Below are 56,655 nucleotides of genomic sequence, written 5' to 3'. Positions count from 1 at the left end.
TACATTTACTATAATTATATAGATCATAATTATTATTATAATGAAAGCACCACGGGTGCTGATGCCTCGGTGGAGGTGTTAAAGCTACATAACATAAAGCTACTATAGTCTAGCTAATGCTATTAGAGCAATAGCTTATATACACATTATAATTTATTATATCATGATGAACATATTAATTTTGCTGCATGCAAGCAGAATCCAGGATCTCAGGGAAACTCAAAGAGTGGGTAATGATCGACCATGATTGTTAGAATGCCAAAAGTCCAAGCATAGATAGTATGGCCACACTAAATTAATCTTATGTTTCACGGATTTTCCGGGTCATACTGATTTTTAAAAAAAACACCGATTAGTGGTCCAGGTCAGAGGTCAGAATGGCCACATGATCTATCAAAACGTAGTAATGTTTTGTTAAAGTGACTTTTTGTGGTTTGTTGTGACTCTGTTTATGGTTTTATAATGATACATCATAGATAGTAAAGGAAAGGGATTGGAAACGCATTACGTAATATGTCACCATCCTACTTACAGATTGTAGCCTCGATTACAGGCCCTCCATTGCGGCGTAAATCGAAGCCACATGGTATAATTATGAGAAGTATCTCAAACTGGAGCCCTAAGCATGTCTAAGCTCATACTGTGGACAGTGTAGTTAAGGGATAAGGGCTTCATGATGGCATCCATATCAGTAAAAAAAGCTAGATCTATTTTAGTTACATAATTATAAACACGACAGCAATGTATTTATTATCTTACTAAACTCCCTTTGTGAGTCTTGACACTAATCATAAGTGTAATACTGTACTCTAAGGGATGTCAATAAATTATATTATATAATGTTTAAAGTAAGTGGTTGCAAAACTACAGTGTATACACACAAGCAAAAATAAACATGTATATAATTATGTATACTTAATGATGAGGTGACAGGTGAGGTTACTAAATGTCTTATGGATGACATTGTTGAATTCATGTCTTCCTAGATGCTTTTGTTTTGTTGAGAGAGAGTGGGATCTGGTTAACGGTTGAGGAGGACTTGCACCTTTTCTTACAAGCTTTTTGCTTCACATCCTAAAAAAAGACAATTAATTAATCACTTTAAAAAACATGATATAAAAGTTGCTGTAAATCACGAATAGATGCCCTGATCACTCCAAAATCAGTTGCATACTACATTCTAGCATGAGTACTACAATAATATAAAACAATACAGCTAATCTGCAAAAGTCTATTTGAGAAATAGCTTCCACAAAATTGTCACTATAGTACAACATTTTTTACTTAAAGCAGATTGTAACTCACTAATCCATGCAATATGAGGCTTATGCTACATAATTATCATACTATAGCTCTATTATGTAAGAACAAGATTCTCTCATGTAACCAATCCATAATACCTTACATTGAGCAATAGAGCTTCTGTAAACTCACCCTAACTTTCAAGGTTTAAAAACACTTTTTGGGGTGCAATACACCATCCAAACTTTATGGGACCACTACCATTGGAAAGCTTATGTTTTATGTACCCAAACAGCTTACTTGATTGGCTTGAACGCTGAAAGAATGATCTTGAAGTCCAAAAATATAGCTCAAAAAACAACAAAATGACCTTTTGACTAACAATGAATAACATTAAAAATCGTAAGTAGGATGGTGACACGCAAGCTCTGTTGAAAACATTGGTGCACGTGATGCGTTTCCAATCCCTTTCCTTTACTATCTATGGATACATTGTGTATTCATCGAATTTTGCTGCAATTTTTTGGAAATTTGGCAAGTGCATAACTCCAATTTTTTGCCAGCCACCCTGGTCTGTTTTGGGGGTTCATTGCATGACACCATGTACCATGGCCATTTAAAAGTAGCTATATTTTTGAAATCACAAAATTGTTGCCCATAGAACTCAAGCATGGCGACTGAAAGAGTCCCCGAACCATTGATTAAACAGAGGAGGGTGGTGAATAGCCATAACATTGTATCGTTGATCGAATGTCTGAAACTCCAGGTGCCTGTTACTGAAGCCAGAGTGTGGTCGCTTGGTGGGCTTCTCTGCGGGTAAGGAGAATATGCACAGTGTACTACCTGTGACAGGTGGGAGGAAGTGTGCTGTGGTTCACCCTTGACCCCCAGCAGAGCGAGGCTGCATTCGATCAGGCAGAGGATCTTCTAATCTCACTATAGAAACTAATCACGTCACCATAATTATAATTAATTAATCATTCCACTGTCTGTTACAATTATTCTGTTTTAATTATTTTCCAATTGAATTCTATATTATTAACATTCACGTCGTCTTATTGTAACTATAACCTTTGTATTTTGCACTTTGTACTTGACTGTTTTAATTGAGCAAAAAAAGTTGTTAGAGCGAAAAATCAATTTATATTGTACAATAGCGAATTAAAATTGCAAAATTGAGGGAGGGTAAAAAAAAAGAGAAAGAGTTTTACACGTTGGTTACTAGAGTGTCCGGGTCGTCAGGTTGGGCCAGTGTGAAATGAGGGGGCGGTACAGAGCTTTTTGACAGGTGACTTGGGGGCGGGGTCAATTCTGCGTGGGTGGGTGGGTAATCAGCATACAACTAGAAAGTCATTATTAAGATGCATAACAACTAATGATGGTTATGATGTCTAGAAAATTCTTTCATGTACATAAGTCATTACAGGCCGGAAGAGAAATATAAAAGTTGTTCTGACATGACACTAGCCTAGTTGTCAGAATAAACAGCAAACAAAATTTAATGCTTTAATATATAACTTGTACACAGCAACATCAACGATAATAGTTATACTAATATACACGTACCTCTGCATGGAGAGAAGGGGATCACTTGGATGTAACTGATCTCTGTCCCATCTCCTGATAACAACTTCACTCTGCACCTGACGGCTGCCGCCACTCCGCGAGGCTCCACAAAGAACGTTGTGTGTGGAGGGTAGGCGGGTGTGTGGCTGTAGGAGTCTTTGTCAGTCTCTTGAGTTAGAGCCAGCTGGTTGTACGTGAACTATGCATGGAGGGAAGATAGAGGGAAATAGTCAACAAGTCACTAGCTCAGATCTAAATATATCCGATGATAGACCTCCCTTAGAGCTACAAAATGCATATTTTAGTTAATTTGGAAACTGGTTTATACAGCCAAAGATGTTGCCGAAACACACAAAGACTTATATCAATGGATTTTAGCTGCATGGTCTTTGATTTAACCACACCAACTGATGACCTAAATGTATAGCTCCTTATGAGCTACAAAATGCATTTTTTAGTTTGGAAATCGGTCCTTCTAGACTAAAGTTATCTGCAGTTAAAGTTCTACAACCATCCACAGCACACACTTACCTCTCCACTGTCACGTGATGTCATCACCCACTCATCTGATTGGTTGGTTAGGCCAGCATCCACACGAACACTGTCCCCTGATAGTGTGAAGTGTTTCTCCTCAAACTTGCTCTTGTTTTCAGTCGTTTGGTTAGTCACAGCCTGAAAGATAAAGTAATTTAACAGACAGTTTATAGACAAGTACGTACAGGGTTCACTTAACTGAACTGTTTACTATTAAACTCACTGTGTACACGGTCTTCAACTTCATGCCAACATACGAGGTCACGTAGAGTCCGGAGACACTAGCCGTCGGTTCCAACACGGGATAGCTGATATACAGAGAGCATCGTAGCGGCAAATGTGGCTCTAAACTAAAGTCCCTTTCGTTAACGGCCACTGCATACAGAGATGGGTGGACCAGACTGGTTCTGAATTTAACACGATACGTATCAACTTCGAAAGAATCTGTTTGTAGCTCCGTAAGCATTCTATCGCTAGGCGACCAGGCGTCACGTAAATTCGGATTAACTGTGGTTGTTGATAATATACGCAATCGTTTCTTGTCCTCGTCTTTGGTGTAAGCTACGACATGTGGTAGGGTCAGTTCAACTTGACAAGGTCGCGGTGTTTTGCAGCTTATGAAGTAGACTGGACTGACAATTGTGTAGCCGGGGGGGAAGGGCTGGTTCAAGTGCATGGCCGCACACACGCACAGGTCGATTGAGGGGGGTTGGGCTGGAGGGGTCGGATCAAGTTTGGACGGGTCAGGGGGTAGGGTTTGAGGGGGCCAGTGTTCCGGAGATATTCTGATTTTGATGTCATGGGCTCCACTGAAGAATCGTGGGTTCTCCTGAGAGATGGTTGTCTTGTGGACCGGAGGAACGAATAGAATATCAGGAGGTGGTTCGTAGGCAGCTATATGTGTGTGCGTGTGGGCGGGTGTGGGCGGGAAGATAATAAAATTAAATACGTACATTACGAATTATTGTGTTCTTTAAGGCATGACTAACTTCACGTATTAATGAGTTCAAACTAAGGGGCCAGGCCACTTACACTGTGCATGCATGTACAGCAAATTCTTTAAATTCCAAAACTAGCTAGAGTATATGCATGACCTGCGTCACTAGTAAGAGCTGCAACAACATCACTGCATGTATATACAAGGCCATTACTTACAACATATAGACAGACAATGATATTATGAGCAAGCACACCATTATTATTATAGCTTTAGGCTTTCATAATACTTGATGATGATGAGTGCACTGAGCACTATAGTAACTTACTGCTGTTATAGAGGAGTTGTTGAGTGATGTCCCAGCTTTTGCTCTTCTTATGCTTGAAGGAGCTCGAAACCTGAAAGATTATGATCAAGTATTACAGTTATACTTCCAGCGATATACACACACTGACTGGTCGGTGGTGGTGGTTGGTACTAACCACCTCTTGGGCTAGCCAGTTTACTACGTAAATAACTATTTGTTACATTGAGGACTGAAAACAGCCACCACTTTGAAAATGCTGGGCACAAACATCACTGCACTCGATCTAAAAATTACTAGAAATTGGGAATTTCTTTCCATATATCAGGTTTAGAATAATGATATGATTGCGTTTCTAACTATACTGCACATGGGAATATAGAATATGCTCCCTATTTGCATTTCAGTCGATCGTAAAGTATGCAAAAATTCAATCAAAGTAACGTCGCATTCAAAACCTGATATCCAAATTGATTATACAGTTCTACTCCAGCCAGACGACTTACCTGTAGAGCGGTTGTCTTGGTTACGTACATGCTTGCATCATCAACAGATGTGAGGGACGATCCCTTGCTCATCAGAGAAGCTCTTCTGATAATGGAGAGATTCCGTGGTCTTTGTGCACCAGTGATGGAGGGTTGCCTCTGCTGTAAGGGGGGGGAGGAAACATCATAAGCATAGTTATAATTATTTCTCTTACATAAGGGATATGCCCTATAGGAGGCCTAGTTTACCATGGCTATAAATTAATTATAGACAACTTTGTGTGTTGATTTAGGATTGAAAACAGCCACAACTTCATAAAAAATAGACTAATGAGACGCTTGGTTGATTAAACAAGTATGCCCACTCACTAGCAGTGGAGGTGTGTGTGTGTGCGCCCACTCACTAGCAGTGGAGGTGTGTGTGTGTGTGCGCCCACTCACTAGCAGTGGAGGTGTGTGTGTGTGTGTGCGCCCACTCACTAGCAGTGGAGGTGTGTGTGTGTGTGTGCGCGCCCACTCACTAGCAGTGGAGGTGTGTGTGTGTGTGTGTGCGCCCACTCACTAGCAGTGGAGGTGTGTGTGTGTGTGTGTGTGTGCGCGCCCACTAACTAGCAGTGGAGGTGTGTGTGTGTGTGTGTGTGCGCCCACTCACTGGCAGTGGATGTGTGGAGGAGGAGGCGTTGCTGAGGCTTCTCTGCCTCCCTCCACTGACAGACAGTGACTGACTGGAGGAGAGATTATCCATACTCTTGGAGATGGAACCTGGGAGGGAAGGTGGGGATTATTGACTTATGTACAATCTTATCTACCCCCCACACTGCACACTGCACACTGCACACTGCACACTGCACACACCCATGCACACACACAAACTCTTCGTATATATCTTACGCACCACTGTACGGTGGTGGAGTGGGTGGAAGACTGTATGCCTTCTTCACATCACAACCGATATCATAGCATGGTGTTTTGCACATCAGCCGTGCCAGGTCCACTGGAGTGTACCCATCATTGTCTTCTATAGAGAGGTTAGCAGCATAGTGGATCAGAACACTGAGGGAGGAGGGACAGCCCAGTACTGAGGCTCTGTGGGCCGGGGTCTGGCCAAACTGTAGGAGGGGGGAGACGGTTGGTTCTAGAGTATACAGATACAATAATAGTGAGGCTCGAGCTCTGTGGGCCGGGGTCTGGCCAAACTGTAGGAGGGGGGAGACGGTTGGTTCTAGAGTATACAGATACATTGCTTTCATAAAACGATGCATTCTGTAGCTCTTAGGAACCTTTATCACTTGGTCCTGTTAAAGTCTACTATTGTGTGATAGCTGAGCTCCCTAAGAGCTATTGAATATATATTTTAGTTTTGAAATTGGACACTCAAGTCATATGGGCTCTCAAAAGACACACACACACACACACACACACACACACACACACACACACACACACCACACACACACACACCTTGTTCCTAGCGTTGACGGCATTCTCCACTTCCTCCGACAACTGATCAATCAGCCACTTCACGAGGACTCCACTGTCCGAACCAGCCGCGTAGTGCAATACTGAGTTACCATGGCAATCCGTTACTCCTAAATTGGCTTCCCTAAACACAAGAAACTGCGCTAACTTGAGGTGGCCTCGAAAACACGTGATATGTAGAAGAGATTCCTTGTCTTTAGAGAGAGTGTTGGGAGTGGCTTTAGCAGAGTTCGTGGTGGAGGGTGGGTTGAAGTCCAGGACCACTTGTAGTGAAGAGAGGTGGTTGTTGTAGGCAGCAGAGTGTGCGGGTGTGTAGCCCCTCTGTGTGGGTGTGTGTGGTGTGAGAGTGTGTGAGTGTGGGTGGATTGGACAACATAACACTGCAATACTAGTAGGTGTAGGTTCAGAAAGTGAGAAAACAGAACCTTCATTATGTTAAACATTGAGAGTGGGAATCCCCACAATCTAATTATATTGCTATGGCAACGCACCACGTCCCAGATGGTGGGGCAGGCCCCGGTTTTCATGAGCGCCTTGACACACTCCAGGTTACCATGGTAACACGCTTCATGTAGCAGTGTGGTACCCTAAGAAGAAAAAACATAGCAACTTAAAAATTGCATGTCTTGAGATGGAATTTTTTCTGACCTTGATTTTTTTGTTGATGATGTCTGTGTCCTTGAGTAGCTCCAGTAGCTGTTGTTTAGTACCCGAGCCACACACAGTGAGTAGCCGTGCCCTGTGTGGTGTGGGCGGTGTGTGTGTGAGTGGGCGTGATGTGTGTGTGTGTGTGTGTGTGTGTGTGGGGAGGGAGTGCTCTAGCTACAAATACACACACTCGTTTTTCAACTTACAATTTAGCGTCTACTTCAGTTCTCTCCTTGTCTGATCGACCTGTTGTTTTTTGCTGCCCCCGACCGTGACTGGCTTTAATCCGTTCTTTAGATGAGAGATTCTTCATTTCAATTACGTTACTAGCCATTCTGACTGGTAAGATAAGTGGTGATTGGTAGAGAAAGAAATGAAGATATGGTTGTACTAATCTGTGAATGAGAACAGTACATGTCACATTACAGCAAATCATAATTAAAACTATTATTGTATTCCCAACAACACAACAGTGTTAAAGTAGGAACATGTTCAGAGGTTAAGCAAATGATTACTTCATGTGCTTTGCAGCTCCACTGGGGCAATGGGCAATATAGGAAATTGTAGCATCTACTTGAGACAAGTGTAACAGAGTAGTGAAGTGGTTTGTACAACTAACACTAGTTACTCTTATCTCAAGTACAGTCACTCCAGTCACTACAGTGTAGTTGCATTTTACAAATTCCAAATGCAGTATCAAATACTGTTTATACTGCACTTGCTATAATTATAAGCACATTATATAGTACATACATAAAGTTATAAAGGTATAGTAAGGTGTTCTATGTTTCCACTGGCAACACAATCCCCATGGAGGTTAGAGAAGACTTATACTATTAACCACTAAACCCCACAGTGACCTAACTAACTTTAATACTTAACAACTTGCAATAAACATGATGAGGCTTGTACAAAGATCATCATTAATACTGAAACCAGATACTCAGTACAATTACAAGACCACCTATTAAATAACTTGCTGAACTGACTTGCATGTATTCAATTAGTGTTGCAATAGACAGATCAAAAGGTAGAATTGTTTGCAGATATCAATAGATTCCAATAGCCACTAATACTGCACCCAGTATACATATCAACACAAGCTCTAGGAGTGACTGTGCAGCTAGGGTGTGCATGCATGGGAGGAATGGCCTAATAACTACAGTATTTTTTGGAAGGTCCATAACTATTAGTTACAGGGAAATTTCTAGTGTGTGTGGGGTGTGTGTGGGGTGTGTGTGGGGTGTGTGTGTGTGTGTGTGTGTGTGTGTGTGTGTGTGTGTGTGTGTGTGTGTGTGAGTGTGTGTGTGTGTGTGTGTGTGTGGGGTGTGTGTGGGGTGTGTGTGTGTGTGTGTGTGTGTGTGTGTGTGAGTGTGTGTGTGTGTGTGTGTGGTGTGTGTGTGTGTGGTGTGTGTGTGTGTGTGTGTGTGTGTGTGTGTGTGTGTACATGTAGATCTTGTTAGTATTAGCACTTATACAGGAAACAGAGTCACAACCAACTACTGACATACCGTCAGGACACTCTTGATACCACCGTATATAGCGGGTATATTTCGAGGGTATAAATGTTCGCGGTTTTCTCTGATTAAGCTCGCAAACATTTATACCCACGAATGAATATCACATGCATGCATGCTGCAAAAAGGCCGCTATTCCGCAAAAGTTTATACCCTCGAAATATACCTGCTTACAGTACACAGCCAACGCACTACTCATTTATTACAGCGTCACCTACAGGATGTCATACAGGGGGGGAGAATCTGGCTCCAATCCCCCCCCCCTAAAATTTGCATTCAGGTTACTAGTTGTATGACTGAGTGTCCATAGCCGATAAATTAAATGTTACATACTATTAAACAGGTATTGAAATATTAAACTTTTTTTAGGGTTAGGTGTTAACTAGTAAAATGTTCTGGTTACTTTTCAAAAGCACGACCCCCCTCTAATACCTGTATGAGACCCTGACCTAACTCCATTAGTGTTACTATTACAGACCGTTAACAAAAGATGCTCAGGATAACAAAAGCTCATGATTATAATAAAACATAGTGCACCATTAGGCCCAGCACAGACCATAGACACAACTACTAAATCTACCTACACACTTCAATACAAACTAGCTACCAATATATAAAAATAGTGGCAGTAGCAATAATATATTAAATTGTAGTCAAACAAACACACACACACACAAACACTGTTTAAAACTCACTCCTGGTTACTTGGATCTCATTCTTTGCTTCTCTGTCCTAACAGCTTTCAGGGCTTGTCGCCAGATGGTCAGTTTGTTCAGCTTAGCAGAGTCAGCACTACGAAATAATAATGACGTCCATAGATATAAAGCTGTTGTTTTGTTTCTGGTCTAGACCACCACGTCACAAATGATTAATTACAAGTGGGTGTTCAAACTTAACCACAACTACTAAACAAGCACGAAGCTTCATATTATATTTTGTAGAGAAATGGAAGCAAAGAAAGCCAGTGGCAAGGGCTATATCTCGGAGGAGATCCACGCTCATGCCAATAAGATAGAGTCTCCAATCGTGAGTGGACTGCTAGTGGCAGCTAGGAAGGGACAGACATCAGTAGTGCTGGAGGCAATAGCAAAGAGGGGCGGGGCTCACCCCCCTCAGGACACAGTGGACAGGGTAAGCTTACAGTGTATACTCATGCATCAAGAGATGACTCTATGTTCTCTGCTAGGTGGCTAGTAGCTAGGTATATATTACATGTATAATCCTAAATTTCTATAGCTATGATTGACTACACCTTTTTAGCTTATAGCTCACTACTTAAGCTATACTGTTTCCTTTCTATGCAGCATGGTAGGAACTGCCTTCAACTGGCTTGCTTGTACGGCCATTATGAGACTGCTCTGGTGATCCTGCAAAGCAACAAAGTCAACATAAACGCCACCAACAAGGTAAGGATATTCACAGGCTGAGATGTGTACAGCTATCTAATGGGTGATGTCAATATGTTGTGCCAATTGTTTGTTGCCTTAAGTGGTGCAAATGATGTTGTTTGTCAGCTCTCTAATTAACACAAACAATCCTTTCCTTTCCCACTAGCTATATATCCTCCAATTCTCCCACATTCTATCCAGGCTACTCTGTATCACCCACTTTCCTCACTCTTAGTCTCCCCCTTTCTCCCCCACTACCCACCACTCTCTGTCCACTCTTCCCACCTATATCCACCACTCTCTTCCCATTATTCTCCAGAGAGGACTGACAGCTCTTCATGATGCCTGCACGGAGGGTCACACTAGCCTGGCTCTGCTACTGCTATCAATGGGTGCTTCAGTAAAGGCAATCACGAAGGATGGATGGTCTTGTCTCATGTGTGCTTGCTCCAATGGCCACTTCCAGTTGGCTAGCATTCTTATTGCTATCGGATGTGAAATGAATGCCACTACTTCTGTAAGTCTAGAATTCTGATCATTTTGCAGGCTCAATGCTGCGTACAATAATAGTATCCAACCATTCGCTGTATAGTACACACCATGCAGTAGCAGCTATAAGCCTCACTATTGTTTATTATGGATCTTCTGCTATGAAATTACACTGCTGATCTGCTATTAATAATTATTATTATACCTCAGATTGGATTGTCAGCTCTGCACATAGCTGCGTGGAAGGGCCAGTCGGCAGTGGTGACCATGTTGATTCGTAGTGGCACCAACGTTTTGGCAGAAAGTAAAAATGGAAAGACGGCACTTGACTTGGCCCGAGAGGAGAGACAAAGCGAGTGTATCGATGTCCTGCAAGCAGCCGTCTCAAAGGTTTGTTTCTTGTGAGGCTGCATGTATATATTTGAAGAGAAGTAAATCAAGCGGAAAGTGCATGACGTCCCATAATTAAAATGTTGTAGTATATAGTAGTGTTTTAGCATGTAGTCATTACATGTCTGAATTCTTTTTTAACTGATACATAGGAATCAGAGAATCTGGGACTCAGAATATCCGCACTGGAAGGTCAATTGAGGAACTCTCAAGAACAACTGTCGATAGCAGCTACCCAGCACGAGCAAACGCTTGAGAAGGAGCGAGAAATGAACAAAGAAGCTCTTGTCAAGTTGGAGAAGTCAAAAGATCAAGAATTAGACAAATCTAGACAAAAGTTGAAAACTCTCGATGAAAAAGTTAATGAATTGCAAGCTCTTCTAAAGCGATCAATTAATTCACCACCATTGATAATGGAAACATTGGCGACCCCTCCTCCAACAAAAGAAAAGAGAGTAAAGAACAAAGACATATTTGCCGTGGTGAAGAGTGAAGCAAAAAGAAGTGCATCGTATTCAGACTTAGTGTCTATACAAGACAACACAAGTCCCAAAACATCGAAAAAGAACCATAAGCCAGCACAGAAAAAATGCAGCATCGACTCTAGTGCTGAAAGAAGAATTAGCGTTGAGAGACGCTCCATCACGGAACTTGTAACTGAGAGTCTTCTAAACCCCGGCTCAATGGCGGCAATACGACAAGAACTAAAAGCTGATAATCTCACACCGAAAATCCAGCGTAAACTAAAGAACCAAACTAACCAGACTACCACACTTCCATCGCTAAGCAACGGCTCCAGTCCAACTCACCACACTGACAATGTACCTGAGAGCAGTGTTTCCCCTAAGGGGAGTCCTACCACTACAAGGCCTCGATGGACCAATCCGATGCCTTCGCTGAAAGACTCTGCTATTTAAATTAGATAGAGACTATAATTATGCAAAAATTTTATTGTTGTTCGTTCATACAATTATTGTGAGAAAAAAAAGATTGTAGACGCACAATAACAGTATAAAGTGATACGAAGCAAAAATGTCTTTATAGTTCAATTTCAAGTAAGTCTAGAGATGTTCAATTTCAGTAGTAATGTCTAACGGTTTGTTCAATTTCAGTAGTAAATGTGTCTAGAGGTGTTCGATTTCAATAGTAAGTCTTTAGAGTTCGATAGAGTAGTAAATTTGGCAAGTCCAGTTCGTTAGAGAGCAGCGTTATATTCTACAAATTATAGTACAAGGCAATACGATGCTTATAAAAGAAAAATGTTTAGAAAGCGTCGTCATCTGTTTTCAAGGGGATTCTGCTATCTCTTCCGTCAGCTCTGACATCATCGTTGGCGTGGTGATGTTCTGGTCTCTGGAGAGGACATAGGGATAGGTGAGCGGCATGAAGTCGTGGGCGTGAGCCGGGGAGGGGGCAATCGAGTGGGCGGGACTGGGAGAGCTGGCCGAGGAATCACTCGGTGTGAAGGAGGCAACACCTGCAAAGATAGATATCATTTTAATTTACTAGCTGTACTTGTTGATAGCTTTAATTATACACATAATTATACAATATGCTTTTAACTCATAACTGTAACTTACCAGGCAACAAACTTACTAGGCAACTCTTGTTGATAGCCGAGCATGGACGGGTTGAACCACGGCATGCTGGGGTGGATGGATGGCATGGCAACACTGCCTCCGTCCCAGCCTGGGAGCAACTCTCTCTCACGAAATCCTTTAGCAAACGGATTGTTGTTGATTTTGAGCAGAGTGAGCTTAGAATTCTGGTAGGCTGTCACGGTGATAAACTCTGTGGCAGTGAGCACGATGATCGTCTCTGACTCAACAACTCCGATCTTCTTGACTATAACACTCAGCACATATTTATGCATTGTATGGAGGAGAATCTGAACAGGGAAATAACATGTTAATGAAACAACTTGTAGTTATTATACAAATGCCTTCTCTCATAATTAGTGTAGAGCTAATTTATACTAAATAGGAAAAGCTTCTAAAAGTATAGGGAAAAGATTGAGTGCAGTTCAGGTCTTCACAAGGTTTGGTGATGCATACAATTCTACTCAAGATTTAAGGCTGCAATTTTCATCTTAATTAACTGCTTGTTGGTGAGAATGGAGATAGTGGGGACGGAGGGGGGGGAGGGGGGGGGGAGGCAGTAATAAGTTACATTTCCATGCTTTGAGTGAGTGTTGTGGGTGATCTTGCAAGGTTTGAAGCTGATAGGTTTCTTCATCCAGAAGGCACCACTCTTAGGGCTGTTGGGATGGTGATACACTTGGCGAGACTCGTCTTGCACGATCTCCGACTCCCCCATCGGCACCCAACGCATGCCGAGGAATTTGTAGCGGTACTTATCGGCTGCTTTAATTCCTAGGGAGATGGAGTAGTTGGCATTCAGTTCCAAGCCTCTTATACTGACGAGAAGAGATGGGAACATGCGTCTGCAGATCGAGGAGAGAAAGAGAGAGAAGAGGTGATAATCGTGATCACATGTAAGTGGAATTCAATCTATCGACACTTTTAATATGTAAATGAGGAGAAATGCATCCTCACAATTATCACCCAAAAGACCGCCAATACTGTTCAACTATAGATCGCTATTTTATACTACGTATGACTGTATATTATACGATCAGAATGAATTACGGTTCTACTACAATTATTATTATAAAGTAAGGCCGTAAATGCAAATCTTTATACGAATAGGCGACGTACCTTCCAGGCTTAGTAACGATCATCTCGTTACCGACACTGGCGAAGGAATGCCACAAATCTGCTTCCTGGAGACCGATGGTGATGCCCTCCTTGTTGTACGTAGAGTCCTTCCCCATCACCGCCTGGGTACCACTGGCCTCCTGCGACCAGCTGTCTTCCTCAGAGCAGTTTGAACCTGTTGGTGTTACAGGCATTCTCCTAGCTCTGTGGCCAACCAACCTTGCGCTCACCGCTGGAGCATCGAAGTCGACTGGTCTGAAGAGATTTGCGTGCTGCGGGGGAGGACAGTAGCCAGCTCCCGTTGCCATGCGCTTTCTTGGTGGCTCGCTGCCATCTTCACCGCGGGTTCTCATTGCTGAAGCTTGAGAGGAGGAAGGAGGGTAGTAGTAGCCATAGCTGTGCCCACCAGCAGGATAGCTGTAGGGCCTTAAGTATGGAGGGAGCTGGTGAGGGTCGGAGGGAGAATCCATTCTTCAGCTCTGAGAGATGGAGAGAGAGCCCAGAGAGAAGATACTTGAAAATCTGACCCTCACTGTGAGAAGGAGTGAAGATTGGTGTAGTTTATCCTTATTCAAGTGCTGTCAAAAGTGTGAAAGAAACTATTAACCTCTGCATTCCATTCTTCCTGTGACTTTTCTCACCCTTCTCTGTGGCACTACTGTCGCACGCCCTTTCATAGTCAAAGCCAATCACCCTTTAGCTGCACCTCACAGCTTGCCCCAGGGCTAACTGGATAGACAATTTTCTGCTAAACCCTTAATTGCAAGCTGTAAGCTAGTGTGACACAAAACACGTTATAATCGTTGTATGCTGGATTTTTGGTAATTAAATTTTTACTCCTTTTCCCGTAAGGTTATCGTACCTATCAGTAGGTTGTACATATAGGATTGACAGTGCAGTATAGTGTGTGTTTTCAATTATTGCATAAAATTAATGTTGACTCGTGTTTAGACTGCTCTATTTCTACATATAGGTAGTACCAGCAGCACATAGTTAGTACATGTTGAAATTGCTATAATCAAAGACAGCCTTAGTATACCTAATTAAATTTTTACCACTTTTCCAGTAATGTACCTACAGTAACTACATGCATCTACATGCCTATTATAATTATAGGCATATAGTACCAGTACCAGTAGCACATGGTAGTACATGTTAAAATTGCTTGCTATAATCAAGAGACAGCCTTAGTACCCGTTGTGTCATGCCCTTATTGTCAAACTCAGATTAATGAGGCTTAGCTATCACATGTGAATATATACATTATAAGCTCGATCTCTTTGAACAAACAAACAATTGCTATAATTATGATGCATGTACATATTTATACGGAATACTATTAGCTAAGTGTTTCCCCTCAGGGTATACCCACCCTTATACAATTGGCTCTTGTAACCAAAACACTTTCACAAAATCATTCATAAAACAAAATACAGACTAATCATGCAGGCCGGCTAATAATAATATAATCATTGCATTTGTTGGTCCACTAGCAGTGAACACATTACACATGCAGTTTAGCCCTGGCCATGCATACACATCTCTTATCTGGCACATTCACATTAACAGTTGATTGACTTTGAGTACACACTTGCGGTAACCCTCAAGTGGTAGTGAACAATAAAACAACATGACCATAAAGCATATTCATATTTGCCCCACGATAAAGAGCCTGAATTCTGAGGGAGTGAGTTTCAAAGAGTTTGGTTGATGACATGATAGCATCACAATTCACAGTCCTCCCCTCAGATAGGGAGATTCTTTAAACAGGTGGTATCAAACAGACGAATCACTAGAAGTGGGGTAATCCATGGCATGATGAAGCTGAAAGGTTGGTGTATACCTTCCATTTGGTGTATAAACAATGTTATGTTCGGGCACATTTGTAGTGCAAAAGCAACAAAATTTCCTCCAGATTGTTATCAAATCAGATCTGAGTATCCACAACAAAGACACAGTTCCCATACTCAACATAGACGCTATTTTTATCATGAAGATTGCATAAACGGGAGAGCCGCTATTTTCACAGTTACTAGCTGCTGAATTCACACACTTCAAATACTGTATCTCCCATTCTTCTCTGTACCAAAACTCGTAGAAATAGGCACATAACAAGAGTCCCATAGGAATCAAATAGACTGTACAGTAGAGCCCAACACGGACCAAAGTTAAAGCACTTATTTTTGCGATATCTGATTCAGGTTTCTTGGATTTCTGAAGTTTAACGACTCGTGCAAAACACACAACAAGAACGACGGAACATATAACCACAGCAGTCGACAATGGAGCAACAAGAAATGGTAATTCATAGTGCTTTTCAATCCAGCAGGTTTTAACAGTGGCATCTCCGGCAACATGACCCAGTGAGAGTGCTGTCAGAGTGAATACAAGCGGAATGCACCATGCAATTATGTGAAAACATATCTTCCATTTGGTTGACATGTTCGTGGACTTGAGAGATGTTATAAGCCATTGAAGGCTACAAATCACCCACCAAGACCAGGTGCAAAGAATCGAATAATAGAGAACACAGAATAGAATCAAACACAGGGGGTGGTCTTGCGCATTCGTGAGTAGGGCACTCTCGTTATGCTGATTTTTAAATTCCGTATTGCAGATGATAGATTCTTTGCCAATAGTTATCGAAATGACATAGGTTAACGAAGAGATGCCATAGCAAACTGCAATATAGTAGATAGGAGTCTCGAGGTTTGGGATTTTTCTATAGTTGAATATGAAAGTGAGAAAAATAATCACGCACACGAGGAGAGTGATCAAACTGATGATAGTGATCCAAATCAACAGAATCTCTTGCTTCTCCTGGTCAAAATACACACCACTGCAAGGCTCGGTACAATGCTTCACACTTCCGAAATCATAATTACTTGAATTCTGAAGTTTGACAAGGCGTCCGGAGCAATTCACGTTCACTCTATTGACAATAACTCGATTATCTTCGTTCATCGATCTTCCCATCGTGCTGCACGGGTTGGCCTGAGTCCACACACACAGGGAGTCCTGGTAGGAGCTGTAAAGAGTACAGTCGAGTTCATCCGGCCATTCTAGGCCGATCTGACGAAGGGTGGGTATACAGGTTTCTCTCACAGCCGTGCACAACTCTCGGCACGGATGAATTTGTTGAAACTGATTCGGAAAACAGATAGGGTGTGTTGCAGAGCAGAGAAAGTGAGCTAAATATACGGAGCAGCTCGTATGAAATATGGGTGCTATTTTGTTAAAAAATGCTTCGGCTTCTTGCTGTGTCGAGTGATTGAATAAGTTTGGTAGTGATGTCATGTTGTAGCCGACAGTCTTGCAGACGTTGTTTAGTACAGGGAGGCACTGAGCGTTTGGGTTGGGGCTGAAATTGCACGATTGCCCAATAACCACCGAAAGATACGATAATAACGTGGAGAGCAGCACTTGTAACTTGAGCTGCCTCATCTTGTAGCTGTAGCACTGCTAGGTAGGAAATGACAATGTCACATGAGAGCCAGCTATTATAGTAGAGACACAATGCTGCACAATACAGTGTACACTGTTAGTTTAGTTACTAATAAGTATGCATGTCAGCTCTACAACTCACCTAAAGATAAATTGTAGGAGCAATTGATCTTACTCAGTTTTCTTTGCAGGGCAACTTTCACTTCTCTCCAGCTCACTGCAATTAATTTATATTTCACTGTAATTATATCTATAGCTGCTGCACACTACTAGTTATTATGTCTGATAGATATAGCTACTGGGTCTATTAAAGTACATTGAAACTGAGCCAAACCATAATACCACTAATGACAGCATTGTTGTTGATTGCTGGCCCACCTGATGTGTCAATGATGACTCGGACTGCAGAGTATCTCTTTGATGCTGCAATCAGAGGCCTTAATAATGGCGCAGACATATGCACAGTCAAAGCCAAGCGTAGTCAATTGTGTAGGTATCTACAAAAACAACACCATTATATTAGCGCTAGCACTACAGGGCTTCTCAGCTAAAATGGAATTTTGTGGGGCGTGTCTTGTTGTGGTTTTTTATGCTAATTATTACGGAGAAGATTACGGATTTCCGTCTATGAAATCACTTCAATGTCGTAAAACTACTTATGCCAGTAATCTATTGTTGGACACCTCTCTGTAAAACATCTCCGTAATCTAGTGGTCATTCGACCAAGACCACACCCTCTTTAACCCTCAGTAAAAAAAAAAGGGAGTGGCTCCACTAATGAAACCAAAATGGGGGAGTGGCTCTCCTACTACAATGAGCTGAGTACGAGCCTGTTCGAGTGGCCTCATACACAAAGATCAGGAGTCAATGTAGTGGCGATGTTTAAGGTATGTTAGACAAAGCGCTGAGGCTGTGTTAGAGTGATAAGAGGTCGCTAGAGGCCTCGAATTACTCCTAGTCGAATATCGTAGGCTAGCTAGCTGAGGTGCTTGTAAAAATCATGTATACTTTAATAATAGTTTGTCTGTAAAGTTTACTTAGCATATAGCATTGGTTAGTTTGGTTAGTTGGATTGTTATAGTGGTTAGATTGCTATAATGGTGTTAGGTTTACACAGAATATCGTATTTCTGTCCGTTAGCGTACTCGTACTCGTTAGTACAGTGCAGTGTGGAACGTATGCATAGTGTTGTATATAAAGCTATCAATGTAGGTACGAATGTAGTCCTATTGTTGTCTGTGTGTGTGTGTGTGTGTTTGGAGTGTGTCCAGCCACTACGTGCCAAGAGCAAAGCCAGCTATAATGCATTATAGCTCTGTACTCCCCAGCCAATCTATTTCTATTGTCATGGAGATATTTTAGGAGAATTACACTCACACTCACCACTGCCTGTGGCCATATAAAATGCAGTTAGAGCATCATTGCATTGCATTGCATTTATTACGTAAGCTACTTACACACCTCAGCGCTCATGCGAGCGACATGGGCATGCGGTTATATCTGAACACTGCCTGCATGAGTATAAAGCCACTATAATTATAACAACTAAAATACTGGCTTTATGTTAGATACGTGTTAGACACGCTTTAATTAAGCTAAGTTCATTGCTTGCCCAAAATTGGCAGTGGTTTGGGTTTGCCCGACAAAGGCTTTGAATCCTTACCAGTTCTGGCTACAGTCTGCAAATAGTCTAGAGGTGTCAAATACAAAAAGGAAATACAAAAGGAATATCTAAGCTTGCCAAGTACATGTTAGTTAGTTGATTAAAAGCATTTAGTTGGGTTGCATGGAGATGATGTTTCCATCGCCTTGGAGCTGTTGATTGCACAGCTGTTGGCAATTAAGGAATGTATGTAACAATGTCCAGTGGTTTATGACTAAGTCGTGACTAATTACTGTATCCTGTATTACGTGTGCTATCATTAAATTAGTTTATGACACTATTTTTGGATTGCTACATTAAGTGTGTCTGCATGGTTGCTTATAGTTGGTGTCTAGTTGGTGTCTAGGTTGGTAAGGTTGCTTTGCTTATATAGTAGGTTTTCTGAAGTTTGTAAATACAACCTAATTTGCTGTCTCATAATTATTGCTATAATATTATAGTGTATAGCGTTGTGTGTGTAAAGTCACATGGTTTGCATATCTCTACCATTTATGCTATAATAGGCACGTACATGCACATCATAACAAATACAATAATATTATTGATCTCTTCAATTTCCTTTTAATTGCAGTATTAATCAAACTATTGTAAGAGAAGAAATGGCTGAATCAGCAGTTGCCACACCCCCTGTTCCGAAACCTCGTACTAGCCGGCCCACCCCCACACCTCCCACTCCCACACTCTCACCACCCACCCCTGCAGAGCACACTGACGGGTAATAGTCATAATTATATTATAGTGTTGGAAATTAGAGCTATACTTTGAGAATCCTTGTACTAGGAACGTCCGATTTCAACTAAAAGTAAAAGTAGCTGTTTGGTAGTAACTTAATACTTATAAACTTAGTTCAAGAGAGACTAATTACAAAATAATAGAGATAATTAACTGGCGATATTTTTGTGCAGAGCTGGTGACTTTGTTAGAGAGTTGAGTCCTGACCCTCCACCTTACTCGTCACTGCTCTCACCCTCCCCCACACAACACACGTGAGTCATACACCCACACCACACACACACACACAACACACGTGAGTCACACACCCGCACCACAGACATACATACGAACTGTATGAACTACAAATTCATTGCTGTGATGTCGTCTGTGTGTATTTGACTGCATGCATGCCCGTAACTCTAGTTGGAATTTCAATATAATTTAGTAGTTCTTTGGAGCTACAAGTGGTGTGTTAGGTCTATGATTGCTTTCTTGCCCGAATCTTGAAGAAAAAGCATGGGCTATATATAGCCGAGTTTTGATAGCTATCTTTGACTTCCCATTAGTCCAGTTGAGATTGTCCAAGTTCACAACTAAAGTGTGCATTTCAATAGCTCGATAACCTCCTCAATCAAACCCCCCTCCAATACACACACACACACTCCCACCTCCCACTCATACCCTCCCACACCCACACACACACAGTGACTCTGATAGCGAGGCGTCACTTTCTGATATCCAAGTGGTAGTACGGAGGAAGAAAACCACACCCACTTCACTGGACGAAGAAGACGATGATTATGAGAACATTGACGCCATTTTAGACGATGAAACGAGAGAAAATGTCCGCCGCTCCAATTACATCAACTGGGTGTATCAGGACACGGACGGAGACGAAGGTCAAAATTCACAGGGGGCGGAAAGATTGGGGCACGATCGGTATGCCCCTTCAATTAAACTGGACCGACATCCAGCACTGAAAAAATCGCAAAGTAATTCTGAAATTGATGCCGACGCTGCAACTGCAGCTGCCCAATTCATTGATGCGTTACGTAGACGTCCTCGAAATAAAGCCCCACCCCCACCCCCTGGGAAGAGAGGTACAAAGGACAAAGGGCAAAGTTCAGCATCACCCTCGAGCGGTCATAAAAGAAGTCACTCTGATCTACACTTGTCGGCGCATTCACAAGAACCTGGACGACTAAATAGACCACACCCACCTGCGGGAGGTCAGAGACTTCCTGGATACCAATCCCCTGGCCAAAAAAGGGGCGTGGCTAAACCACCACCAGTTCCAGCCAATCAAAGATCACCCGAGAACATGAGATACGGTAGAAATTCTCCGCTACTAGGGGTCAGAGGTGGTCCAAAGGAGGCAGCAAATGTTAAACCGAAGAGACACGCCCCACCCCCTCCAACGGCACGTAGAAGTGGCACACCAGAATATGCCATCGTCAACAAACAAAGAACAAGAACGGGAGATCAGGTTAGTGAGTGGGTGTGTGGGTGTGTGTGTATGTGTGGGTGTGTGTGTGTGTGTGTGTATGTGTGTGCGTGCGTGCGTGGGCGGGTGCGGGTGGGTGTGTGTGCGTGCGTGCGTGCGGGTGGGCGGGTGTGTGTGTGTGTGTGTGTGTGTGGGTGCTGTACCATAGGTTAATTAATTACCCAGCCTAAACATGTCATAGACCTATTTTATAGCTACTGGATTGTTTCTGTTTGATATTGGTCAAGTTATGGGCAGTCAAAGATAGTTGCCGAAATGCCTCATAGTGCAAGGCCTTTTTTGTTTTGGTCAAAATATTATTGATCATCATGACTACTTTTGCTTGAAATTTATACTGTGGTCACCCTATAAGCAGCAGACCACCCTCTATAAATTAGTATACAGCCAGGTTAATGGGCCCCCAAAGTCTCTCGATATAGCATGTGTTTGTACCTGTGTTAGCAGGCCACCCTCTATAATACAACCACTGATGGTCTTCCCACAAGGGCCACTCATATATCGTACACTCGTCTATTTAAAAAAAATCTAATAATGAATATGGTGTACATACATCAACTGCAACTATTGTTAACTGTGCCCCCCTACATTCGACCCCCCCCCCCAGTCGGACCCTACCCCCCGGAGATGGAGCAAGACTAGCAGCAATGATAGCGCTGGTCCCCCTAAACCCCTCAGGGCACACAGAGCACAATCCATAGAGGATTTGAGTCAAGTGAGTTAATCACCAGGGTTACATTTGATGTGGTTTACTGGTCCTTTGATGTAGTGGTGTTGGTGTGTTGGACCATGAATATTCATGCACTCCTGGTTGGACTAGTTACAAATCGTAAAAATCAGAGTCGATAGTATCGACTCTGATTTTAGTATTACTATGATGCTGTGTCTAGTCACAAACAGCTGGTTGGTGTGGCTGTGATGCAGGGTGACAGGTGTTGTCTCTGTGGAGGATCATCCTGCTCATAGGGGCCACTATGACCTTTGTATTATTTATTTATTGCAATTAGGCCTCCAATTTAGCCTAGACACAAGTGTATCCAGGCTACTAGCTAGGGGAGGGCCTTCCAAAAATTAAAAATTAACATTACATGTCTTGGTTTGTTTTGACTGACTGGAGCAGTATTATGTCATGCCTGTTATAGGCAAGGCTCTCCGAGAATGAGATGTTTGTGGGAAACAAAAGAATGGGAAGTATGTCTGTGAATATAGTTAATGCTAGTATTCGAGACAGTAGTACAAATTAGAATGGCCATCATAATTATAATTATGCTTGATCAGAGGCATAGTAGCCTCCCTACAGCCCATCTTCAGTACAATAGAAGCCACTAGCCTCAGTGAACTTTGAGACTATGTATGTCTCTGCACATGGCAGCCATAATTATATCTACGGTAGCAGCTAGCTATAGGTAGCAGCTTGTTAGTGCTTTTGAAAGATTTTCTCATGGCAGAGTTGGAGTTTGTGCAGGTAAAAATAACTTTTGATGACAAACTTGAATTCTGGGGTGTTAGTAGGTCTAATAAATGCCTCTCTTGAATTGTAGCCTCTCTCGGACAGTGACCTCCCTCAAATAGTGACCTTCCTTGAATTGTAGTCTCCTTTGCCAGCAAAATGACATTTAGCGTCTGATTAAGCTTATACGGTGTGTAAAACAGCTTTATTCACAGGATTAAATATGCCGTGTAGAGCGGGTCAAAGTTAACATTCATGGTTGAGCAATATTATTTTAGTCAGTTTGTATAGGTTTAATTTCGTGGTTGCTGCTTGCACTGCACAGTTTTTGTTTGGATTAATGCTCTAAATACAAATTATACGAACATTTGCAACATACGAAAGGCAATTAACTATTGTGCGGAGATGGCCTACAGCATTCCTCTCTGATTTAAATGGTTAGTACCATAAGCACATTAAATTAATTATGGTGTAGTAGAAAATGTGTTCGACCATGTCAGTACAGAATCAGGCACCCTCTATTATAAGCCCCTCCAGAGGAAGATAGTCAGGGGGTCAAAATCAATTAATTAATGTATGCATCGATCAATCGATCACCCCCCCCACCATTGTTTAGCTCCTCCCGTTTAATCAATGCTCTTTCAGCTACCATCTTGAATAAGATGAATCCAATTCTATGGTTTTCTGAAAGCTTAGAAAGATACCTTTCAAATGGTACCGGCAATGTTCATATTTACAATTTGCCACTTTATGGGTTATGACAAATTATGGCCCAAGGAAATTTTGGATTTAAACACCTCGATCATTTGAAATTGTTATTAAAGTTATGGCTACAACAACCCCCCGCCACCAAAAGTAAAGTCTACTTCCAGAGGTCTTTAGTTCCACAATTCCAATCGTTTAATTCTTCTTTTAGTACCTCCAATCTCGTACGCACATTCCACACATGTCACAACTAGAGACGTTAGTTGGCACTAATTTTAATACTAATACCTCCATTTCTCCATTTCTCACCCAAAGCAGCGCTATAATTGTAACAGCCAGTCTATAGCTATTGTATATACAGAAAGATGCGTACATAGATAATAAGTATGTACTCTGCTGTACTAAGACCCCCTCCACAAGTTAGGCCCAAACCTCAGGTACGGACAAGCTAACACCTATTGATAGTCAAGTATTTTATTGTTCCTTATACGTATAGAGCTCTTCTAGAGCTACCGGACAGTTCTTCTTGAATTGTGTCACTGTATAGACTCCAGTTACGGGCCCATAAAGGTATATATAGCAACCTGTGTGTAGTCAAGTTGTCGCGAGTATAGTGCTTTTGATATGATTTATTATCTTTTATACATTATCAAAAGTAGTACTTTTGGTATGATGTTTATGCAGTGCATGCAGTGATGTGTATTCAACACACACATTTGCCTATATTGTAGCCTAAATTAGACCTAAGAGTAAACTAGACCTAAGAGGTGGTTATTTTTGTCTAGAGGTGGTTACTTAGTACCAACCACTATCACCACCAGTGGAGCATATCCCTGCATTATGTATTTACTTGTTCAGCTTGACTATAAAGTATTATAAACATTTCTCTCTTTCTCTCTTATGGCAGACTGCTTCCCCGATGCAAGATCGGTCAGTGGGTGTGGCTAATCGCAACTCACTGCTGGATAATATGGACGTGTTCACACTTGAGCTGAGGAAAGGTATGTGATTACTATCAAGTGATGACACAGTATGCCAGGTACTATCAGTTCAACACTCCTATACTCTTGACATACGTTATTGGACATAATTATACGTTGGTCAGATACTATACAGTTGTATATACTGTGATGTTAAAATTGGACTCAAGTTATAGTCTCTCAAAGATAACTCCAACAACTTCATTTTTTCACTCACACACCCACCCAAGCACCCACCCACACACACACACACACACACAGAGCCGCAGGTCAGCTTTGGACTTGTGATAGTGTCTGGTAAAGTACGCAGAAGTACAGGGGAGTCAACTCTCGAGGGCGTCTTTATACAGAAGGTGGTCCCTGATTCACCCGCTGATAACGATGGAAGGTAAAACAACTATTGTGGAACTATTGTCTCAACATTATTTTTACAAGTTATGTACCGTCAAAGTTAATTCCAAAAACAGACCTGATTTAAAAAGCACCCATTTATATTATAGCCCACGCTTTTTATAGAATTTCAGCCCAAAATAAATTACTGATCTAAACAAACCACATCAAAGAGCTAATTACAACTTTTAACTTTGAAATCGGACGTTCCTAAAACATTTGTACGTGTACGTACACATAAACAATGCGTTCATTACTTTATTTTTGTCCTCTCCCCACTTGTAGGATACAGCCGGGAGACATGCTGCTGGAGGTAGGTGGGTGTGGCACAATGGGTGGAGTTCTGAGCGAGACCATTGACATGTTGAAGGAAGCTAGCGAGAGCATTCGACTCAAGATAGCACGACCCGACATGTTGTCGTCTGTGTTCGCAGTAGAGGGTGGAGACGAGGTGTGTGGTATGAGTGGGTGTGGGTATGGATGTGTGGGGGGGGTGTAACGTTTTCAGTTCTGAGAGCTAGCACACATAAATAATAATTATTTTATAAGTGTATATAGTGCTTGTTTTATTGCCTATATAATTATATAATATAGGCACTTTTCATTCACCTGGCGTAAGCACATACACGTATACCCTTTCCTGCCATTCTTAGAATTGTACCCAATGAAGCTTGAATGTTTTCACGTGTACTGTATACGTTATTTAACTGAGGGACTTGCGTACTTGATATTATTAGGAGGTAGCGATGTGTTCCCGTGTATGGATGATGAACACCATAAATTATAACCGGTTATTTTTGAGGAACTAAATTTTCGCGGATTGGTCAAACTAAACATTAATTTTGTTTCGAAGAATAGAGGTTCAAATGACCACACCCCCACTTTCAATACCAGTTTGAGGTCAATCCTCGAAAACCTACTATTTTATGTGTCTCTCTGTATAGCAAACAATCAGTGTTTTCCGTAGTGGAGAGGAGGTGTGTGTGTGTGTATGTGTGTGTGTGGGTGGGTGAGTGAGGGGGAGGAGGAGGGGGAGTATGAGATGTGTAACCCTTTCAATTCTGAACGTAAAACATAACTATTCGTCTTATACCAAGTGTTTCATGTATCATGCTGAGTTGGATGTATCATGCGAAGGCTTGCCTGCTTTTATTGCCTACCTGTCTATATACATGTAGACACTTCTTCTTCTGCCATTGTTAGAAATGGAACCATTATACAATGCATTTGCTGAGCCTTGCGCTGCATGTTCATTGTAACGACAGATATGTTTTTATTGCCTACCAGTCCAGGAACTTTTTCTTCTGCCCAGCTGGCGCAAACACACGCCATTGTTAGAAATGGAACCATTACACAATGCGTTTGCTGAGCCTTGCTCTGCATGTTCATTGTAACGACAGATGTGTTTACATGTATGTGTAGGAGCATTGAGGGACACACCTAGGGACAGTACCTTTGTGCGTGTTATGTAATGTCACAGAGCTAATGTGTGTATATAAGTCAAGGGTTAGTACTAGCATAATCATATCCAACTCTTCTCGTCTATCAAGAAATCACTTCACTTTTTCGAGAATGAAACAAGTCGCTGCAGTAGTATTGTTTTTTGCCGCGGTGCAGTTGGTTGCTTGTCAAAGGGAAATCAATAAAGATTACTGTGCAATTAACCACGCTGCAAATGTTGCCAAACTGGAGTATATTGCTTCCGATTTGAAGAGCCTCGTCTCCAGCCTCAGGCAAGAAATGGACTGCGAAAAGCCAGGCCAACCATTAAACCCTGTGGAATCTTGCAAAGATGTGCCACATTTTAAAGGATCGGGGGAATATTTCATACAACCAAAGTGTAGCAATGACGGGCCGTTCAAAGTGTACTGTGATATGGACTCTGAGGAGAGGTTTCCGAACACACAAGGAGGATGGATGAAGGTAGCCAACCTTGACATGACAGACCTGAACCAGACTTGCCCGGACGGTTTTGCACCGATCACCCGCAATACGAAACCGAAACGATTGTGTGGAAGGCCCAGCACTGTTTCTGCAGGTTGTGTATCCGTGGTGTTCCCCGTGCATGGTGCAGGGTACTCGCAGGTTTGTGGGCGTGTCAAAGCTTATCCGTACGCATCTCCAGATTCTTTCTATCGATTTGATGACAGCGCACATTTGGACAGTCACTACCTCGATGGTGTGAGTATTACACACGGGAGTCAGCCACGTAGTCACATATGGAGTTTTGCTGCTACTTGGAGTAGCAACTACCCAAGTGTCAATATCGGCTGTCCTTGCTCATCCGGTATTTCTAGATCTGTGCCGCCATCATTTGTCGGTGGAGACTATTTCTGTGAAAGTGCACATCGTAACACTTGGGAGCGGACCCTCTACCCTGACAATCCATTATGGGATGGTGTTGGTTGTCTTTCTCCAAGCACTTGCTGTGATTCCCCCAGACTGCCCTGGTTTTGTACGACTCTGTCAAGTGCGACTACCAACGATATCGAGGTGCGGCTGTGTGCAGATCAGGGGATCAACGATGAAGATGTTCCCATCGAGCAGGTTGAGATATTCGTCAACTAAAAGAGGGACAAATTTGTAGTACTTGTATAGTATCATTATAGAAAGTCAATATAGATTTTGTTGAATGTTGAATACCAAATGTTTCTTCTGACTCAGTTTAAGTATTTCGTTTAATGCCGATTTTGTTTCTGTTCTGTGTGTGTTGATTTCATCTCATGATAGTGGTCTGTCATTGCAACTAAACTATATACGCATGACATTGGGACTACTCTATTCTGACCGAAACAAATTCAAAATGAGGTAATTGGCAATTAAGCGTAACTTTAGTTTAAAGGAACAATTTTCAAACTAAAAAAATGACTGTGTAGATAATAGAGAGATCTATCACATGACATGTTTAAATCAGAGGATGATCATTATTTTTGTATATTGTACGGTTGGTTGCTATACCATGCAGGACCAGGGAGAGACAAAAATTACCAGCAATAATTATGTGCATGTGCAGTTAGGGTTGCTATGGCAGATAACTATCATCAGGAGCCCATAAATAAGAGAAGGAGCGGCTAACTTCAACGTATACTCGGGGATCACGTCTCGTAATTGCCGGTGAAACCGCACTTCCTTGTTTGGAAGCGACTATAAGTGCTTGCAAACCGCAGCCCTGTATCGTGTATAACACGTGTAGGGATTCAACCACTTAAGTGACTCTGCATATATGGAAATGCGGTCATAACCACTTACGAAACGTGATCCCCGTAGTCAGCCGCTCCTTCTCTTATTTATGGGCTCCTGCTATCATGATAGGAACATTATCAACAGAGCGGAAACAAAATTGGCGTTAAACAAAATATTTACAAAAATAGACTAACTACAAAATGTTTCCTCTAGTAACTATAACTTTCTACAACTATACTACATGTCATGTCTACAAGTTTGTCCCTAGTTGACGAATATCTCAACCTGCTCGATGGGAACATCTTCATCGTCGAGCCCCTGATCTGCACAGAGCCGCACCTCGATATCGTTAGTAGTCGCGCTTGACAGAGTCGTACAAAACCAGGGCAGTCTGGGGGAATCACAACAAGTGCTTGAATCAAGACAGCCAACACCATCCCAAAATGGATTGTCAGGATAGAGGGCCCGCTCCCAATTGTTACGATGTGCACCTTCACAGAAATAGTCTCCACCGACAAATGATGGCAACAACCCAGAATTTGATGAACAAGGACAGTTGCTACTCCAAGAAGCAGCAAAAGTCCATATGTGGCTACGTGGCTCGCTCCCGTGTGTAATACTCACTCCATCAAGGTAGTGACTGTCCAAATGTACACTGTTGTCATATCGAAAGAAAGCATCTGGAGATCCGTACGGATAAGCTTTGACACGCCCACAAACCTGCGAGTACCCTGCACCATGCACGGGGAACACCACGGATACACAACCTGCAGAAACAGTGCTGGGCCTTCCACATAATCGTTTCGGTTTCGTATTGCGGGTGATCGGTGCAAAACCGTCCGGGCAAGTCTGGTTCAGGTCTGTCATGTCAAGGTTGGCTACCTTCATCCATCCTCCTTGTGTGTTCGGAAACCTCTCCTCAGAGTCCATATCACAATACACTTTGAACGGTCCGTCATTGCTACATTTTGGTTGTATGAAATATTCCCCTGACCCTTTAAAACGTGGCACATCTTTGCAAGATTCCACAGGGTTTAATGGTTGGCCTGGCTTTTCGCAGTCCATTTCTTGCCTGAGGCTGGAGATGAGGCTCTTCAAATCTGAAGCGATATACTCCAGTTTGGCAACATTTGCAGCGTGGTTGATTGCACAGTAATCTTTATTGATCTCCTTTTGACAAGCAACCAAATGCACCGCGGCACAAAACAATACTACTGCAGCGACTTGTTTCATTCTCGAAGAAGTGAAGTGATTTCTTGATAGACGAGAAGAGTTGGATATGATTATGCTAGTACTAACCCTTGACTTATATACACACACTAGCTCTGTGGCATTACATAACACGCATAAAGGTACTGTCCCTAGGTGTGTCCCTCAATTAATGCACTTACATGTTAGCACATCTGTCGTTACCCTCAATGCAAGTAAACACATCTAGGGTTTCATCTAGGAGTAAAATTTTGGGGGGATTTGGGCACACGTAAGCACGCCGCAAGATGTTAGGCCACTCCCACATTAATTGCCCACAACCTCTATTATACTTGTTAGTGCATCGCAGTAGATCTAGTTACATTGCATATCATACATGTATAGACAGTACTAATGTGAGGATGTCATATTCTGCAAACATTTTGGGGGGGAAGGTTCACCTCTGCCCCCCCCCCACCCCACGAAATGAAACCCTGAAACCTGTCATTACAATGGAACAAATGTAAATGGTTTCATTTCTATTCAGGAACAGCTGTGTTTGCACCAGCTGGTATAAACAAAAGAAAAGTGTCTACACACAGGCCGGCAATAAAACAAGCATGCATGCACCTGATACAATTGCTATAAGGGCTGTGGCCATTGGTCCAGGATCCAGCTGTCAATTTTGTTTAATTTCTGTTGTGTAATGCTTATCATGATGTTTTTCTGCCATAGCAACTAATTGCGCATGCGTGACATCGCAAATAATTGGTTTTTATTATAAGGTGTGTTTCATAGCATTATTTGTTTCTCCCTATAGCAACCAATCTACGAGAACAAGATACTACCACCTGCAGAGATGCTGCTCAAACTGCACCAGACTGAAGGGCGTGTCCTAGAGGTGGGTGGGGCTAATAGGGGCGTTCCCAATGTGTGGGTGTGGGTGGGGCTAATGTTTCTTGCAGTCATACATACATTGTGCCTATACTTAATTAATCCTTTTTTGATGGCCCGTACCTTTACTCTATAATAGTTACCAATTTTTAAACTAAAATATATATTTTGTAGCTCAAGGAAAGGTCCATCACATGATGTGTTTACGCTAGCAGAGTAACTTTCATGGTTATTGCATCAGTGCATGGGGTAGAATGTGGGCTCCAAATATTTAGCGGCTGATTTTACTCCAAGCGGGCGGAAATTCACTCGCAACCAGCACTGAAATAAACCGATTTTTAACTGGACACGCATTTTTGTCAGCTATACATGTGGTGCTTCACCTTACACAGCTTGAGATGGATAAAGAGAGAGCAACGATTGAACTACTTGCCCTTAGGGAAGAGGTGATTAATTTTGATCATGTGATATATCCATCTGGACTGAATGTGAATGTTAACCGTGACTATTTTAAGGGTGTGGTAATTGAACGATGGCATAAAGATTCTAGCTAGTCGTTCACGTTCAGCGTTTAGAGCTGATAGGGGCAATCTCTTAAATACGGAATTGTGAATTGCTTTGTCTACACTGTAATTATTAAACTATGCAATGTTTGACTTTTATTCATTGAGTGTTTTCTTGTAGACTCAAAGAGAAAAAGCAGAACTGAACAACCAGCTGGAGAACATGAGACGAGAGGTGTGTGTGTGGTGTGGGCGTGAGTGGGCGTAAGTGTGTTGCGTGAGGAGTAAGGACTGTATTTACATTCCATACTAACCACGAAGCTTGATACATAACTATTGTAACTCAATACAAGTGACCTCCTAAAATCCATATATTTCTCGGCCAATTAGAAAGAGTTACCTAATTGGATAATTAGGTTTATGGTCAACACATTAGTGTTAGAGGCTATATCAAGTGTTTGTCAATTCCTTATATGAAGTTGAACGCACAATAAGCCAGTGTTGACATGCACAAGCATTCTGATGTGGTTTTCCTACATTGTCGTGACTACAAGATATGCTGTATTGTGGCTAAGTTTAATGGTTTCTGTGTACATAGCATCTGTATATAGTAGAATCTTTTTAGTTGAGATTCAACGCATTAGCAGTAGAGCTCTTAGTTATAGAAGCTAGCTGCTAGTACTATAATGGCGGATGTAGCTACTACTAAGTGTCCATTCTGTGACCAATGCTTCGAAAGTGTTGGAAAACATTTACCACGCTGTAAAGAAAGACATGGGAGAGATTATAAACAGTTTCTTGGTACTGCCAAGAAGAAAGTGAGTGAGTGGTTTCAGTTGAGAAGTTGTTTAGGAGTGAGAAGCGAAGCTGCTTGTTTTGGTTATGTGTAGCTATATATAAGTGTGACTGTGTTGTACATGTAGCTACAGTGTGGTTTACACGGGTAGAAACTCTGAAGATTATAACTATTAGTAGATGTGTGAGTCTGTGCGTGTGTGCGTGTGTTCGTGTGCGTGCGTCTGTGTGTGCGTGTGCGTGTGTGTGTGTGCCTGTCGCGTGTCATTGAGAAAACCCACTACAGTTGGATGACACAAAGAGAGAGAGTGAGGTTCGTAGCGGTGAGCTGACCCAGGCACTGGCTAGCGTAACTGTTGGTAGGACAAAGGTAGGCGTGGTCTTAGGGTGGGGGTGTAGTCCAGTCAATACTCACACGTCCTGTTTACCCCCCTTAATAGGCTGAGAGTGAAGTGGAGAAGTTACGCTCGGAAATCAGCACACTTCAAGACAAAGTTAGCACCTATATACTGGCTGACAACACTGCTGTGTGTGTGTGTGTGTGTGTGTGTGTGTGTGTGTGTGTGTGTGTGTGTGTGTGTGTGTGTGTGTGTGTGTGTGTGTGTGTGTGTGTGTGTGTGCGTGTGCTAACAACAGTGCATCCATACTCATCATGTGCTGTATACTAGCAGACTACATCCCCGTTCCCCCGTACTCAGTGAAGGCACTCGTGTGCACGTGCATTTAGTGTAGTTGTATTGGTTGGTGGTGGTGGTAACTACCTCTACACGAGTAACACAACCTCTTAGGCCTAGTTTACTTACCACATGTATGAGATTGAGGATTCAAAATAGCCACTGCTTCTGTATCACTGTATTTCCCCCCTCCTACAGTTGAATGAAGCTAGCGAGATTGAACGAGAGTTACAGGCTCTCAAAGAAAATAACTCTTCACTTGTATCTGAACTAGCCAGAGAAAAACAACTCTCCACTCAACTACAGGAAAGGTATGGTCGTCGTATTTATAATTATGATATCGCTTTTGCGGAGGTTGTATCATAATTATACTTACCTATGTATCTGTTCCCCACTTGTAGGCTGGATATTGCTGAGTCAGCACGAGACAGCGACACCGAGGAGATAGCAAAGCTCTGCAAGAAGTTAGAGACGCAAGAAAAACAGGTGATTAAAAATGTTTGCATTTTTTGAATTGCCGTAATTTTTCACAGATAACTTCACTCAAGTCGGAACTAGAGCAGTTACGCAATACCCGGGTAACTCCTGTACGAGCCGCTCATGTGACTTCTGACCCCTCCCCCCTCGATAAGACGTGCGTCAAGGAGGTCGTCAATGGCAATGGTAGCCATAACAACAACGAGTCGTGTGATAGTGACGATGCTTTCGACAATAGTGTACCTTCACCTGTGACCCCTAGTCCATACTTGGACTTTGTACCATTGGAGGAGAAAGGTCGTAAAGAACGAAAGAAGGATCCTGGCAGCAAGCCAGGTAGAAAACTCTAGTAGTTCTATCAAATTATGTTGATCGAATCATTTCATTATAGAAGCAGGTCAATCATGTCTAAGTGCGTTAATAATCACTGTGCAACGTATCAATCGTATCAGAATTTTTCATTTCGATTTTTTTTCAGTTGCTTAATTTGGCCTGCAAAGAATGTTACACAAAATAATAGTGAAATGGTCTGTCTAAATAAACCACGCAATGTTACATTGGCAATATTGTTCTGTAGCCAAGAAGCCTGAGGAGTGCAGTCAGCCACCTACTGAGGGAGAAGAGGGTGTGGCTAATGCTGATGACCTATCGGATCCTACCGGTGAGATTACGTGTACATGCATGTAACAATTATGGTGTGTTTAGGTCAGCTGTTGATGTCGGGCCCAAATTGTAGTTGTGTCAATAACTTGTGTTGCAAACATCCGATTTCAAAGCTAAAATATGAATTTAGTAGCTATTGGGTGATGTGCTTAGATCACAGTGTATGTACGTATTATTATACGTCAATTAACGCTTTTAACAGCCCCATTAATCATAGAACATTTAATCATTTGTTGTTGCCTCCCCTACAGCGGCCACAATTGCCGAGTTTGATGCTATGACACTAAACGCAAAGCCTCTCAATTCATCCGCTGCAATACACAAATCTCAAGTCGGGCGAAAACTACTCCGAAAAAAACCGTCTCGGCAACATCTAAAAAATATGGGCAGTTCGTTTGATCTTTTGGAGGGTTTACCTGAGATTGAAACTCCGCCCACTACAGAGACTAACGAACAGGGGCCTCCTCATTCTGATAGCAATAGTACCACTGAACAGCCTCCTAGTAGTGTCGAGGAGAACGAGGGAAAAATTATCCTTGGAGAATTATCAACCTCAACTGATATCAATAAAACAGAGACTGTTATTATTCCAGAGGTTCACCATGAAACTCCTCCCCCTCAACCTAAGCCACGCCCACGAGCGAGAGTACGACACATGCCGTCCCTCGATGATAAGAAACCACCACCACCACAGGCCGCACCCAGACACAGAGAACCAACAATTGAGGGGGGTGGTGTACACTCACGAGAGGGGTCACCTCTACCGACGCACAAACCTTTGGTGCCTCCACCAGCACCTGTATCGGCTCAGAAACCTTTAGTGCCTCCACCAACAGCACACAAGCCGTTGGATTCATCCCATGCTACAAGTCAGTCTGCAAATAACAGCCCTCTGTTGAAGAAAAAAGAACCAATACTCCCATCCCCCAAACATTTGCCAAAATCCCCCAAAATGCCCCCCAACGTAGAGCTTAAATTGACTGAGGACAGTGGTGACATCATCCACCCTACAGCACACCCACGTCATTTAATTGAACAGCCACCACAAGAAATCGAAGAAGAATCTATTCCGGCCAAGACAGCTGGATCTGATTCGCCGCCAGTCGTCATAAGAGCTATTTCTGCGCCAGGAAGTCCTGCCAAGGCGAGGCTACCACCACCGGTATCACGAAAACCGAAATCAGGCGAAGATCTCCAACACAATCATGATGGGCAATTGTCTCCAAAACGAAGCATGTCTTTTGATGATGAGCTCGAAGCTAGCCCACGACATAGGAAGAAGATGCCTGCCGGAGCTGTGAACATTATGGGCTTTCTACCAGTGACTACTAAACTCAAACACTTGGAAATAGGAGGGGGAGGTCGGGAAAGAAGCTGCACTGTTTCCACAACTGAGCCGGGAGCACGGGAAAGAGATACTCTTAAACGACAGATTGAAAAACACGAAGCTTCTCCAATCAGTCACACGAAACCAGTCGAAGAGGAGACCATACCTCCTGTACAAGACGAGGACCCGGTAGTCATGGAAACTAAAAAGCTACCTCCAAAAAGACCTCCACTCCCCACGGCAAAAAAGCCGGCTAATAATGTAGAGCAAGTTGATGGACCCTCGTCTGATGATTGGGACAGTGATGCCTCCCCGATGCTAGCTACGAAAATGGAACATCAGAATGAGGCTGGTTTGGACTACAGCTCCGTGCTCAGTTGGACACCAGAGGGGGTGGGATTGTGGATGGATAGGATCGGACTAGGACGCTACCAAAGTGTGTTTGTGGAGAGAGGGGTGGCCGGTGGCGACCTGTTTGATATTGACGGCCACAGCCTTAAGGTGGGTATAATGTTATTGTAATTACATAGCTACTCTCAATTATGGTATGCATCGAGGCGTAGCCGCGCGAGGGAGTTCACTGTGTGTGTGTGTGTGCGTGCGTGCGTGCGTCTGTTGCAGCTGTAACTTCTCAACGGTTGCAATGCGAAGAAATTTAACAGCTTCTATATAGACTCCTAGCCATGCTCGTTCTCTTGATTCGTGGACTTACAAACTAAGCTTCTTTCTCGAGTTATGACTGAAAGGCTGTTGCAGTCTTCAAAATCTTTGTTTTGCACTTGCACTAAAGCGCTAGCTGTTTGTTAGCTACAAGAGTCAGAAAAGGATGCAAGGCAGAAGCAGCCCTTGTGAACTATGACCTCTTTGCAGATCCACCCATTATTATTTTATTGACAGGATCATTGCATTACATTGTAAATGTACATGCTTCTATCACTATTCATTAAGCCACCAGTTATAGACTTCTGTTTTCATTGAGCTCCTCCCCAATCTTGTATTCAATTCATTACTTGATTTATTACGTCTTCTCTAACACTCAATACTTTGAGCGAAGCAAAACATGCCTAGAGGCATTAGCACAGCGCAGCTTGGAACTCATTAGGGTTGTTCGTGATTATATAATGCTAATTGCTTTTTCTGTATGTGTATCTACACAGCATGGTCTGAGATTAGTCAGTGATATCAATCTGTTTCAATCCTAGTAGTGCTAATTTACTGGTTGTGTTTCTGTTCCATTCCAACTAGGGCATGGGTATGGAATCTCACGAAGACAGAAGTGTGTTCAAGCGAGAGCTGAAGAATCTCAAGCCGTTTGCTGACAAGCAGAGAAAAGCGATAGAGAAACAAAAGAAAGAAGAGAAGAAAATTGCTAAAAAGTTAAAGAAAAAATGACATTTGTATAGCCTCAGGCGAGGGTGACTTTCGCTGATTTGTTAGATCAATTTTAGCTCATCATCAGTTTTCGGTTTTTATGATACAGTGTATATGTTGTTGGTATCATCAAAATAAAATTTCAATTCAGATTTGAATAAGGTGGTGTATTACATGGCGGCAGGACCAAGGCCGTAGCAAGCGGCCAGCTAGGCCGCCGCTGGCCTGGTCACATTTTGGCCTGACCACGTTTTGTAGCTAGCTAGGTAGGTAATGGTCTTCATTATTGAAAATTGCTATGATGGTTTCCTGGTAAACATTGTATATAGAAGGCATGCATAATTATGGTGATTATTCGGGATCATGTACCCGTATTAATTAATTCAATTCACAGTAGCTAACTGTTAATCTTTACATAATTATATATGCATGGCGGCCTTATATATGTATATAAATTAAACTTGTCGTGTTTCATATCACTAATTAACAAGTATTCTTCTACGATTTCTAACATGTTTAGCTATAATTATAATTCAAGTTCTACGTATATACCTATAATAATTATAGCTATAATGTGTTCTTGTTGGGTTACTCCCACTTCTCGTTTACTCTTGCCCAATCTGCACAATAAAATTTTGGATGAACAATGATCATACAAACGATAATTGTAACCAAGAGTATCACGAAATAAAGAGATGCCGTAATACTAGAATGTTTTGCGAGCATCAAACATTTGCGAACTTTGCGATGGTTTATCAATTCGCAACAATAAAATCCGCAAAATCTATACACTAGTAATACACACGATCCTTGCCAGAACGCAATAGTTAGATCGCAAGCGGTTAATTTTCTGCTGATTTGGCTCATTCGCAAAGGTTTTTCACCCGCAAAATATTCTAGTAATACGGTATTATAATCTCACTCATTTTTCCAGCAAGGACTGCAGCACTGCTAGCAGTAGCTCATCAACTGTCAGTATAATTATTCACATGTGACAGCAAATTAAATCAATACAGGAGCTTAAAATGCATTAATTTTAACCGACTAAAATTATAATAATGTCACATGCAGTCATGAATTTTATAGTGGGGTGTTGGTGGAAGGTACTTAATAACTTACTTGATTCATCTTGTTGCAGCTGAAGGGCATCAATCAGCTGCTGATAGCCATGGTTACGAATGCCATTCAATTGCTGCCGAGCTTCCTTAGCTGCATGCATGCATTTATACTAAAATACGTACATTATTCCATGTGGGCATGTGCATGGAAATACAAAACATGCGGTTAACCAACTAAAATATAGTTGTGTCACTTTCTCCCTGGTTGGTGGAAGGCACAGCTACTTACCTAGACCATCTAATTCTTGCAGCTGGGCAACTTTTTTCCAAGGCGGAAGTGGTCTAAGTACCCTACGTTGTTGCATCTGAGCCTCCTCGGCATCTGCTTGTAAGTCTACATGTATACAAACATAAAAAAAAAAACCACTAAAACTAAAATAGTGTCACTTTCTCTTAATTAAATTCTTTAGTGATGCTTGTCAGTGCGTATATATAATACTTACCTGAATGATATTGTTGCTGCAGAGCATTCTTCAGCTGATCCAGCTGATAATGATGGCCAGGAGCAGAAGAGGCTAGGGCCAAGAGAGATAGCAGAGTCACAGTGGCAATCACTGAAATCTTCATGATGATATCCAGAGAACAATTTTGCAGTGAATGCATGGTCATAATGCGACCCACAGGCACTTATATATACTCATGCATGCCAGCCAACAGTTAATTACAAGTCATGTTCTTTCAGTGCGGTGGAAGCTATACGCCCTCTTTACTGAGTGCAGAGGTGAGGTAGGGTTGGGTCAATACACATGCACTAGTAAAGGCCTTAGGGTCATTAACCAGTCACATGCAGCTAGTAAAAAGGCCTATAGGGCCATTAACCAGTCACATGCACTACATTATGCATGTGTGATTACCAGTAATAATTTAAATTTTGTTTATGCAACAGTGAGATGGCGCACATTATTTGATCGGCAGCAGGCGTGTGGTTGAACTTCAATGTCTATAGATCTTGGCTAACGGTATAGCATCACAGATAACTGATATTGATTGTTGCATGCATCAGTATAGGCAAGCCCATCAATGCATGACTGTTGTTACTACTCATGACATGGTTGTGATGGTTGAAATGGGAAGTCCATGCACATGGCAGCTGCATGAGGAAGTTCATGGGACGTTGCATGCTTTCTCTGATAATGGGTGGATTGACACCGAGCTTTTCAACGTCTGGTTTAATAACTTATTTCTAAGTTATGCCCCTGCTGTTCGCCCATGCATTGCTGCTATTGATGGATGGACACCGCACACACTATTGACCTGAAACCATCCATCTTGCAGCAAGGCAAACATTTATTCTCTTTATTCTTCCCCCTAATACTACACACCTGTCGCAGCCACTTGATAAGAGGATTTTTGGTCCCCTTAAAATTTAGTCAATTCTGATGAATATTTGTCTCAAAATCTGGGCAAGGTGCTCAGCAGATTCTCACTTATAGCAGTCTGGCATAGGTTCAGGTACTAATGGTATATTGGAAGCTTGGCTAATTGACAAAGAGATCATGACTATTAAGATCGATGACATTTTGGAAGCTAATTTGTCTATTGGACAAGGAAATTGGATCTCATGCATGACTATTGCATGCAGGCATGCATGCATGTGTGGAAAACTAAACTTTGATAGTTTCAGAGGTCAGTGAAGAGGTAATCGAATCATGATCATTACAAACAAAACAGCAAACCACTTATACAATCATGTATGCTCAGCAAAAGAATTATAGGTAATACTGTCAGTAAAAGAACCATCTAGAATAGGTATACAGTCAGCAAAAGTAGAATAAAAAATAGTTCCAGAATATTAAGTGTTAAGTTCGAAACAGCAAACCACCAACGAATAGTGTTAAGTTCCAACCACTGTTACACATGTGTCAGATCCTATATAGCAGACATGGCATGTGTGTGTATAGTTATAAGCATACTCATGCATGGGGCGTGCAAGCAGCATGGCTGTAAAAATTGGAAGAAAATTGACCGGTGCATAAAAATTATAGGCCCTGATAGGCCCTGATCAATTATGCCCTTTTTCACGTATTATTCTATTCTTATAAAAAATCCGATTACTATTCTTATAAAAAATTGATTATTCACCAAAAATGTGAAATTAAGACGTAGACATAAAACACAGCAAACAACAGACCTAACTCAGTGTTATCTTGCTGATTTTTTGCCATGAAAACGTCGTTATGCAAAACTTAATGTAATGATCTTTACCAATGATAAATGATAAATAAATGATGCCAATTTATTTTTACACCTATATAACGTTAAAATTATTCCGAGCATGATTAATCAGGGGTGTACCCATGACCAATGCAACCATGGCAACATATATATATATACCGTATATGCATGCATGTGTAAAGTCTCCCTCCTCTATATAATAGTTAGACACTGTTTTGGAGGTGTCTATGGGATTTAGAAGCCCAAAGGCACTGATTTAGTATCCCGAGCGTAGCAAGGGTACTAAAGTGGCTGAGGGCTTCTAAATCACATGGACACCGACAAAACAGTGTCTAACTCATTTAGATACTAGTGCGCATGCGCAAACTGCTTGACTACAATACAATTACTTGACAACGGACTACTAGGTATACTAAGTAAATTTGCAGGTATACTAAGTCCCATAGTATACCTGCTCTGAGGCACTTTTCCCATGTACTTCCCATGTACTTCCCATGTAGATCTTATCAACTAGTGTCTAACTATGGTTGTTGCCCAGTGAGTGGGCAGATCAAAGCCATCCAGTGCTCTAGCTGTATATGGCATGTTGCATCACTACCATATAGATTGCACTGCATTATATAATGGCATAATGCACTGGGATTATAATGCACTTACAATTGCATGTGTGTAAATGCAGTATATAGATTTTGAGAAAGAAATCTACTTGTCCCGCCTTTTATAGACTACTATACTATATAGGCTTTTCCCAATTATGTAGGACCACCTGTATAGGAAGAAAAAGATCTATATAGAGGACAAATTTATACTGTTCATGACATTGTTTATTTTCCAATTGTTAGAAATCAGTATTGTCAAAAACAGACAGAAAAAAACTTGAATAATAGGTGCAGAGTTTCTTGAATAATAGAGAAGGAAAATTAGTAATAGGCAAAATTGATTGGATAATTAATTAGTAGATTTATTTTTTAAGTCTTTAACAGTTGGGTCCAGCACTACTTCGAGTTTTGGGTGGGCAGGGCTCATCTGTAGAGTCTCAAATTTAATATTAATTTTACACCATGTGTTTCGGTGCTGTAACAGTTAATTTGAAAAAGCCTCATTCAAATGCGTCATTCTTATGTAGAAACACATGCAAATTGATGATCAAATAGGTGATTGAGCGTCTCAAATAAAGAAAGAGGTGTAACGAGAAGTAGTGCTGGACCCAACTGTTAAAGATCGTGCCCCACCCTCAACTAGTTGGAGCATGCAAGACTATACCAACCCACAATCTTGTTTTCAAATTTTTTGTTACTTCAGTGCACATGCTCTTCCAACCCTACTCTTCCCCATTTTTTCACAAAATATTTTTTGCACTTGTACAATTATTATTGAGAACCGTGTTACAATAGTGAAGTTCTCCACGTACACTCTTTCCCGAAAAAAGAAGCTGGTCGAGAACGAAGCATTATTTTGCAAATCAACGAATTAAAATCCAAGAAAACATGACTAGAAGCTTATTCATACTTGCACTTCATTGATCTTTAAGCAACTGTAACAGTCTATGCTTGCGCATGCGCACCGATGCCACCGAAGCATAAAAGAAGCGCATGTAAAGATTCTATTTTGCATTGTGTGTAGATCCAAAACACACATGCAATATAAACAGAATCCCATGCATGCATACATGCTTAACTAAGTCTCTGAGTCTGCAGTAAACACATGCAGTCGGAGTATATTATGAAACACAGTCTTATGAGAAAATGCTTTAACATGATCATGCTATCTTCATGCATGCACGCGCATTCACACTACATTAATATATGCAGCCTGGTCTCGATTGAAGTTTCGTAACTCATATAAGCTATAATTAGTTCATGTCTCTTGCTATAGAACATTTCTTTCTATTGTGTTCTTCACAATTGTTTCTACCAAGTTCAAACAATAATTAGGTGATATAATGCATTGCTCTAAGGTGTTCTACAATTTCTAACGTGTTCTACTATTTGTGTTCTTGTTGGTTTATCGTATTCGGCTGGTTTACTCTTGCCTGCACAAATAAAAGTTTTGATGAAATAGTTATAGTGGATTCAATCATGCATGCATGTTAACAATACTTGTAACCAGTATATCATGCAGCAAAGAGAAATCTCACTCACTCATCCAGCATGGACTGCAGCACTGCTAGCAGTAGCTCATCAACTGCAAGTATATATATAAAAAGTGATTATTCACACGTGACAGCAAAAATTGATTCTCTAATATATCTAACTAACTGTATCATTCTATATAGTGCGTGGTGTTGATGGAAGGTACTTACCTGAGCCATCTTTTTGCATTGGAGCATCTGTCACTAGTGTCTTCTCAGCTGTAGTAAATTATTCTCATGTGATGGCTATACGAAACATATGAACTTAATGGTGTCACTTTCTCATAAATTCTAGTGGTGGTATATTGGTAGAGGGGAGGTACTTACAGGGGCCATCTTTTTGTTCAGTCATAGCATTCTTGTAGTATCCCTGTTCATCAGCATTCTGGTAGTATCCCTGCTCGTCGGCATTCTGGTAGTATCCCTGCTCGTCGGCCTGTTCAGCATTCTGGTAGTATCCCTGTTCATCAGCTTGATAGTATCCCTGCTGCAGGGCATCCATCAGCTGCTTATAATAGCCTTGCTCATGAACAGCTGTATAGTAAATTTGTTCTCATAATTATGACAACTATCGAGTATGTAAACAAACTCTAAAATTAATGGTGTCACTTTCTCACGAATTCTAGTGGTGGTATTGGTAGAGGGGAGGTACTTACAGGGGCCACCTCTTTGTTCAGTCATAGCATTCTTGTAGTATCCCTGTTCATCAGCTTGATAGTATCCCTGCTGCAGGGCATCCATTAGCTGCTTATAATAGCCTTGCTCACGAACAGCTGTATAGTAAATTTGTTTTCATAATTATCGAGTATGCAAACAAACTATAAAATTAATGGTGTCACTTTCTCACGAATTCTAGTGGTGGTATTGGTAGAGGGGAGGTACTTACAGGGGCTATCTCTTTGTTCAGTCATAGCATTCTTATAGTATCCCTGTTCATCAGCTTGATAGTATCCCTGCTGCAGGGCATCCATCAGCTGCTTATAATAGCCTTGCTCACGAACGGCTGTATAGTAAATTTGTTTTCATAATTATGACAACTATCGAGTATGTAAACAAACTATAAAATTAATGGTGTCACTTTCTCACGAATTCTAGTGGTGGTATTGGTAGAGGGGAGGTACTTACAGGGGCCACCTCTTTGTTCAGTCATAGCATTCTTGTAGTATCCCTGTTCATCAGCTTGATAGTATCCCTGCTGCAGGGCATCCATCAGCTGCTTATAATAGCCTTGCTCACGAACAGCTGTATAGTAAATTTGTTTTCATAATTATCGAGTATGCAAACAAACTATAAAATTAATGGTGTCACTTTCTCACGAATTCTAGTGGTGGTATTGGTAGAGGAGAGGTACTTACAGGGGCTACCTCTTTGTTCAGTCATAGCATTCTTGTAGTATCCCTGTTCATCAGCTTGATAGTATCCCTGCTGCAAGGCATCCATCAGCTGCTTATAATAGCCTTGCTCACGAACGGCTGTATAGTAAATTTGCTTTCATAATTATGACAACTATCGAGTATGTAAACAAACTATAAAATAAATGATGTCACTTTCTTGTGCATTATAGTCGTGTTGTTGGTGGAAGGACTTACATGGGCCGCCATCTTGTTGCTTGAGGGCATCCATCAGCTGCTTATAATAGCCTTGCTCACGAACAGCTGTATAGTAAATTTGTTCTCATAATTATATGACAACTATCGAGCATGTAAACAAACTATAAAATGAATGGTGTCACTTTCTTGTGCATTATAGTCGTGTTGTTGGTGGAGGAATGACTTACATGGGCCGCCATCTTGTTGCTGGAGGGCATCCATCAGCTGCTTATAATAGCCTTGCTCACGAACAGCTGTATAGTAAATTTCTTCTCATAATTATATGACAACTATCGAGCATGTAAACAAACTATAAAATGAATGGTGTCACTTTCTTGTGCATTATAGTTGTGTTGTTGGTGGAAGGACTTACATGGGCCGCCATCTTGTTGCTTGAGGGCATCCATCAGCTGCTTATAATAGCCTTGCTCACGAACGGCTGTATAGTAAATTTGTTCTCATAATTATATGACAACTATCGAGTATGTAAACAAACTATAAAATGAATGGTGTCACTTTCTTGTGCATTATAGTTGTGTTGTTGGTGGAAGGACTTACATGGGCCGCCATCTTGTTGCTTGAGGGCATCCATCAGCTGCTTATAATAGCCTTGCTCACGAACATCTGTATAGTAAATTTGTTCTCATAATTATGACAACTATCAAGTATTATAAAATGAATGGTGTCACTTTCTCACGAATTCTAGTGGTGGTGCATATTGGTAGAGGGGAGGTACTTACCGGGGCGACCTTTTTGTTCAGTCATAGCATTCTTGTAGTATCCCTGCTCATCGGCATTCTGGTAGTATCCCTGCTCGTCGGCATTCTGGTAGTATCCCTGTTCATCGGCCTGTTCAACATTCTGGTAGTATCCCTGCTCGTCGGCCTGTTCAGCATTCTTGTAGTATCCCTGTTTCTCGACCTTTCGGTTGCCAACTATAGTCAATTTATTCTCACATGAGGCCAGAACATGTGAACCAACTAAAATTAACAATGTTACTATAGTTCCTTATGAATTCTGCGGTGTAATTAGTGCCTAGGGTATATAATTATACTTGCCTATGTTGTTATCTTTTTGCAGACGATGAGGAGCAGAAGAGGCCAGAGCCAGGAGAGATAGCAGAGCCACAGTGGCAATCACTGAAACCTTCATGATGATAATGATATCCAGAGAACAATTTAACTTGAAATGATGAACAATTGCAGTCAATGTCAATGAGAAAATGTGACCCATTTATATACTCATGATCATGCATGCATGTGCCTGTAAGCAATTATGCATTCTTACCAGGAATGAAATTCATGTGCATGATTCATCCACCCATGCACAGATGTAATTTAACTCTCTACACAGTAATTTGTCGCCACTTAATCAAAATTCTATACAAATGACCACACAGACTGTGAAACTTAATAGTAGATTGCGAGACTAAAACTGATGAGTAATTACCTAATTAATTGTTCTGACTAGAAATTTCCATGCATGTATTCTATAGTAATCTTAGTCTGTAATTTTTGTACACGTGTGTCTTAGCCTCAAGTCCAGGCCGTTCGCTGTTTGAAAAAACTCCTGGTCAAGTTCCAATGTACAGCTTGTCTAATTGGTCCAGGAATTTCTTAGAGCAATAATTGCCCGCAACATGTACTTATATATACCCGCGAATACAGCAGTTTTAAGCACATTTGCAACACATGAACACAAAAATGAAACCACAATGTACTATTGTAGTAAATTACAGTACCAGTCAGTATCTTTCTAACTGTCCGGCCGTGGTGTAGGAACAATGCATGCAGGGGCTACAGGGCCCTCCTTTATATAACACTGCATGCATGCTTGCTGTTTTTTTAGTCTATTTCTGCCCAAACTCAATGGAATCAAAGAATCAAGCTTTCAATTGTATGCAAATACACATGCCTAGAACCAATCCCAGAGCATTCTTTTTGGGGGCGCACTTAATATGTGTGCACACGCGTATCAACTTCTCCTCTAAGCTTTTTCTACTATATCCATGCTGTAAGTGATTAGCCCTCTTCCTACACCACTGCTGTCAACATGTGTTCACATTTCAAAGTGCTATAGGAGTAGGATTTACTGCAGCCCTATATAGCTGCTAGATTTTTAGTACACAGTCAACACTAGGCCAATTTTTGATTTACTGCAAACTACAGTAAAGAAACCACTCAAGTAGATCTAGACTATGTTTACATTGTGGTTTACCATTTGTGTGTGTGTGTGTGTTGCAAAGGTGGATTGCAGTGCAACAGGAAATTGCCAAACAGCAAAGCCTATGAATTTCATTACCAATCATAATTCTAAGCTTGGTTTTCTTGTATTTTTATTACAAAATTTTTTTTTTTTAGCAAGCAGAATAACATCTACTTATTCCTAAATGTATATATATAGGTATGAATCTACAATGGTATGACTCAGCTAGATGAGTTGTACATTGGAACTTGAGGCGTTCTTTCAGACAACGAACGCCCTGGTCTCGAGGCTACGTGTGTTTACTGTTCTCTAAAAGACAAACTGAAGGAAGCTGTGGACTGAGAAACTAGTTTACAACAGAATTCACCGGCACATTTATATACACAAGCTGTCATCTAATTTCACCAGGGCTCTATTTAGTGAAGCTATAACCATGTCCTTATAATAATGAGATAGGAATACTACCTCACAGACTGTTTTAATGGACACTGTATGTAGTGGCAGATCCAGGTGTTAATTCAGTTCATGTACATATACTCATACATCCACAAGGCCTGCGAATGGAGGGAGTCCATGCAATGTTGCTATAATAATAATTATACTGAGCAGTTACGAAGCTTCAACTAATATAAAAAATTGTATCCAAGGCCTGTGAATGGGGTGAATCCTCCATGCACATGAATTGTTTTCTTAGCCATGCACTCTAAAGTGGAAGTGTTAATTCCTTCTGGGAATGTATATGGGGGAGTGTGAATCCGTCTGTGCTTTTACTATGCATGAAATATGATCCAATTGAGGCCTGTGCATGGATGAGATGGCATGCAATGTTGTTAATAGCTACAAAGTGGAGGCTTAATTGTCATGCATGTGCTTTTGTAAATCACGTGAATCCAGTGTTGTTACTTTAATGCTATACGCACTCTAGAAATGTCTTGGATTTCATCTTTAAGGCCTGTGGAGTGAAATTCAATGTTGTTATCATACAGCTGCAAAGTGGAGGCTTGGCTAATTGACAATAAAATTGGATCTCATCCTTCTGTGAATCACTGCATGCATGAGTAAATCCTATTACATTCCATGGGTATAAGCTGAATTTGAATAGGTTTGTTGTGGGATTCTCCTAATACTCATTAAAGGCGGACGTACGTATTTATAGTGATCTAATTATCAATTGTTTCTGCCAGCATAATTTATGCACAGTAAAATGAGTAAATGAATGAAGCCTGAAATTTATAATCACATGTGACTGTCCAATATACTAGCTACTTACACTGTACTACTAGTACAACCTAGGTTGTACATAGGATTGTGACAGTGCTATTGTGTGCATGTGTTTTCAATTATTGCACACATTTTCACTCGTATTTCTGCAAGGAAAGGTCACATCAAGAAACTGACTAGACAGTATAGGAAGAAACATGTATTATAAATTTCATGCTTCGTCATTTACTCGTTTTACTGTGCATAAATTATGCTGGCAGAAACAATTGATAATTAGATCACTATAAATACGTACGTCCGCCTTTAATAAGTATTAGGAGAATCCCACAACTGGTCAAAACACATAGAAGAAATGTGCAGAAATGCCTGCAAGCAGGTTGGTATAATTTACCGACAGTTCTATGGCCACTCGTCACTAGAATGTTTAAGACAACTCTACATCTCCCTTGTGAGATCAAAACTGGAATATGCTGCCCCTGTTTGGGATCCACACCAAAAAACAAATTCTCACAAAATAGAAAAAGTACAAAAGTTTGCCCTTAAAATCTGCACAAAACTTTGGAATATGGACTACGACTCCCTATTAGATACTGTGGACCTACCGTCCCTTTCTACAAGAAGATTGTACCTGAAGCTATCATACCTTTACCAGGTAATAAATGGTAACTTTAAATTCCCTGATCCACCACTGGAAAGAAGAATATGCCCTCTCAATCTAAGAAGCACAAAAATATACAGTTTGAAAGACCAATTTGCAGAACAAATGCATATGCGAACTCTTTTTTCCCAAAAGCAATATCTGTGTGGAATGAATTACCACTGGAGCTGCAGGAAAGTACATCGATTTTGTCATTTAAGAGAAATGTACTCTGTCACTTGCATTAGTATAATATTAGTCTTTATTTTTAATTTGTACTCGCTATTGTAAGTAATATATACAGGGCACACATTAGGTTAGCGTAATATGCTACTAGTGTATCCATGCTTTTTGCAGAATTATTATAAAAAAAAAAAAAACCCATGCATGCATACATGCTTAACTAAGTCTCTGAGTCTACAATAAACACAGTCGGAGTATAATTATTATGAAACATAGTCTCATGAGAAAATGATTTACATGATCATCTGCTATCTTCATGCATGCACGCGCATTCACACTACATTAATATATGCAGCCAGCTGTCTCGATTGAAGATTCGTAACTCATGCATAAGCTATAATTAGTTCATGTCTCTTGCTATAATAATAGAACATTTCTTTCTACAGTGTTCTTCAACAATTGTTTCTACCAAGTTCAAACAATAATAATGTGATATAATGCATTACTCTAACTCAAGGTGTTCTACTATTTGTGTTCTTGTTGATTTATCGTATTCGGCTGGTTTATTCTTGCCTGCATAAATAAAAGTGTTATTGAATTAATAGTTATAGTGGATTTAATCATGCATGCATGTAACAATAATTGTAACCAGTATAATTATCATGCAGCAAAGAGAAATCTCACTCACTCATCCAGCATGGACTGCAGCACTGCTAGCAGTAGCTCATCAACTGCAAGTATATATAGAAAGTGATTATTCATACGTGACAGCAAAAATTGATTCTCTAATATATCTAACTAACTGTATCATTCTATATAGTGCGTGGTGTTGATGGAAGGTACTTACCTGAGCCATCTTTTTGCATCGGAGCATCTGTTCCTGGTGTCTTCTCAGCTGTAATAAATTATTCTCATGTGATGGCTATACGAAACATATGAACTAACTAAAATTAATGGTGTCACTTTCTCACGAATTCTAGTGGTGGTATTGGTAGAGGGGAGGTACTTACTAGGGCCATCTTTTTGTTCAGTCATAGCATTCTTGTAGTATCCCTGTTCATCAGCTTGATAGTATCCCTGCTGCAGATAGCCTTGCTCACGAACGGCTGTATAGTAAATTTGTTTTCATAATTATGACAACTATCGAGTATGTAAACAAACTATAAATTAATGGTGTCACTTTCTCACAAATTCTAGTGGTGGTATATTGGTAGAGGGGAGGTACTTACAGGGGCCATCTCTTTGTTCAGTCATAGCATTCTTGTAGTATCCCTGTTCATCAGCTTGATAGTATCCTTGCAGCAGGGCATCTATCAGCTTCTTATAATAGCCTTGCTCACGAACTGTATTAAATATATTCTCATGTGACGTGACATGACATCAATGGTGTCACATTCTCGTGCATTATAGTCGTGATGTTGGTGGCCTGACTTACCTGGACCGCCATCTTGTTGCTGGAGGGCATCCATCAGCTGCTTATAATAGCCTTGCTCACGAACAGCTGTATAGTAAATTTGTTTTCATAATTATGACAACTATCGAGTATGTAAGCAAACTATAAAATGAATGGTGTCACTTTCTTGTGCATTATAGTCGTGTTGTTAGTGGAATGACTTACCTGGGCCGCCATCTTGTTGCTTGAGGGCATCCATCAGCTGCTTATAATAGCCTTGCTCACGAACGGCTGTATAGTAAATTTGTTTTCATAATTATGACAACTATCGAGTATGTAAACAAACTATAAATTAATGGTGTCACTTTCTCACAAATTCTAGTGGTGGTATATTGGTAGAGGGGAGGTACTTACAGGGGCCATCTCTTTGTTCAGTCATAGCATTCTTGTAGTATCCCTGTTCATCAGCTTGATAGTATCCTTGCAGCAGGGCATCTATCAGCTTCTTATAATAGCCTTGCTCACGAACTGTATTAAATATATTCTCATGTGACGTGACATGACATCAATGGTGTCACATTCTCGTGCATTATAGTCGTGATGTTGGTGGCCTGACTTACCTGGACCGCCATCTTGTTGCTGGAGGGCATCCATCAGCTGCTTATAATAGCCTTGCTCACGAACGGCTGTATAGTAAATTTGTTTTCATAATTATGACAACTATCGAGTATGTAAGCAAACTATAAAATGAATGGTGTCACTTTCTTGTGCATTATAGTCGTGTTGTTAGTGGAAGGACTTACCTGGGCCACCATCTTGTTGCTTGAGGGCATCCATCAGCTGCTTATAATAGCCTTGCTCACGAACGGCTGTATAGTAAATTTGTTTTCATAATTATGACAACTATCGAGTATGTAAACAAACTATAAATTAATGGTGTTACTTTCTCACGAATTCTAGTGGTGGTATTGGTAGAGGGGAGGTACTTACAGGGGCCATCTCTTTGTTCAGTCATAGCATTCTTGTAGTATCCCTGTTCATCAGCTTGATAGTATCCTTGCAGCAGGGCATCCATCAGCTTCTTATAATAGCCTTGCTCACGAACTGTATTAAATATATTCTCATGTGACATGACATCAATGGTGTCACATTCTCGTGCATTATAGTCGTGTTGTTAGTGGAATGACTTACCTGGGCCGCCATCTTGTTGCTTGAGGGCATCCATCAACTGCTTATAATAGCCTTGCTCACGAACGGCTGTATAGTAAATTTGTTTTCATAATTATGACAACTATCGAGTGTATAAATTAATGGTGTCACTTTCTCACGAATTCTAGTGGTGGTATTGGTAGAGGGGAGGTACTTACAGGGGCCATCTCTTTGTTCGGTCATAGCATTCTTGTAGTATCCCTGTTCATCAGCTTGATAGTATCCTTGCAGCAGGGCATCCATCAGCTTCTTATAATAGCCTTGCTCACGAACTGTATTAAATATATTCTCATGTGACATGACATCAATGGTGTCACATTCTCATGCATTATAGTCGTGATGTTAGTGGAATGACTTACCTGGGCCGCCATCTTGTTGCTTGAGGGCATCCATCAACTGCTTATAATAGCCTTGCTCACGAACGGCTGTATAGTAAATTTGTTTTCATAATTATGACAACTATCGAGTGTATAAATTAATGGTGTCACTTTCTCACGAATTCTAGTGGTGCATGTTGGTAGAGGAGAGGTACTTACCGGGGCCATCTTTTTGTTCAGTCATAGCATTCTTGTAGTATCCCTGCTCATCGGCATTCTGGTAGTATCCCTGCTTGTCGGCATTCTGGTAGTATCCCTGCTCATCGGCCTGTTCAACATTCTGGTAGTATCCCTGCTCATCGGCCTGTTCAACATTCTGGTAGTATCCCTGTTCATCGGCCTGTTCAGCATTCTTGTAGTATCCCTGTTTCTCGACCTTTCGGTTGCCAACTATAGTCAATTTATTCTCACATGAGGCCAGAACATGTGAACCAACGAAAATTAACAATGTTACTATAGTTCCTTATGAATTCAGCGGTGTAATTAGTGCCTAGGGTATATGATTATACTTGCCTATGTTGTTATCTTTTTGCAGACGATGAGGAGCAGAAGAGGCCAGAGCCAGGAGAGATAGCAGAGCCACAGTGGCAATCACTGAAACCTTCATGATGATAATTATATCCAGAAAACAACTTGAAATGATGAACAATTGCAGTCGATGTCAATGAGAAAATGTGACCCACTTATATACTCATAATCATGCATGCATGTGCCTGTAAGCAATTATGCATTCTTACCAGGAATGAACTGCATGGATTCATGGAACCACCACAGATGTAATTTAACTCCTACACAGTAATTTGTTGCCACTTAATCAAATTCTATACGATAACCACACAGACTGTGATAGATTGCGAGACTAACTGATTAAGTTACCGTAATTACTTAGATTAATTGTTCTAGAACTTTCCATGCATGTATTTTTAGTCTGTAATTTTTGTAAACACGTGTGTCTTAGCCTCGAGACCAGGCCGTTCGCTGTTTGAACAAACGCCTGAAGTTCCAATGTACAGCTCGTCTAATTGGTCCATGTACTTATACCCGTGAATACAGCAGTTTTAAGCACCTTAATTTGCAACACATGAACACAAAAATGAAACCACTGCAATGTACTATTGTAGTAAATTACAGTACCAGTCAGTATCTTTCTAACTGTCCGGCCTATCGATCCAGTAGTGTAGGAACAATGCAGGGGCTGCAGGGCTCCCCTTTATATATAACACTGCATGCATGCTTGCTGTTTTTTTAGTCTATTTCTGCCCAAGCCAAAGAATCAAGCTTTCAATTGTACGCAAATACACATGCCTAGAACCAATCCCAGAGCACTTTTTGGGGGCGCACTTAATATGTGCGCACACGCATATCAACTTCTCCTCTAAGCTTTTCTACTATATCCATGCTGTAAGTGATTATAGCCCTCTTCCTACACCACTGCTGTCAACATGTTCACATTTCAAAGTGCTAGGAGTAGGATTTACTGCAGCTATATAGCTGCTAGATTTATAGTACACAGTCAACACTATAGGCCAATTTTTGATTTGATACTGCAAAACTTAAAGAAACCTCAAGTAGTCCATGTTTACATTGTGGGTTAACATAATTATTAATTGTGGTTTTTACCATTTGTGTGGGCAGGGTGTGTGTGTGTGTGTGTGTGTGTGTGTGTGTGTGTGTGTGTGTGTGTGTGTGTGTGTGTTGCAAAGGTGGATTGCAGTGCACTTGCAACAGGAAATTGCCAAACAGCAAAACCACCAGATATGAATTTCATTACCAATAATAATTCTAAGCTCAGCTTGCACTTTTATTACTACGATTTTTTTAGCAGAATCTCATTGAACATCTATACTTATTCCTAAACGTATATAATATATAGGTATGAGCAAATTGGATCTACAAGCTGAGGGGAATTAAAGCCCAAAAAGGTGCTCAGTCACACATCTCTCTGCGATTATATAGATATTCTCAGGGCACTCCTATTAGTCTCACTCATACAGAGTATAGATAGCATTTCTTGAAAATTTTATAGTAGTCTATGAACATAGAGAAATGCATGAAATGCATTTAAGATAATGCTTGACTGACTGTATATACAGTGTACAAATGTCATGCATGTAAATTACATTCTTTGGGGGGGGGGGGGAGGGAGCATGCCTCCTAGAGAAAAATTGGTTGTTATTTCAGTTGGCTTTATGCTTTCTACCTGTAATAAAGAACTCTTGGAAAAATTTAATAATGATACAGTCTGTATTCATAATAATTGTGGTTTTGCTGTTTCTGGTGCAATCCACTGTACATGTATCAATAATTATGATGCTGTAAACGCATGCACACCCCTGTAGTATTGTTGTGTTTGGGGTTACCGCAATCATGTTCACAACTACTAGAGCATAACCACTTGCTGACTCAGCTAGATGAGTTGTACATTGGAACTTGAGGCGTTCTTTCAGACAACGAACGCCCTGGTCTCGAGGCTACGTGTGTTTACTGTACTCTAAAAGACAAACTGAAGGAAGCTGTGGACTGAGAAACTAGTTTACAACAGGATTCACAATGCACATTTATACACAAGCTGTGATCTAATTCACCAGGGCTCTATTTTAGTGAAGCTAACCATGTCCTTATAATAATGAGATAGGAATAACCTCACAGACTGTTTTAATGGACACTGTATGTAGTGGCAGATCCAGGCGTTAATTCAGTTCATGTACATATACAATGCAATCATACATCCACAAGGCCTGCGAATGGAGGGAATTCGTTCTCAGCCATACACTCTAAAGTAGAAGTGTCCAATAAATCTGGGAATCCATAAAGTCTGTGTTTTTACTACCCATGAAATATGATCCCAAGGCCTGTGGAGGAGATGAATACCCATGTATGAATTTTTGTTCTCAGCCATGCACTCTAAAGTGGAAGTGTCCAATAAATCTGAGAATGTGTGGTGAATCCATAAATTCTGTAGTTTTATTACCCATGAAATATGATCAAAGGCCTGTAAATGGGGTGAATCCATGCATGAATTGTTTTCTCAACCATGCACCTCTAAATTAAAAGTGGATGGAAGTATATTGATTCCTTCTGGGAATGTATATGGGAGTGTGAATCCATGAAATATGATCCAAGGATGAGGTGAATATGTTCTCAGCCATGCACTCTAAAGTGGTAGTGTAAAACCTAGCATAAAACCACAATGTACTATTGTAGTAAATTGCATGTGGTTACTCAAATGGGAGACCATCTGCAGTGACTGTGGTGTGCTAAAAGTAGGAACCAGGCCCCTAACACTGCATGCTTGCTTTTTACACAAGCTCAATTGAATCAAAGAATCAAGCTTTTTATTGTACACAAATACACCAATCAATCCTAGAGCATGTAAAATTAATATATTTTTTAGGGGACTACCCTAAGACCCCCTTGCAGGTGCACTTTATTATGTGTGCACATGCGTATCAGCTCCCCTTCTAAACTTTTTCCATGCTCTCTAAGTGATAACTCTCTTCCTTACGCAACTGCTGTCACTACTGTCAATAATCATGTTCACATTTCTCAAATTGCTAGTTATTTTTTTCTGTGTGATATGAGATAGACCAAGTACACACCTCAGCTCTGGTACACCATTCTCCATCTCACATCTGTGGAGTAGGTCTTATTACTGCAACCATGTATACCTATAGTTGTTGTATTAGTACACTGGCCAATTTTGATTTGATGCTGCAAATTAGTAAAGAAACCACTCAAGGATAGCCTGCATGTAGTCCATGTTTACATTGTGGGTTTCATTGTGGTTTACCCATTTGTGTGTGTGTGTTGCAAAGGTGTTAAAAATGCTGTAATTCCTTCTGGGGAGTGTGAATCCGTCTGTGCTTTTACTACACATGAAATATGATCCAATTAAGGCCTGTGCATGGATGAGATGGCATGCAATGTTGTTAATAGAGCTACAAAGTGGAGGAATCACTATACATGAGTGATCCAGTGGTGTTACTTTAATTCTACAGTATCTTAACAGCTAGGATTCTATCCAGTGTGGGGGATAGGGGGGGGTTAGAGGGTGCTTCTCCCTCAAACACTTTAGCTTCCCACCAGTCTGCACATCGTAAAAACAGTCCATCTTCTGTCACCTATTTTCCACTTCACCACGTCCATGCAGTGTAATAAGTATACTGACTATGTACTATTGTTGATTTGTAACTGCAATGGTGATCATCACCTTAATTTTATCATCCATGGTGAAGGTTACTATAGCAGTCCTTATAAGCAACTTTAACTTGTCACTAGTTCACAGTTAACTATAATTCACCATTCAATGTTGTGGCTTGTAGAGGTGCACGATTTGCATGCTTGTAGCTGTGCACCGTCTAAGAAGCTCCTAATTTAAGAATTATACTCCTGTGCATGTGTATAGTAGTCAGTAAAATTTATCTGTATCCTACTACAGGGCTACAATGACGAAACCAAGGAGAAATGGTAAATTTGCACTTAATTTGCACACTAGTTTTTATTATAGCTCTTATGTACAGTGTACGTCCAATAATTAATTACAACCTTTTATTTTGTTCATCAACAATTAGCAGTATCGGACAAAACTGTAAATTGACCTTTCCCTGACAACTCTCACAGCCTCCTGCCCTTCAACAGGGGATTGTGAGTGTTAGCCGTAACAGCAATAGGTGTATCCTCAGGCTCTTTAGAATCATCCATAAATAGTACTTTAAGTTCGTCTGACATACAACACTGAAATGTGTGTGCATGTTCTACTTACATAGTCCCCAATACACATGCATGCATGTGCGTGCTCTGGCCCAGATTAAGTGCCAGGTGTCGTGTAAATGGGGCTATTAGCCCGACACCTATCCGGGTCGAATCCAGATTTTTTCGAGTAATGGGCACACTAATTGCATTTGCAATACGAGAACACCACTAATTGCATTTGTGCAAACATTGAATTGGCTGATAGGAAGCTACTTCTATAGGAACACCCACAAACATGTATCTAACATGCATGCATGTAGTTGACTTCTCAGAATTAGTTACTCACAGCTAAACCGGCGGCGCCCGACTACCGTTTTGCATTGCACAAGTCACCAACATGCATGCACTACTTGTACACCTCTATACCTCTAGTTCTGAGCCACAGCCTATAGAAACACGGAGCAAGAATTGGATTGCATTGTTTCAGGCCTCGTTCACATCTGAAAACTGACTGCACATGCAGCTACGTAGTTTCTAAAAAGCCTATTCTTTTGTATGATGAAATAAGTAGCTTAGACTGCTAGCTAGCTCAGTTCAATATGACAATAGCACAAAACATGTCAATAGAACAGTCAGATTTTTTATGAGCAATGCATGCATGGGTATATGTCTTGGATTTCATCTTTCTGTGAATGTATATATGGGGGGAGTGAATCTACAAGCATGTACTATATGCAATGAGCCTGTGGAGTGTAATTCAATCATGCATGCAATGTTGTTACCATACAGCTGCAAAGTGGAGGCTTGGCTAATGACAATAAAATTGGATCTTATCTTTTCTGTGAATCACTGCATGCACGAGTAAATCCTTTTATATTTCATGGGTATATATATAAGCTGAACTTAATTGTTGTGGGATTCTCCTAATACTATATTTTTATTATTAAAGGCGGACGTACGTATTTATAGTGATCTAATTATCAATTGTTTCTGCAAAATGCAGATCAAAATCGCAAATCAAACTGTATACCAGAGTTGTTCAAAATGGTATTCATGCAAGTGCGCAGTAAAGTAACTCAATCATAAGTGTGAACCATTTCACTGTTAGACACACTATTATAGTAAGCGGATAAAATTCAAATGCATGCAATTGTATACTATCATGGATCCATGCAGTCTGCATGCATGTGCATGTGGCCTGCTTTTACTTGGAATTCTGTTTTTGCTAATAATGGTCATGCTATAATGCATGTGCATGGTTACCCCTTTACAGGTCAAGTTGTTGTAAATTGTACAACAAAAAGCTAGGGAAGGGAGCGTGATATATCAACTAGTCAATGCATGTTGCATGATATTTGATTCTGTGGTAGATTGCATGGATGGTGTCATGAATGCGATTACCCTATCCTTGAAGTTCTGCTGAACTGTTCAATTAGGGCACTTGAAAAAAGGTTTACAAATGCAAACTAAAAGTGACAGAACTTTTCCAGGTTCCTTGCGATAGCCCGGGAAAGGGTTATTATATACTACTCATGCATGGGATGGTTGTAAACTGGAAGCTTCCAATGAAACATGATCCAAGACCTGTGCATGAATGTGGTGATAATACTAGCCTCGATCCCAGGCCGAGTTTTCGCTTTTATAAAAGCGAAAACTCGGCCTGGGATCGAGGCTAGTGATAATACATGCCATGTTGTTACCAGCTGCAAACTAGAGTCTTGGCTAATTGAGTCAGGCATGAAATTCGATCTAATAGCTTCCGATCCAAGACCTGTGAATGTGGTGAATAATGATGCCATCATGTTGTTACCAGCTGCAAACTAGAGGCTTGGCTAATTGACATGAAATTCGATCTAATCTTTCTGTGAATCATTGCAGTAGTGATGATGACTTATCGAGTGAAAACATCCAGCTTTATCTTTATACATGCAGTTCAGTCTGTCATTGCCGAAATTTCCAAAGCATAATTTTATGCACAGTAAAGGGGGTAAATGCACGCATGAATGAATCTAAAACTACATGGACTGTTCAATACACTATAGCTACCTATAAACCTAGTAGGAGTTCTGCTGGGCGCTGTTCTTTGAGTGGCAGCGGCTTGGGCAGG

General features: G+C 41.0%; 7 protein-coding genes and 1 long non-coding RNA gene across 25 annotated transcripts; 2 read left to right on the top strand and 6 right to left on the bottom strand.

The window, feature by feature from the left end:
* Positions 1–817: 817 nt before the first annotated feature.
* LOC135337118 (uncharacterized) lies at positions 818–1,632 on the bottom strand. Its single transcript, XR_010395023.1, has 2 exons — positions 1,543–1,632; positions 818–1,074 (listed from the first exon to the last, which is right to left on the bottom strand). It is a non-coding gene; the product is annotated as an uncharacterized LOC135337118 (long non-coding RNA).
* Positions 1,633–2,342: 710 nt separating this feature from the next.
* Positions 2,343–9,567, bottom strand: LOC135337112 (uncharacterized). 2 transcript variants are annotated; one of them, XM_064533015.1, is made up of 13 exons: positions 9,408–9,567; positions 7,402–7,590; positions 7,196–7,286; positions 7,039–7,134; positions 6,530–6,868; positions 5,964–6,264; positions 5,721–5,830; positions 5,090–5,230; positions 4,608–4,677; positions 3,566–4,236; positions 3,340–3,480; positions 2,809–3,007; positions 2,343–2,553 (listed from the first exon to the last, which is right to left on the bottom strand). In XM_064533015.1, the coding sequence occupies exons 2-13, from the start codon at positions 7,527–7,529 to the stop codon at positions 2,450–2,452; spliced, it is 2,391 nt and encodes a 796-aa protein (XP_064389085.1). In that variant the 5' UTR covers positions 7,530–7,590; positions 9,408–9,567; the 3' UTR covers positions 2,343–2,449. The 2 variants fall into 2 exon arrangements, with proteins under 2 accessions (XP_064389085.1, XP_064389086.1); XM_064533016.1 differs by having other exon boundaries at positions 5,964–6,177; positions 9,408–9,566.
* Positions 9,568–9,579: 12 nt separating this feature from the next.
* LOC135337115 (ankyrin-3-like) lies at positions 9,580–12,028 on the top strand. Its single transcript, XM_064533019.1, has 5 exons — positions 9,580–9,843; positions 10,017–10,118; positions 10,420–10,617; positions 10,800–10,979; positions 11,132–12,028. The coding sequence occupies exons 1-5, from the start codon at positions 9,658–9,660 to the stop codon at positions 11,894–11,896; spliced, it is 1,431 nt and encodes a 476-aa protein (XP_064389089.1). The 5' UTR covers positions 9,580–9,657; the 3' UTR covers positions 11,897–12,028.
* Positions 12,029–12,690: 662 nt separating this feature from the next.
* On the bottom strand, positions 12,691–14,166 carry LOC135337187 (T-box transcription factor TBX6-like; the record flags this gene model as incomplete). The annotated part of the gene is made up of 3 exons (XM_064533086.1): positions 13,697–14,166; positions 13,149–13,422; positions 12,691–12,867 (listed from the first exon to the last, which is right to left on the bottom strand). Coding segments are annotated over exons 1-3 (921 nt in total), but the record flags the coding sequence as incomplete, so codon positions are not given.
* Positions 14,167–15,248: 1,082 nt separating this feature from the next.
* Positions 15,249–17,696, bottom strand: LOC135336836 (frizzled-5-like). 2 transcript variants are annotated; one of them, XM_064532717.1, is made up of 3 exons: positions 17,519–17,696; positions 17,283–17,357; positions 15,249–17,158 (listed from the first exon to the last, which is right to left on the bottom strand). In XM_064532717.1, exon 3 carries the CDS (start codon positions 17,138–17,140, stop codon positions 15,473–15,475), a length of 1,668 nt encoding a protein of 555 aa, XP_064388787.1. In that variant the 5' UTR covers positions 17,141–17,158; positions 17,283–17,357; positions 17,519–17,696; the 3' UTR covers positions 15,249–15,472. The 2 variants fall into 2 exon arrangements, with proteins under 2 accessions (XP_064388787.1, XP_064388786.1); XM_064532716.1 differs by having other exon boundaries at positions 15,249–17,155.
* Positions 17,697–17,908: 212 nt separating this feature from the next.
* Positions 17,909–35,768, top strand: LOC135337268 (serine/arginine repetitive matrix protein 1-like). 2 transcript variants are annotated; one of them, XM_064533181.1, is made up of 19 exons: positions 17,909–18,027; positions 19,375–19,518; positions 19,709–19,789; positions 20,223–21,003; positions 21,626–21,733; positions 24,081–24,174; positions 24,415–24,541; positions 24,829–24,994; positions 29,735–29,815; positions 30,201–30,254; positions 30,493–30,546; positions 31,393–31,476; positions 31,547–31,600; positions 31,979–32,091; positions 32,182–32,266; positions 32,314–32,593; positions 32,835–32,918; positions 33,172–34,748; positions 35,493–35,768. In XM_064533181.1, exons 2-19 carry the CDS (start codon positions 19,403–19,405, stop codon positions 35,637–35,639), a joined length of 4,086 nt encoding a protein of 1,361 aa, XP_064389251.1. In that variant the 5' UTR covers positions 17,909–18,027; positions 19,375–19,402; the 3' UTR covers positions 35,640–35,768. The 2 variants fall into 2 exon arrangements, with proteins under 2 accessions (XP_064389251.1, XP_064389252.1); XM_064533182.1 differs by lacking the exon at positions 30,201–30,254.
* A 319-nt stretch (positions 35,769–36,087) lies between these two features.
* LOC135337269 (uncharacterized) lies at positions 36,088–37,412 on the bottom strand. Its single transcript, XM_064533183.1, has 5 exons — positions 37,180–37,412; positions 36,966–37,070; positions 36,738–36,827; positions 36,541–36,587; positions 36,088–36,238 (listed from the first exon to the last, which is right to left on the bottom strand). The coding sequence occupies exons 1-4, from the start codon at positions 37,343–37,345 to the stop codon at positions 36,541–36,543; spliced, it is 408 nt and encodes a 135-aa protein (XP_064389253.1). The 5' UTR covers positions 37,346–37,412; the 3' UTR covers positions 36,088–36,238.
* A 3,363-nt stretch (positions 37,413–40,775) lies between these two features.
* On the bottom strand, positions 40,776–50,561 carry LOC135337263 (uncharacterized). Of its 15 annotated transcripts, none has more exons than XM_064533158.1 (23): positions 50,370–50,560; positions 50,016–50,246; positions 49,839–49,904; positions 49,638–49,751; positions 49,462–49,527; positions 49,261–49,374; positions 49,074–49,139; positions 48,891–48,956; positions 48,685–48,798; positions 48,496–48,561; positions 48,313–48,378; positions 48,107–48,220; positions 43,005–43,070; positions 42,820–42,885; positions 42,632–42,697; positions 42,398–42,514; positions 42,168–42,284; positions 41,929–42,045; positions 41,699–41,815; positions 41,370–41,576; positions 41,214–41,261; positions 41,049–41,095; positions 40,776–40,943 (listed from the first exon to the last, which is right to left on the bottom strand). In XM_064533158.1, the coding sequence occupies exons 1-22, from the start codon at positions 50,461–50,463 to the stop codon at positions 41,049–41,051; spliced, it is 2,145 nt and encodes a 714-aa protein (XP_064389228.1). In that variant the 5' UTR covers positions 50,464–50,560; the 3' UTR covers positions 40,776–40,943. The 15 variants fall into 15 exon arrangements, with proteins under 15 accessions (XP_064389228.1, XP_064389227.1, XP_064389233.1 ...); XM_064533157.1 differs by having other exon boundaries at positions 41,053–41,095; XM_064533163.1 differs by lacking the exon at positions 48,313–48,378 and having other exon boundaries at positions 41,053–41,095.
* Between the last annotated feature and the right edge of the window lie 6,094 nt (positions 50,562–56,655).

Source organism: Halichondria panicea, chromosome 6 (genome assembly GCF_963675165.1).
Source record: "Halichondria panicea chromosome 6, odHalPani1.1, whole genome shotgun sequence".
In the NCBI taxonomy this organism is placed as follows: domain Eukaryota; kingdom Metazoa; phylum Porifera; class Demospongiae; order Suberitida; family Halichondriidae; genus Halichondria; species Halichondria panicea.
The sequence above is the reverse complement of the archived record's forward strand: the minus strand, read 5'-3'. Positions and strand labels throughout refer to the sequence as shown.

Excerpts from the sequence above, each read along its gene's own strand:
- LOC135337263 (XM_064533157.1), bottom strand. The coding sequence starts at position 50,463 with ATGAAGGTTTCAGTGATTGCCACTGTGGCTCTGCTATCTCTCCTGGCT. Across the intron at positions 42,698-42,819 it reads GCAACAAGATGGCGGCCCAT|CTGTTCGTGAGCAAGGCTAT; the intron begins GTAAGTCATTCC and ends TTTACTATACAG. Across the intron at positions 42,515-42,631 it reads GCAACAAGATGGCGGCCCAT|CCGTTCGTGAGCAAGGCTAT; the intron begins GTAAGTCCTTCC and ends TTTACTATACAG.
- LOC135337269 (XM_064533183.1), bottom strand. The coding sequence starts at position 37,345 with ATGACCATGCATTCACTGCAAAATTGTTCTCTGGATATCATCATGAAG. Across the intron at positions 37,071-37,179 it reads GCAGCAACAATATCATTCAG|ACTTACAAGCAGATGCCGAG; the intron begins GTAAGTATTATA and ends GTATACATGTAG. Across the intron at positions 36,828-36,965 it reads GCAAGAATTAGATGGTCTAG|CTAAGGAAGCTCGGCAGCAA; the intron begins GTAAGTAGCTGT and ends GCATGCATGCAG.
- LOC135336836 (XM_064532717.1), bottom strand. The coding sequence starts at position 17,140 with ATGAGGCAGCTCAAGTTACAAGTGCTGCTCTCCACGTTATTATCGTAT.
- LOC135337115 (XM_064533019.1), top strand. The coding sequence starts at position 9,658 with ATGGAAGCAAAGAAAGCCAGTGGCAAGGGCTATATCTCGGAGGAGATC. Across the intron at positions 9,844-10,016 it reads CTCAGGACACAGTGGACAGG|CATGGTAGGAACTGCCTTCA; the intron begins GTAAGCTTACAG and ends CTTTCTATGCAG. Across the intron at positions 10,980-11,131 it reads TGCAAGCAGCCGTCTCAAAG|GAATCAGAGAATCTGGGACT; the intron begins GTTTGTTTCTTG and ends ACTGATACATAG.
- LOC135337268 (XM_064533181.1), top strand. The coding sequence starts at position 19,403 with ATGGCTGAATCAGCAGTTGCCACACCCCCTGTTCCGAAACCTCGTACT. Across the intron at positions 24,175-24,414 it reads CACACTTGAGCTGAGGAAAG|AGCCGCAGGTCAGCTTTGGA; the intron begins GTATGTGATTAC and ends ACACACACACAG. Across the intron at positions 24,542-24,828 it reads CCCGCTGATAACGATGGAAG|GATACAGCCGGGAGACATGC; the intron begins GTAAAACAACTA and ends CCCCACTTGTAG.
- LOC135337112 (XM_064533015.1), bottom strand. The coding sequence starts at position 7,529 with ATGGCTAGTAACGTAATTGAAATGAAGAATCTCTCATCTAAAGAACGG. Across the intron at positions 7,135-7,195 it reads TCATCAACAAAAAAATCAAG|GGTACCACACTGCTACATGA; the intron begins GTCAGAAAAAAT and ends TTTTCTTCTTAG. Across the intron at positions 5,231-5,720 it reads CCTCCACACATCCACTGCCA|CAGAGGCAACCCTCCATCAC; the intron begins GTGAGTGGGCGC and ends CCCCCCTTACAG.